Below are 71,655 nucleotides of genomic sequence, written 5' to 3' on the forward strand. Positions count from 1 at the left end.
ATACTGTTGGGTCCCATTTATTTAACTTTTGCGGTGTAATGTATAGTCTGTGTAACCAATTATATTGTATCATACGTAGCCTCGTATTTATTGTATTTCTCATCGTTCCAGAACATAATTTCTCCCATGTTTCCTTTTTTATCTTTATATTTAAATCTTGTTCCCATTTTTGTTTAGTTTTACCATTTGTTTCCTCATTCTCCTTTTCTTGCAGTTTAATATACATATTTGTTATAAATCTTTTGATTAACATTGTATCTGTAATCACATATTCAAAGTTACTTACCTCTGGTAAACTCAAATTGCTTCCTAATTTATCTTTCAAGTAGGATCTCAGTTGGTAATATGCCAGCACTGTATCTCCAGTTATATTGTACTTATCTCTCATTTGTTCAAAGGATAAGAATCTACTTCCTGAAAAACAATTTTCTATTCTTTTAATCCCTTTTTTTTCCCATTCTCTAAAGGAAAGGTTATCTATTGTAAAAGGGAGTAGCTTATTTTGCGTCAATATTAGTTTTGGTAATTGATAATTTGTTTTATTTCTTTCTACATGAATCTTCTTCCAAATATTGAGGAGATGATGTAATACTGGAGAAGTTCTATGTTGTACCAATTTTTCGTCCCATTTATATAATATGTGTTCAGGTATCTTTTCCCCTATTTTATCTAATTCTAATCTCATCCAGTCTGGTTTTCCCCTTGTTTGATAAAAATCTGATAGGTATCTTAATTGTGCGGCTCTATAATAATTTTTGAAGTTTGGCAATTGTAAGCCTCCTTGTTTATACCATTCTGTTAATTTATCTAGTGCTATCCTCGGTTTCCCCCCTCTCCATAAAAATTTCCTTATTATTTTCTTTAACTCTTTGAAGAATTTTTCTGTCAGTTCTATTGGCAATGCCTGAAATAAGTATAATATCCTTGGAAAAATGTTCATTTTAATACAGTTTATCCTTCCTATCAGTGTTAGTGGTAGATCTTTCCAATGCTCTAAATCGTCCTGTAATTTTTTCATTAGTGGATTGTAATTGAGTTTATATAATTGGCCTAGATTTTTGTTTATTTGTACACCTAGGTATCTTATTGCCTGCATTTGCCATCTGAATGGAGATTCCTTCTTAAATTTTGAGAAATCTGCATTATTCATAGGCATTGCTTCACTTTTATTTACGTTTATCTTGTAACCCGACACTTCTCCATATTCCTTCAATTTCTTATATAATTCTTTTATTGATAGTTCTAGTTCTGTTAAGTACACTATAACATCATCCGCAAATAAACATTTTATATTCCCTGTCTTTTATTTTTATTCCTTTTATATTATTATCTATTCTTATCAATTCTGCTAGTGGTTCTATAGCTAGCGCAAACAATAAAGGTGATAGTGGGCATCCCTGCCGCGTTGACCTGCTTAAGTTAAATTGCTTTGATACATGTCCATTTACTGTCACTTTCGCTAACGGTCCCTTATATAATGCTTTAATCCAATTAATATACTTCTCCAGTAAACTGAATTTTTGCAATACTTTGAACAAATAATTCCATTCTACTCTGTCGAAGGCCTTCTCTGCGTCTAAAGCAACTGCTACTGCAGGTGCTTTATTTCCTTCTACTGCATGAATTAAGTTAATAAATTTACAAATATTGCCTGTTGTGCGTCTTTTTTTGATAAATCCAGTTTGGTCTAAATTTACCATTTTCGGTACCTGTTCTGCTAATCTGTTTGCTAATAGTTTAGCTATTATCTTATAATCTGTGTTTAGCAAAGATATTGGTCTATATGACGCTGGTGAGAGTGGATCTTTCCCTTGTTTTAGTATTACTGTAATTATTGCTGTTTTACATGAATCTGGTAAGTTTTGTGTCTCATCAATCTGGTTGATTACATCCAGGAGGGGCGGTATTAATAAGTCTTTAAATGTTTTGTAGAATTCTATTGGAAATCCATCCTCTCCTGGTGTCTTATTATTTGGTAATTTTTATATTATCTCTTGTATTTCTACTGTTCCAAATGGTTCTGTTAATTTATTTTGTTCCTCTATTTGTAGTTTTGGTAGTTCAATTTTAGTCAAAAATTCATCTATTTTCCTTTCTTTCCCTTCGTTTTCAGTTCGGTATAATTGTTCATAGAATTCTCTAAAGTTTTCCTTAATTTCTTTTGGATTATATGTAATTTGTTTGTCTTTTTTCCTTGATGCCAATACCATTTTCTTAGCTTGCTCTGTCTTAAGCTGCCATGCTAGGATTTTGTGCGTTTTTTCACCTAGTTCATAATATTTCTGTTTTGTCTTCATTATATTCTTCTCTACCTTATATGTTTGTAATGTTTCATATTTTATTTTTTTATCCGCCAATTCTCTTCTTTTAGTTGTATCTTCCTTCATTGCTAATTTTTTTTCTATGTTTACTATTTCCCTTTCCAACTGCTCTGCTTCCTGATTATAGTCCTTCTTCATCTTGGTTACATAACTTATTATTTGCCCTCTAATGAATGCTTTCATTGCGTCCCATAGTATAAACTTATCTTCCACTGATTCCGTATTTACTTCAAAATACATTTTTAATTGTTTTTCAATAAATTCTCTAAAATCCTGTCTTTTAAGTAGCATGGGGTTTAATCTCCAACTATACATTCTTGGAGGGATATCCTCTAGCTTTACTGTCAATATTAAGGGTGAATGGTCCGATAGCATTCTCGCTTTATATTCTGTTTTTCTTACTCTATCCTGCATATTAGCTGATAACAAAAATAGGTCTATTCTTGAGTATGTTTTATGTCTAGCCGAGTAGTATGAGTATTCCTTTTCTTTTGGGTTTTGTTTCCTCCATATATCCAAAAGTTTCATTTCTTGCATTGATTTAATTATAAATTTGGTTACTTTGTTCTTCCTGTTAATTTTTTTCCCCGTTTTATCCATATTTGGATCCAAATTCAGGTTGAAATCCCCTCCTATTAGTATGTTCCCTTGTGTATTAGCTACCTTCAAAAAGATATCTTGCATAAACTTTTGATCTTCTTCGTTAGGTGAATATACATTAAGTAGATTCCAAAACTCCGAATATATCTGACATTTTATCATAACATATCTCCCTGCTGGATCTATTATTTCCTCTTCTATTTTAAATGGCACATTTTTACTAATTAATATAGCCACTCCTCTTGCTTTTGAATTATACGATGCTGCTGTTACATGTCCTACCCAATCTCTCTTTAATTTCTTGTGCTCCAATTCAGTTAAGTGTGTTTCTTGGACAAATGCTATATCAATTTTTTCCTTTTTCAGTAAATTTAGTAGTTTCTTCCTTTTAATTTGGTTATGTATTCCATTAATATTTAAAGTCATATAGTTCAGCGTAGCCATTTTATATTTTGTTTATCTTCTCTTTCCGTTTTTCCATCATTACCTTTCCTCCTTTTCCATTTCTGTTTTCTTATTTTCAACTCTTTATAAGACAACATTCCTACAACATCCAACATTTTCCTTATTCTCCTATTTATATCTTCTTTATCCCCAATCTCCCCTTCCCCTCCTGAGTTGTCCTTTATCCCTTGTCGGACAACCATATCTCCCCTCTCCATTTGGGTTTGCGAATCCACTCGCAAGCATCAACTGATTTTGCAGTGGACATGTTTGCCTTTGAATGGGAAAATCCTTTTACTGGACACAAGAATCAATACCGGTGGACAGTCCTTCCCCAGGGCTTTACATAATCACCAAATTTATTCGGCCAGGTCTTAGAACAAATCTTAGATGAGGCTCCTCGGAGAGAGAATTGTCTGTTGATACAATATGTTGATGATTTGTCAATTACGGGAAAAACGTACGAATTAGTTAAACTGTTGAACTTTTGAATTTTCTGGAGAATAAGGGTCTCAGGGTGAGCGAATCCAAATTACAATTTGTTCAATCAGAAGTTAAATACTTAGGTCATCTGGTAAGTCAGGGAACTAGGAAAATAAGTTCAGAGAGGATGCGTGGTATTCTACAGATCCCCCCTCCCAAGAATGCCAAAGAACTTAGGAAATTCCTTGGTTTAGTGGAATACTGCCGAATCTGGATTGAAAATTATTCTAGCCTGGTCAGATTTCTCTATGATAAACTCACGATTCTAGGGGGCGAAGCTGTTGTCTGGACAGAGGAAGAGATTAAAGATTTTAACTTTGTGAAACAGCGCCTTATTAGTGCCCCAGTGTTGGCTTTACCCAACCTAAATAAGCCATTTGACCTATATACCAATGCGAAAGGAGATGTGGCCACTGGAGTACTAACACAAGAGAGGACAGGCTGTAGACAGCCAGTTGCTTTTCTGTCAAAAGTTTTAGACCCTGTTTGTGGTGGTTGGCCAGAGTGTGTGCAAGCCATCGCAGCCATTGCTATTTTAGTTCAGGAAGGACGAAAGATTACGTTTGGTGCCCCGATGATGGTGCACACCCCTCACACAGTCCGCAATATTCTCTTACAACGTACTGGAAGGTGGCTTACAGACTCTAGAATTTTAAAATATGAAGCGATCCTGATGGATAGGGATGATTTGACCCTGATTACGAATAAAGAGCACAATCCAGCAGCTTTTGGTGTAGTGCACACCTTTGGGAAGATCTGGAAAGTGCGGGGAATGATAACTGGAAAAGGACAAAAGTTGATCCATGAAAACTTAATTGACCAATCTCTAGATGCTCTTACATTACCTGAGGAATAGCTGTAGTTCATGTACGAAGCCATCAAAGTGGTGACAGTCCTGAAGCACAGGGGAACAGACAGGCAGATGCAGCTGCCAAACATGCTGCGCTCATAGAGAAAATAGACATGCAGCTGTTACTGCCCACCCCTGGAGTATCCTATTCATTCTATTAAACTTGGTGATTGGATATATGTAAAAGCATGGCAAGATCACCAACTAAAACCTGTCTGGGATGGCCCCTATTGTGTACTTTTGATTACAGACACTGCCGTGCGAATGAAGGAAAAGGGATGGAGCCACATCCAACGAATTAAACGAGCTGCTGAACCACAGACTAACGACATTGATAATCTATCCTCCACCGGGCGTGCAGTCCTTCATCCTTTTGATCTGAAAGTTACACTATGCCGGAAAAAAGTGCTGTAATGTTGTTTTTTACCATTTCCTGTTTTGTTTACTTGTTGGTTCCCAATTTTTGGGAAATCACCAAATTGCTCACAAAGTATTAAGTCCTTCTGGAATAGGGGCAGCAGAGGTGACAGTTATTTACCTTTAAAATATAGACAGGGCACAGATATAAAGTATAGTCATAGTGGGGTATGGGTTAATATAGGTTCCCAACATGGACCAGGGGAACAGAACGGCTCTAGAGGAGTAGATTTGATTTGTATTTTGGCCTCTACAGGTTTTAAAAAGAGGAGTTTTAAAGGGATAGCACAAAGAAGAAGGTGGGACAATGACAGACAGAATGTTAGTCAGGATTGTACATGTAGCAGAGATAGAGTGAATACATATGCTAATGTTCACAGACAGGCTGCAACTCACAGGTTCAGTGATACTTATGCTAATGTTCGGAGACAAGCCTGCAACTGACAGGTTAAGTGACAAGAAACACCCCTCCCCAACTTGGTCCCCCGTAAATCATCCTTTGGGTCACACAGACATTCGGAATGTTAAGACCACCACTGTAAGGGGAGTTCCAGTTGTAAATGACATAAGCTGCTCCAGAACACCACAGCTGCTTGGCATTTAAATAATTTAATCAGACTCCAGCCTTGGAGATCATCACCGAACAGACAGTGATTGCCCTGAATTTATGGGCTGAAGAAAGACGACAGATACGAGCCACAGTTCAACAAAACTGCCTGGTTCCCGATTACTCGTTGGTTGCTGAAGGCAGCGTTGTGAAAGACAGGTTAATGACAATGCTCACAACGGTCAGGCGGTTAAAGACATTTCTTCAGGTATTCGAAAATCTTCTCATGCCCAGGTTCAGGCTTGGCAACCTTGGTGGGATGGACTAGATTTTTTATTGGTAACTGGAGTCTGATACCCACAGCCCTTATAGCAGCTGGACTCGCTATTCTGGCCATTATGGTGCTCCCCTGCCTAAAGACGTGTGCAGTATTTAATTCAACGGACTCTTCGTCAGAACACTATAACCCAAAGGATGTATGTTTCCCTAATTCTGTCTGATGATGCTGAGACTGCAGTTCGTTTACAGCACGTAGGCAGACAGGATTGCCTAATGCCAAACTCATCCAGGAGGCAGAAGAATGTAAGGGGAGGGTATTTCTATACTGAAATCAACTGTATAAAAGTTGGGTGAGCCCCAGTGTGTGTGTGTGTATTCCCAGGGTAAGGGGAAAGCACCCAACTTTGCATTGTTGAATAATAAATGTTCTTTGTTCTCAATTTTTGTCTTGAGCAAATTCTGTGAAGGTACTTCTGTTTCTCACAGGTTCTTTTTAAAACAACTAGATTTATTAACGAAGCCAAACATACACATTCCAGACCTCATGTGGAAGCATCCATCTTGAAAATACCCAAGATGCAACAGTATTCCTAAAATGCAATATTCTCCAGATGTTACAAACTCTGACTAACTCCTCCTGGTGGTAGCCATCTATCATTACAAGCACAGATACATTCCATTAACCCCTCTCAGGGCTCCTCAGACTGTACCTCTCTGCATTCACCTCCATGTTTCATCCCCCATGTGTCCGACCATGCCATCACAATGTCCAGATGTTCTACACTTGGAAAGGACTGCGATCAATGTCCTGGGAGATTTTTTTGCCAGTGGTGTTGTGGAGGGTGAGACGACTATGGCAGGTGAATGATATTATCTACAGGATGACAGCAGGAAGTAAAATAGAGACAGAAGCAAAAGGTAGAAAAGGGGAAAATCAAAGTGGAAACAGAAAAAATCAATCCAATAGACAAAAAGTCACATTAAAAACAGTCACGTGTGACCATAATTTATCTGAATGGCCAGAGCATTGCAGAAAAGGTTAATACTAGTAATCAGTCCAAAGGAGTGTGATGTTATAGCCATTACATCCAACTGCACTGGGTAGGTCACGTCTCCAGAATGGAGGACCATCGCCTTCCCAAGATCATGTTATATGGCGAGCTCTCCACTGGCCACCGAGACAGAGGAGCACCAAAGAAGAGGTACAAGGACTGCCTAAAGAAATCTCGGTGCCTGCCACATTGACCACCGCCAGTGGGCTGATATCGCCTCAAACCGTGCATCTTGGCGCCTCACATTTCGGCGGGCAGCAACCTCCTTTGAAGAAGACCACAGAGCCCACCACACTGACAAAAGACAAAGGAGGTAAAACCCAACACCCAACCCCAACCAACCAATTTTCCCTTGCAACCGCTGCAACCGTGTCTGCCTGTCCCGCATCGGTCTTGTCAGCCACAAACGAGCCTGAAGCTGACGTGGATATTACCCCTCCATTAATCTTCGTCTGCGAACCCAAGCCAAAGAAGAACATACATATGGTTGCATGTTGAAGATAATTGGGAATTAAATATCCTGGGATCTTAGGTAATTTGGAAGGATAGGCAGGAAGTTATGAGAGGTGGGGTAGCACTCTTGATTCAGGATGAGATCAGGGTGATAGTGAGAGATGATTTAGTGTCCATTGAGCAGAATGTTGAATTGATCTGGGTAGAGATTAGACATAATAACGGGGCAAAAATCACAGGTGGGGCCATCTATAGGTCATCAAATAAATAGCATTACATTAGCAAAGGCACTGATCAATGAGTTTCCATCAGGTACATGATGATAATGTCATCCAGAAGGTGCTTCAGAAGTTAAGAAAGAGGGCAGAATCTTCCCATCAGAGCCATTTTTATTAAATGTCCATCAAGGTACAGGTCAGACAGGATCTGTCCGTACAGGCCATCCCAGCAAGTACAAAGAGGAAGTGACCCAGGAGATCTGATGCAGTTTAGATGAAAAATCCAATGAACAGATGCAGCAGGCTGACTGGGGATTATACAAACGCATGGAGAGCTGGAGCTGCAGGGGAAAACCCCCATCAGAACAACAATTTGGACTTCAATCGTCAACACCACTGCAAATTGGAGGGACAACACCTTATATCCGTTCTCCCCTGTCTCCAACCAGATGGCATGAACCTTGACTTCCAATCTCCATTAACCCCTTTTAGAATCAGAACATTACTATACAGAAACAGGCCCTTTGGCCCTTTTTGTCTGTGCCAAACTATTTTTCTGCCTAGTCCCACTGACCTGCACCCAGTCCATTTCCCTCCATACCTCTTCCATCCATGTACTTGTTCAAATTCTTCTCAAAGTTAAAATGGAGCCTGCATTCACCATTTCAGCTGGCTGCTCGTCCCACACTCCTACCACTGTGTGAAGAATTGCCCCCTCACAGCACAGTCACACTTCCCTCCTCATTGCACATGCTCTAGCTGGCAATTTTGCACCTTGCATGCACCAGCCAGCACAATACAGGCCCCACAATTCCTTAACCATATAACCATATAACCATTTACGGAGCGGAAACAGGCCATGTTGGACTTTCGAGTCTGCACCGGTTCACTGATTTTGTGCGCCCTCTTCAGGCATTGGTGATTTTAAGTGTAATGTATCTGAGAATTTTAACATCTATCCATAGGTACTCTGTACTTTGGATGTGAAATCTCATATTAAAATATTCAAAAACATTGGCTGTGTGGGAGAAGCCAGTGAGTGGCCGTGGACAATAGATTCTCAGACTGGAGGCCTGTGACTAGAGGTGTGCTGCAGGGATCGGTGCTGGGACCAGCGTAGCTTGTCATCTAGATCCACAATCTGGACAACAATGTGGTGATTGGATCAGCAAGTTTGCAGACAATACTCAGATCAGAAGCGTTGTGGACAGCAAGGAAGGTTTTCAAAGCTTGCAGAGGGATCTGGACCAGCTGAAATAAACAGCAGATGGAATTTAACATGAACAACTGTGAGGTGTTGCGTTTTGAAGGACAAACCTTAATCTGGCCCTGATTAAAAGTTATGTGTGTATTTGTTTTGGAGCAACTTCAGGTCAACCGTCAACAAAATTATAGCATTACATTGGCACAGGCACGTTGAAGTGTTTTAAAGGACTTTCAGGCTGCTACATGTTGTTGGGTGTGGAAATAATGTCGACCAGAAGGTGATGAGGTGTCAAGAATGAGGCCTGAACCTTCCTGTCGCATCTATTTTTATTTGATGTCCGTCAAGGTGCAGGTCAGACAGAGTCTGTCCGTACCAGCCAGCCCAGTAACTCCTGTCAGAGAGAAACCCTCTGTCCTCTCCCTGTCACTTCTCTTCTCCCCTCTCACCTGTATCCACCTATGACCTTTTACCAGTTCACCTATGCTGCTGCCCCTCCCTTTGTTTAATCGGGCAACTGGCTTTTTTTCCACATTCCTGAGAAACGGCCCAAATCCGAAACATCGATTGCCTTTAATTTCCTGTCCTGCTGAGAGAATCCCTTCCCACGTAGGGAGCAGGTGAATGGATACTGAGAAACCTCCTAAGTTCCTCACACATTTAAACAGAACCCACTTCTGTTGACACATTTCTCATGGTCCATAAAGGTCCAAGTCTCTGCTTTCTTTTCTCTTTCAAACATTCTGTCCAGATCTTGCCGGGTTTGCATGAACATGGTGATTCCAAAATTGGTTTAGATCCAGGAGGAGTTAAAGTCAAACAAAGCGATTGCAATTAATTTAACAACCAGAGGAAACATTCACAAAACATTCAATAAAATGCAAAGCAACATCCCCCTGGAGTTAAACAAGAAAACCTGCAGATACTGGGGTCGAGGGCAGTTCACCAAAGGGCTGGAGAAACTCAGCAGGTCACGCAGCATCTACAGGAAGTAAAAGCTGAACCACGTTACGGGTCTGAGCCTTTCGTCACAAATCTGCACAAACAGGGAAAGGCCTGAATAAAAAAGTGGGGGGAGGAGCACAGGATAAAACGTCAGGGGTAATAGGTGAATCCACGTGGAAGGGGAGAAGAGAAAGAAGCCAAGAAGTGATGGGGGTGAGGTCAGAGGGACCAAGGAGAGTAAAGCTCTGTCAGGAGATGGGAGGGAAGGGGACAAGGAGGAGGGAAAGAGAGAGAACGTTCCAGAACATTGGTGACTCTGCAGCTCAGTCCCTGGTGAAGGGGGCAGTCTCAGACTGAACCTTCAACTCTTCGTGCCTGACACAAGGAGTGAGGCCAATATCTGGGACTGGGATAAGTGTTGGGGCAGGGTTATTTGTGGATATGAAGGGGTGGGATTGAACCTGGAACCATCCATAACTGGGGAGTTGGATTCATTCTGGATGCTATATCTATGGAAATTACATGAGTTTGGGAATCCAATCTGCATCTGGCATTTTCTGGGAATGTGTGGGATTCCCCGTGGATTCTTTCTCCACGAGTGTCCCAGTCCATCATTCCTACCCAATCTCTTTTCAATTTTAGGTGTTCTTTTTCAGTTAAATGAGTCTCTTGTTAAAATGCAATATCTGCTCTCAATTTCTTAATACAAAGCAGAAATCCCTTTCTTTTTATTTTTCTGTGGATCCCATTAATATTATGTAATGGATTATGTTATAGATATGTTTTAAAGGAGATAAATTCTAGCAGGTTTTTTTAGTGTAGGTCACAAACAAACACTTCACAACACAGATCTCATTTAAAATGTCAGAGCTCTTCTCAAGACAGACATTGAGTGTTTTTGGAAAAACTTTGAAGAATGCTTATAGAGACTTCACAAGTCAGTATTAATTGGACAGGCTGTGGAGTAATGAATTATCTTTTTGGAAAGCAACAGATGAACGAACTCAGAAGATTATGTCTGGTGCTGCAGTCTGTCTAAAGGCAATTGACTGTTCCAAGAGGGTCATGTGGTTTACTCTGAGTGAGGGAGACAGAGAAGACAGTTCTACAGTTCAGCAACAGCAGCTGGGACTGGAACAGGACAAGCTGGCAAGCTTATGGAAAAACCCCATTTTGAAGATGGGTTGTGAGTTCTTAGTTCAGCCTGGTCAAAGCCCTTGTGGTCCATACAAGAGGAGATGGCCTGCTGTTTCACTTCACTCTGTTTCATTTCAATATTTCACTTGAAATAAGGGAAACAAAAAGGAATTCTGTGGTGCCCTGGAGGAAAGAGGCTATCACCTGGAAAACCTTGATGGGGCAAATTTCTTCGACAAGACACTGAAGTGGCTGATCAGAAGGAATCAGTTGTGGGTGTCCAATGAGCAACAAATCTCTCTGAAAACTTACAAGAAACTTCCTGAGTGGTAATCATTTACCTTTCAAGCATCAAAGCCTGGTGAACTTCATAAATGTTAAATTCTGTGCCCTGATACCAGTGAATTTGGAAGAGTGAGAAGTGAGATTAGACTGTGAACCAAACAACTTTTTTGTTCTTACCCGTTCATTACATACATGTGCGCTTAGAATTAGAAGGGGGTTAAGTTGGATTAAGTAAGTTAATAGTAATAAGGTAAAATTTGATCCTGTTTTCATGTTTAAAGATAATTAAAAGCATCTTTTGTTTAAGTAACCATTTGCCTTGGTGAATATCTATTGCTGCTGGGTTTTGCGGTCCTGCGGGCCCATAACAATTAAAACATAATCTTAATTGCTTTATTCATTTTCCTTATTTATAAAATCCCCTTTCATTACTCCTATCCAGGAAGAATTCCAATAAAATAATTGGATCCTGGACGCCATCATCTGCAATTGGAAAACATTAAAATTCTTCAAATTGAATACAATATATTTAATTACTAAAGAAAAAGATACAAAACAAAACAAAACAAAAAATCCTCCCCAACAAGTGCTGGAAAAACAAGCACAACCTCCCTCCATTCATGGCCAAGCCTTGAGAATACATGCAGAAATAATTACCCTTTTTTTGAGAAAATGTTGATTCTGTATTTGGTATGTATGATTTTAGATGTTCGGTAATTTTTTTTATTTCAGTTTTGTGTGGGGAATTGGTATATTGTAATTCAACCCACGATGATTATATTTTTTGTATAAATATTTTTTGTATATATTTTAAGCTCTGGGGGGGTAGGGTAGTTAGGGTTGGGATGGTGGGGTGGGGGATGGGGGGTATAGGGGGTAGTTTAATTTTGTTTTCTTTTATTTTATTTTGTATTCTATATTTGTATTTTGCAAAATTTTAAATAAACTTAAAAAAAGAGAGAATACTTGCAGAAATCCATTCATCCCATCCCCTGCCCAAGGGGTGGGGGGGGGGGAAGAAAACATTGAATTAATCAACAATTACATCTAATATAAGAATTCTTCAACCATCAGAGAGAAAAAAGAGAGTAACCCCTCTCCCTGTGTATTAAATTCATTGCAACAAATCAGTGCCTTCTGTTACTTGAATTTTAGACAAACTCTGACCATATTCTTCAACTTGAACATAATTTGTAAAAAAACATATTCTGCTGACCTGGCACAAATATTTTCAAAGTGGCAGGATAATGCAACCCAAATCTGTAACCTTTGTCATATAAAACTGTCTTAACTGGATTAAATTCTCTCCTTTTGGACTCGCATCTAGATTAAAAAAAGATCTTATCCCCTTCATAGTTCAAAGGTCCATATTCTTTAACTCCCCTCATTGCCAAACATAGAAGCTTCTCTCTATCCTTGTAGTTTAAAAATCTAACCAAGATAGATTGTGGTCTCTGGCTTTGGTCTCAGAGCTCTATGAGCTCTCTCAATCAAAATCTTGTCTTCCAAATGTTCCTTTCCAAATAACTTTAGTATCCATTCTTGACAAAAATGAATCACATCTTCTCCTTCTTTACCTTTGGCCAATCCCACTATTTTAATATTATTATAGTTTTCCAGAATATCAACTTTCTCCAACAGTTTTTCATTCATCATGATCAAACTAGTCATTGTATCTTCACACATATTAGATCTGCATTTCCTCTCGAAAATCTTGAACCTTCTTTCCAACTTATCCACTCTTTGTGAAACATTATTCATCACCATTAATGCATTATCCACTTTAACTGTGTGATAGTACAGATTCTATCACCAATCTGTATATGTACATATGTACAGATGGTAGTGTAGGATGACAGTGATTGGCTGAGAGTGGAGCCACACCTACTGGCAGGTCTTAAAGGATTGCTCCTAGCCAGACCAGGTCATTCTTGTGATATGTTCCAGTCTTTTAGTTAATAAAAGCCTTGGTTTAGATCAACAAGTCTTTGGTTCTTTCGACGCACACTGCACACCTGTCAAATCTGTTTCAACTTGCTTCAATTCTTCAGACGACAACTTAAAATTATTTTCCAAAGGCAAATTACATTTTATTTGATGTTGATCTATTTTTGACTCAATCTTATTCATTTCCTTCTTAAAAGTCTTTTTCTTTCCTCTAACCTGTTCTTCTTCTGAATATTTTCACTCTCGTATTCTTCTGAAGCCTCTTCCACAGGAGTTGTATCCACTTCATGTTCAGGTATTAAAACACCGAACTGCCCCTTTAAGAGACCTTGAATTTTTTTCAAACATTTTTTCTTTGTGAAGAAGGCTCTGGAGGAAGGTCCTTGTTGGTAGATCCAGAAAGAGCTTCAACGGCCTGATTCATTGCTAAGGTAGGCCCAGCTTCTTTTCTCTTCTTCTTCTCAGACTTTTGAGTCAGAGTTAATTTAGGTGTCTTTTCCTTTTGAGGTGACATCTTCTTTCTTCTGTTGAACACTTTATATTAACTTCAAAATAATTTTTGTCGGAAAAACTTTTCTTAACACATCAGAGAAGTATTCAATGTGGAGAAGATATTGAAAATTTCATTCATTCTATATGGTCTTGTTGGTCTTGTTGGATTTTGATGAGAAAGTTTTTGCAACAGGTGTTGTTTTTCCATTGAATCCTCAATTATTGTAGAAGGGAAATTGTCCTGGGTAAACTTATACCTCTCATTTTGTTCATTTTATATTGGTCACAGTGTTTGAGCTGCCTAAAGAAAACGGAGACACACGCCGAGAGCACTTCAGTTTATACAAATCTTTATTACTAGATCTAAAGCTGATTTCAAACTACAATATGCAAGCCCTTCCCAATTATACTGGTCCCAACTGCCGAAGCAAGGCAATGACCGGTGTGCCGGTAGCAGCTTCTCCACCTCCCCCGACTGGGATGTTGGTTGGACTCTAGAAGTTCTTCTTCTTGCTGAGAGATGTTTCCACCCCTCAGAGAGTCTGTAACTTCAGCAGTGGGACCACGGCTTATATTACCCAAAAATTGCTTACTCAAGCATCTATTCCCTGCAGAAAAAAAAGATAACCGAGCACGCCTCGGCTTCTATCAAATACCGCAACTTCCTAGCTTATCACTTTGAATACAATGATTTACTTCGTTTCAAGGTCTCGCCTGACAGTCTGCGACCAACAATCCCATCAATCTCAAATAGCAACCGGCTAACAAGTAGGAAGATGAAATGTTCTTGGTACCAGATATCTTTTTGTCAGATAACTGCATCTCTGGGCCCCATGGTGGAATTTAGCTTATGTCTGCTGATTTTTACATTATTCTCAAAGTTGGTTACTGATACCCAGCCTTACATAAGCAAAAGCATGGTCTAAATCCTCCATTACATTCCACCCCTGGTCACAGTCTGTCACTTACGAGACCTAACAAGCATTTGAATACAGAAGAGCGAAAAATAGAAACCAAAACTACAATAATCACAAAAATAAGCAATAATGCGAGCAACCAACGGAGATTAGTGTGGCCCAATCCCCCAAATGTACCAGTTAACCATGAAAAAGGATTCCAACCAAGGCTCAAACTATCCTTGTGGGCCACAATACTCAGCTCATGAACAGATTTTGAAACATGCTGAACATGCTGAACAATATCAGAAATATTAGTGGATACATCGGGAACATACGAGCAACATTCAGAACCGACAACGGAACACGTGCCACCCTGTTTTGCTAAAAGAAAATCCAGGGCCATACGATTCTGTAAAGCCACTGTCCTGACGGCAGAGAGTTCGTGATTAAGGTCATTAAGGCCCTGACTGACAGACAAAAGGGCGAAGGATGTCTCATTGGTAATAGAGCTCGTTAGATTATATAATTTGTGAACCTCTTGGGAAATGTGAATAACGCCATAACCTGGGATCAAGGCACCAAAGAAATTCTCAGCACCTGAGAGGGCACGTCTATGCCGAAGGACAGGGGACATACGCATAAGCGAGGGATGATCCTGTAAACGGGAAATATGATGGAGGTAGGGGATAGCGTATGCCAAATAGCAGCAACCACCCCAGGTAAGGGGTAGCCATGCAAAGGCGCGAGAGCCACAAACCCAATAGGTCCTGTTCATAGGGTGCTTGGAAATAAAAGGGGATAATGCCAGACAATCACTGTATCCCAGTGCATCGGCAGGCCTGTCAGAGAACTTACAAAAGCAGACAGAGCCCTTCATATGTTGAGAAACAATAAAATAGGGGAGTATTATATTACAAGGGGGTGGGGGAAGGAATATGCCATCCTCGAAAAATACCCAAAATGTCACTTAGACTAAAGAACAGGGCCTCCTCAGGAACAGACTTATTAACATCAATGTGAACCCTGCCTTTGGAGGGATCAAAATATTTCCAGGCAGCAACGTCCTTTCGGGTGAAAGGAATAGGGATCATAGGTATGTCTGTAACGGTATGCAAAGGGCCTACAGTACAAATCCAACAATCAGAAACATTCAGTCAGTGAGCGTACGCATAGGAAACATGGAGAAAGGAATTGTCGGGCAAATCTGAAGGAATATTTGATGGTGAAGCAGGCTACCAACCCCCCACAGAACCGGAATCCTCCCACCATTTAGCGACAGGTGGTGCAGAGTTATCACAAGATATAAAGCAAGTACAAAAATGATCGTCACAGAAGTAGAGGGCGACTCCTTCAGTTGGTTCATCCACATACAGAATATAGGAACCGCGATCGGCAATAACATATTTATACAAGCTGCACTTGAGGTGGGTGACCGAGGACTTCTTTGGTGTAATGCATTGGGCCGTGTCCCCCACGGACAACTCCCTCGGAATGTCCTCGACATTACAAATCCAATTGCTGGCACCAAAGCAGCTGTTAAGCCAGATCAGCAGGAGCGCAAGACGGTGGACCTGGAACAAAGAAACCTGACATATGTCACTCACGAGGCCTTAAGCATTCAGTATTTAAACAAACTAAACCATCCTGTCCTTCAATAGCTACCCATCGAGTGTTACCATGGGCAGGTGTCACTATTTCCCCTTTTACAGGAGGGCCACTACCAGGTGGTGCCACCCATACCTTTTGTCCGACATTCTCTGGCTCGGGAATGGGGGGGCAATGACTGTTTTTCCTCTGGAATAGGCTGTAGTTCAGAAGCGTGAAGAAGTCGGTGGAAAGGTGTACCTCCCTTTAAAGGGCGATGATTCAAATTGTCGAGTACTTGCTGCAGCACATGGCACCACCCCTTCAGGGTCCTCAGTTGTGTTAATAAACAAATTTGTTCCTTCAGTAAGCCATTCATTCGTTCAACTAACCTGGCAGCCTGTGGGTAATAACGAATATGGTGGACCCATAAGATACTGTTGTCAGTTGCCCAATCACAGATTGCCTTCCCGGAGAAGTGCGAGCCATTATCAGACTGAATCTCCTCTGGTACATCATAACGAGAAATTAAATGGTTTAGTCCTTGAATAGTGCTAGCTTGGTCACCCGTCTTGGTGGGAAAAACAAAAACCAGGCCCGAAAAGGTGTCAACCATTTCTAGGACGTAACGTTTACCCATACAGTCTGGCATGGGGCCTATGTAATCAGTTTGCCAGACTGCAGCCGAGGGAGCTCCCCATCTTATACGGCCACGCGGACCAGGAGGAACGGTGCAGGACTTCACAAGCTGGCATGGTGTGCACGTATGCACGACCATGAGGACATCGTCCTAATGGATGGGCAAGGCATGTTTACAGGCCCACATAGCTGATCCCTTCTCCCCCAAATGGCCACTCTGTTCATGTGCTCATTGAACCAGGGGGACGGTATCGGCATGGCTTACAATGGCAAGCTGATCTGTTGTGCCATGTTCGTCGTCACATTGGTATGGGCGTCAACATGATATATGGTTATCTCATGATGGTGGGAAGCATCCCACAACAGCTGCCACAACTTTTTGCCCCATACTGGGTGGTCATGTATCAGCCAGTCGTTCTTTTTGCCAATCAGAGGCTCCAGGAGGCCACAAAATCAGTAACGGAGACCTGTAGTTCATAGCGGGTATTTGCGATGTGGGAAGAAATGGGCAGGGCCTGAAAAATAGCCTGCTTGGTGGACTGGAATGCCCTTTCGTGATCGTTACCCCATAAAAAGTCTGTTTTCTTTCAGGTAACTTTATATAGAGGACGTAAAAGCAACCCCAAATGTGGAATATGGCATCGCCAGTACCCCAATAACCCTAGGAAATGCTGAGTCTCTTTTTTACTAGTAGGAGTGGCCAAGACTGCGATCTTATTCTGAACTTTATCAGGAACCACCTGTTCTCCAGCATGCCACTGAATTCCAAGGAAAATAACCGTCTGGGACGGGCCCTGCACCTTGGCGGGGTTAATGGCCCACCGTCTTTACATCAGGGTATTTTGGACACTCTCCATACCTTCCTGTACCATCTCTTCTATGGCCCCTTGGATCATCACATCATCAATATAATGGTGAATTGAGAGAGAAGGTGATACTGGCACCGTCTCCAAATCACAGGCAATTAGGCTGTGGCAAATAGTGGGAGAGTGTACATAGCCCTGAGGGAGGTAGGTGAAGGCATACTGGCACCCCTTCCAGGTAAAGGTGAACTGATCCTGTTAGACCTTGTCTATAAGAATACTGAAGAAGGCGTTAGTGAGATCAATGACAGCATACCATGTTCTCGAGTTCCCAGTAGCAATGTTTTCATTAAGGGTAACAATGTCCGGAACTGCCAAAGCAAGTGGTGGGGCATGTTTGTTCAAAAAACAATAATCAACTGTCATTCTCCAGGAGAATGACCAGCCAAACAGGGCTATTAAAGGGCAACGTTGCGGGCCTCACTACCCCTTCTTCTTTCAAAGCATTGATGGTGGCAGTAATCTCTTCCTGCCCTCCAGAGAGGCGATATTGTGGAATGCACACTGATTTCATGGGGGGTGGCACCATCACAGGATCCCACTATACCCGACCCACCACTAGTCTCTTTGTAATAGTCCGAATTCCAAATACAAATCCCCCTTGACTAGTATTAAGGGCCGTACCGGCCAACATATTACAACCCAGGATACACTCATCAGTGGCAATCACCAGGGCATGTAACCATATAGGGGAAGGGCCATCACCCACCGTGGCGCGGACTTTTATTTCCTTCGCTAGGGTGATCGCTGTTCCCATCCACTCTATTCGAAATGTCGGTCCAGTCCATAGGTGGGGGTTACTAGGAATAACCGAGTGCTCCTCACTTGTATCGTCCAAGGCCAAATATTGATGGTCATTACCCCCACCCATTGGATTGTTAACGGTATGTATGGCCGCGAGTCCCTGTGTATCCGCCGTATCTCAATGGAGTAGAGACGGGAATCCCGACCGCACCCTCATTCCTTAGTAGGGTTAGAAATAGAAATACCTTAACAGAAATTACTCGAGACAAAAATAGAGAACAAAGAACATTTATTATAACAACAATGCAAAGTTGGGTGCTTCCCCTTACCCTGGGAATACACACATACACTGGGGCTCACCCAACCTTTATACAGTGAATTTCAGTATCAGAATACCCTCCCCCTTACATTCTTCTGCCTCCTGGATGGGTTTGGCATAGGCAATCCATCCTGCCTACGTGCAGTTTCAGTGGACTTGGAGGACCAGGGGGTATCCTGTCATTATCCCCATTGTCCTTATTCACAACCTTGCCCTTGTCCCCATTCACACCTTTCCAACTCTCAGAGCTACAGTCTCTTCATATGCAGAGTTCGCTAATCCTGTCTAGGGTTTACTAATTAAATATGCATAACTGATAAATCTGTGTAAGGCTTACTAATTATATATGTAGAACTTGGTGCTTCTGTCTAGGGCTAGGAGACCCTTATCTCATCCAGACTATCTCAACTTCCTACATTCTATTATTCCTTGCCTCTCCTTATCTTATACATACGGTGGGCTCACTGATCCTGTCGAAAGGACTAGAAGGTTCTTATCTTACGTAGGCTGACTCTGCTTCCTGCATCCTAATTTTCATGCTTAGCCTGTTCATACTGGTTTAATCCATCACTCCATGTGTCTGTACTAGTTTCCCCATCTTTCATATTTTTATGTCAAGTTTACGCATTTCTCACAGTAGAGTTCGAGGGCTTCCAGGACCACATGCTACAATTATTCATAAGAGCCTTTTTAACCAATTGTTGTATCTCATCACAGGTAACTGGAGCAAGAGAAGCTGGCTCGATAGGAGCAGCAGTGGGAGCAGAAGGCACAGCTGGGCCAGGAGGACTCAACAGCTGGGGAAGATGTTCCCCTGCCTTCCTCTTATTAAGGGCATAAAGGACCGCAGTAAGTTTCCCATCAATATCACTTTGAGGTACGCCTAACTTTAACAAGGTTAGAAAAAGGTCCTTTCTTGTCGGTCCGTTATTACCAGCAGCCCCTCTCTTTTCATCCTGCTTGTCTGATTTAACCTGGGTTGCACGTGAGTGGATTTTACCTCCCAACTATAATTCTCAAAACCCAGATAAGGCGTGCACCGCCTCAGACAGAAGGTGCCCAATTAGCGGACTAGTTACGGACAGAATCAGGCCCCGTACAGTGGGTTGGGCAGAATGAACCAATCTGGTATGCATTCTGGCTGTGAACATCTCTTTGTCAGGGCTCCCCCCATGCCCTGCATACAAGGCAGAGGCGAGGGCCTGTTGACGAATTACTGCTATACCCTCCTCTGGGGTTCCTCAGTTGTTCAGCAAATGTAAATCCCAATCTACTGGTGATGGGTATACTTGTAACAGGGCATCCACTAGAGTGGCGAGTAAGTAATCCACCCCTCTCATTCTACTGCGTAGCTCAGCAGTGACCCGGATATCAGTAGTCAATGTTCCTAATCCCAACAATTCCTCAGGGGTTAAATATACATGACCCCCTCCTTGTTCCCAAACACACAGGAGCCAGGCCACCAGAGTTTCTCCTGTCTTTTGCCTAAATTGATCTCCAATGGCAGCCAGCTCTTTTATAGAGAAGTCACATATCGTTGATTGCTCCTGACCCCTGTTCCCACTTTGGCCCACAGGGCCCTCTACCCAGTGGACGGGATGTGGCTGAGGCTATCCTGTAGGAGGGGAGCATTGAGCATAAGCAGGGGTTCGGGTACCTTCCCCTGGGTCCACTTGGGAGGCCGGGGCATCTATCCTTTCATTCTCTACCATGACATCACACCCTCTCCATCTCCGTCTGTTTGGGAAGTCCGCTGCCATACAGGGCGGACATGAACAGCGGGTGGAGAGGGGAGTATGTCAGGCAAATGCCGAGGGGTATCTGCATTATTACCATTGTCATCATACCAGATATTCTCGTCCCAATCATCAATTACATCAGGATCGTCGCCATTCCTTATCATGGCACGAATTCGATGTGGATTGGGTTCTACACCTTGCCTTTCCTTATCTGCACAGAGCTGCTGCTGGAGTTTAATATTATGGCAGATCGTTTGGACATGCTTATCCTCCCATTCTTTGGCTCAGTCCTGACTGGTGCAATCAATATCGCTCATCATTGTGAGAGATGAGAAAAACTGATATTGCAATATGAACATGAAGAAATGAAGAAAATAAAATTGATACATAAATAAATGAATGAAGCCAGTACAAACAACATGAGACATGGATATTAGAAAGCAGGAAGCTGACACGGTCTGAGTAAGATAAGAATCTCCTAGAGCAGCAAGTTCACTGAATGAAGGAGAAAAGGACAGACAATTGAGAATAGAAGTAGAGTTAGTCTGAACGAGATAAGGGTCTCCAAGCCCCAGACAGAATTAGCAAGGCTTGCATAAATAATTAGAAAACCTTAGACTGTATTAACAAGTTATACATATATAATTAGTAAGCCATACACAGATTTTTCAAGTATGCATAGTTAACTAGTAAACCCTAGACAAGATTAACGAACCCTGCATATGAAGGGACTGTAGCCCTGAGAGTCGGGAAGGTGTGAATGGGGACAAGGGCAAGGTTGTGAATAAGGACAATGGGAATAATGGCATGAGAAGACACTGGCAGGATACCCCCTGGTTCTCCAAGTATACTGAAACTGCACGTAGGCAGGAAGGATTGCCTCTGCCAAACCCATCCAGGGGGCAGAAGAATGTAAGGGGGAGGGTATTCTGATACTGAAATTTACTGTATAAAAGTTGGATGAGCCCCAGTGTATGTGTGTATTCCCAGGGTAAGGGGAAGCACCCAACTTTGCATTGTTGTTGTAATAAATGTTCTTTGTTCTCAATATTTGTCTCGAGAAATTTCTTTAAAGGTACTTCTGTTTCTAACAAATGGGGGCTCGTCCGGGATCACACTCCCTCCACTGACAGAGTGCCCGACGATGAGAGTAGGTGCACCCCAGCTGATTCAGCTGGACTCACGGACAACGGGTGGCTGGTCAGTGGAAGAAGCGAGTGATATCCGAGAAGAGGCATTGAGAACAAACGACGGAAGAATGTTAAGGAAGCGCGCTAGAGCATTGCTACTGGAACCCGGTAAGAGGAATTTTACTTGCCTATCAGTATGGGAAGTATGGGTAGCAAGGAAGAGAGTCCTGGTAAAGGATGTGAGAATCAGATAACTACGTACAGCCCGCTTGGGTTGATGTTATCTGAGTGGGGCACGGGAAGGACCCGTGGAAAGGACAAACTGACCATGGTCAGGTATTGTTGTAGGGACTGGGTTAAATACCCGATTAAAGGGAGCTCCGTGTACTGGCCAAAGCTCGGATCCGAGGATGACTGGATGTGTCAAGCTTTGAACATCTGGCTCTATCAAAACCAGAGAGATAACCTAGAAAGCAGGGAATATGCAGCCTGCTGGCTTAGGGGATCGTGTGATCAATTGGTTTTGAAAGAAAAAGAGTACAAGGAGAAGAGAGAGGAGGAACCTTTTGTCCCTGAACCACAAGGGTGGGATGTGCTACATTCCCTCCCTCCACCTTATGTTCCTCCTATGCCAGCTCCTATCTTTCCTCCCCCTCCTATAACCTAGCCTTCTGCACCTCCCCCACCACTAGAGAAGAGAGAAGAGAGCAGGAGTGGTATGATGACTCACTCACAAAGCACTCAATTACCACCTCCGTTGACAGGAGAAAGAGGAAACTTAAATTTAGAACAGTGCGAGACTCTTCAAGAAGAAAGGGCAGAACCCCCCAATCCATCTTCCAGGGAGCAGGAACCCAGACCTAATAAGCCAGAAACCAACTGGATGCAACCCCTGCGGGAAGTTTCCGTAGGAGAGGGTCTCGGTTTCGTAAATGTGCCCCTGACCAGTACTGAAGTGCGTAACTTTAAGAAAGAACTGACCTCCCTGATAGAAGATCCCCAGGGATGTGCCAAACAGTTAGACCAATTTTTGGGACCAAATCTATATACTTGGGAGGAGTTAACATCTATCTTTAAGACTCTGTTTACTTTGGATGAGCGTGGAATGATCCGCAAGGCAGGGATTAGAGTCTGGGATAGGGATCACCAAGGGAGACCAGATGCGGTACCTGGAGAAACAAAATTCCCCTTGGCTAGACCTAATTGGGATAAAAATACCAATGATGGTCAGGTATTGATGGAAGAATACAGGGTTAATTTGATAAGAGGAATCAAGGAATCTGTCCCAAAGGGACAGAATTTCAAGAAAGCCTTTGAGGTTCCCCAAGGTCCCGAGGAGACCCCCCTCTGCATTTCTGAATAGATTGCGCACGGCAATACAACAATTTGGGGGTCTCGACATAGAATCACCAGCAGGGGAACAATTGGTACTAACTGGTTTTGTTACCAACTCAGCCCCAGACATTAGAAGAAAATTACAAAAAACGGAAAATTGGCATGAGCAAGGAATTACCCAGCTACTACAGATTGCACAGAAAGCATTTGTCCAGAGGTCTGAAGATAAGCAGAAAGGCAAGGCAAAAATTTTAATCCAAGCAGTCAGAGAGGTAGTAGATGAGCGACATGAAAAAGGTAGGGACTGTGTTCCAGCTCCTGTATGCGGTGAGGGGAGCCACGGGTGGGGAAGTGGGGACCCCAGTAGATGGAGGAGTAGAGGAGGATTCCGGGGACGACGACCCTTCCCGGGGCACCTTAGAAACCCAGGTAGAGATTGGGAAACAGGAGCATTTGTCTGTTTCCATTGTAAAAAGGAAGGACACTTTAAAAAGGATTGCCCACTGCGAGCCAGGGACACACGATCCTATGTCCTGATGGAAGCAGATTATGAATAGGGGGGTCACGGTTCTCAGTCAATACACACCTTGGGGCTGCACAGAGAACCATTAGTAAATTTATGCATAGGACCCCACAGTGACAACATGATATTTTTAGTTGATTCTGGGGCAGCCCAATCTAGTATTTTACACCAACCAAAGGGGGTTAGAATAGAAGGGACAATGATAGTTTCGGGGGTGGGAGGAAGAGACCACAGTCCCTGTATTAAGAGAGGTCAGAATCCAAATGGGAAATAAGGTAATAGTAGAGGATCTTCTACTACTTCCCCAAGCTGGAGTATGCTTATTAGGACGAGACTTACAGGACCAATTGGCTATCGGTACCAGACCATTAGAATCAGGCATCGGGGTTCAATTTTATATTTTAAGCGAGGAAGATCGAGAACTTATAAATCCAAGAGTATGGGCAGAAAAAGGCAATAGAGGAGTTCTAGACATTCCTCTCCTACAAGTAACTTTAAAAGACTCGCAACAAACAATTAGAAGAAAACAGTACCCAATTCCTATGGCTGGCCGCAAAGATCTGCAGCCCGTAATTGACCAGTTGCTTAAGGATGGTATACTCGAACCATGTATGTCACCCTTTAATACCCCGATTTTACCTGTCCAGAAACCAGACGGTACCTATCGATTAGTACAGGACTTAAGGGAGTTGAACAAAATCATTCTCACCCGTCACCCTGTTGTACCTAATCCCTATACGATCATGAGTAAAATTGATCCCCATAATGCATGGTTCAGTGTCATTGATCTCAAAGACGCATTCTGGACCTGTCCATTGGCAACAGAAAGCAGAGACATGTTTGCCTTTGAATGGGAAAACCCTTTTACTGGACGTAAAAATCAATACCGGTGGACTGTCTTTCCTCAGGGCTTTACAGAATCTCCAAATTTATTCGGTCAGGTCCTAGAACAGATACTAGATGAGGCTCCTCGGAGAGACAATTGTCAGCTAATACAATACGTTGACGACTTGTTAATTACTGGAAGAACTTACGAATTGGCTAAAGAATTTACTGTTGCACTTTTAAATTTTTTAGAGAAATAAGGTCTTAGAGTCAGCAAATCCAAACTACAATTTGTACAATCGGAGGTTAAATACTTAGGACATCTAGTGAGTCAGGGAAGCAGGAAAATTAGTCCAGAGAGAATAGCTGGTATTCTGCAGATTCCCCCTCCCAAAAATGCCAAGGAACTTAGGAAATTCCTTGGCTTAGTGGGATTCTGTAGAATCTGGATGGAAAATTATTCTAGCCGTCAAATTTCTTTATGATAAACTCACGATAATAGGGACCGAAGCTCTTGTCTGGACAGATGATGAGATTAAAGATTTTAACTTCGTTAAACATAGCCTTATGCGTGCCCCAGTCTTGGCACTACCCGACTTAAATAAGCCTTTTGATTTATATACTAATGCCAAAGGAGGTGTAGCCACCGGAGTATTAACCCAGGACAGGACAGGCTATAGACAACCAGTGGCTTTTCTATCAAAGGTTTTAGACCCCGTTTGTCGTGGCTGGCCAGAATGTGTACAAGCCATCGCAGCCACTGCTGTTTTAGTTGAGGAAGCACGAAAAATTACTTTCGGCGCCCCTATGATAGTTCACACCCCTCACACAGTCCACAATATTCTCTTACAGCGTGCTGGGAGATGGCTCACGGACTCTAGAATTTTAAAATATGAAACGATCCTAATGGATAGGGATGATTTGACCTTGCTCATGACTAAAACCCTCAACCCAGCATCCTTCCTCGTTGCTCCAAATTTGGACAATTCCACAAATGAATTAGAACATGGGTGCTTAGAAGTTATAGACCTACAAACCAAAATTAGAGAAGATCTAACTGATGTCCCTTTAAAAGAAGGTGAAAGATGGTTTATTGATGGCTCTTCACGATGTATTGCAGGAACTCGCTATAGTGGGTATAGTGTAGTGGATGAGAAGCAAGGACTGGTGATTGAAGCCGGTCGCCTCCCTGATCATTGGTCAGCACAATCCTGAGAATTATACGCCCTATGTAGAGCACTCCACGGCTTAGAGAGCAAAATAGGCACTATCTACACTGACTCTAAGTCCGCTTTTGGTGTAGTCCACACCTTTGGGAAGATCTGGAAAGAACGAGAAATGATAACTGGTAAAGGACAGAAGTTAGCCCATGAGCACTTAATTGTCCAATCCCTAGATGCTCTAACTCTCCCGACTGAAATAGCCGTAGTACATGTCCGAGGACATCAAAATGGTGACAGTCCTGAAGCTCACGGCAACAGACAGGCTGATGCAGCTGCCAAACAGGCTGCACTTGCTGAAAAGATTCACATCCACCTAGTACTGCTCACACCACTAGAGATTAAAAAAAACCCATCTTTTCACGGGAAGAGGAGGTCTCAATGAAAGATCAGGAATTTCGCCAAACTGCCGACGGGTTGTGGTGGATGGCAGACTGACGTCAAGTCCTTAACAAAGCATTAGCCCGCCAAGTGGTAGATCAGCTACACCAACAGACACATTGGGGAACCCAGGCGCTTGTTGATGCCTTTCAACGATCCTTACACTGCTCCGGTAATATACAATAGCTAAACTCACTACTCGCGGTTGTCCGATCTGTCAGAGAATCAATAAGAAATCTATGCGCCCTGTAATGCCTGGCGGTCGCGACATCGCAGTTCGCCCGTTTCAACGCATACAAGTTGATTTTACAGAATTTCCTAAAATTGGTATTTACAAATACCTTCTGGTGATGGTAGATCATTTTACACGATGGGTTGAAGCTTTCCCCACCCCGAATGATCGAGCTATCACTGTGATCAGAATACTTATTGAATCTGTGATTCCAAGATATGGTCTGATTCAAACCATTGATTCAGACCGAGGTACACATTTTACCTCTCAGGTTCTCCAGGGTGTCTGCAAGAAACTGGGAATAGACTGGCAACTACATACCCCATGGCACCCCCAAAGTTCAGGTTGAGTTGAAAGAATGAATCAAACTTTGAATAATCAATTCACTCGACTTCATGAAGAGACTGGCCTCTCCTGGATTAAATCTTTACCATTAGCCCTGCTTAGAATTCGCACAGCCCCTCGTAAAGACCTTGCAGTCTCACCATACGAAATGAAGTTTGGACTTCCATTTATGGGATTCCACACTGATACCCCTATCCCTGAGGCTAATGATCAATACATTTCAAAATTTCTACAGGGTCTTTCTACTTCTATACACGACCTGAAACATAAGGGATTATTAGCCCAAACTCCACCCCTGGAGTTTCCTATCCATTCTATTAAACCTGGTGATTGGGTTTGTTAGAAATAGAAGTACCTTTAAAGAAATTGCTCGAGACAAAAATTGAGAACAAAGAACATTTATTATACAACAATGCAAAGTTGGGTGCTTCCCCTTACCCTGGGAATTCACACATACACTGGGGCTCACCTAACTTTTATACAGTTTATCTCAGTATAGGAATAACCCCCCCCCCCCTTACATTCTTCTGCCTCCTGCTGGAGAGGTTTGGCATTAGGCAATCCTGCCTACGTGCTGTTTCTGTGCACTTGGTGGACCAGGGGGTATCCTGTCGGTGTCCCTTCATGTTATTGACCTTATTCACACCTTCCTGATTCTCGGAGCTACAGTCTCTTGATATGCAGAGTTCGCTAATCCTGTCTAGGGTTAACTAATTTAATATGTATAACTTTGTAAATCTATGTAAGGTTAACTAATTAAATATGTAGAACTTGGAACTTCTGTCTAGAGCTAGGAGACCCTTATCTCATCCAGACTACCTCAACTTCCTACACTCTATTGTTCCTTACCGCTCCTTATCTTATTCATATGGTGGGCTCATTGATCTTGTCACAAAGACTAGAAGATTCTTATCTTAAATGTGCTGACTCTGCTTTCCTGGATCCTAATTCCCAAGCTCATCCTGTTTGTACTGGTTACATTCATTTACTAATGTATGAATTTTAGTTTCCTTCATGTTCATAATTTTAGATCAGTTTTCTCATCTCTCACAATCCTCACTTTTCTTTTAGATCAGTAATACTGATCTCTCACCATGATCAGTGTTACTGATCTTAGGGTTACTGGTCTCAGTGTTACTGATCCCTCCCCATTCTCACTTTTCTTTTAGATCAGTATGTTGTAAAGTGCAAGGTGTTGTTTTTCCCAGCTGGTCAATAACTGAATTGCAGTCTCTGTGTCGTTGGATAGAGTTAGGGAAACATACTTTTTTTGGGGTATAGTGTTCTGACGAGGGGTTCGATGAATTAAAAACTGCAGCCAAGTCTTTAGGCAGGGGAGCACCATAAAGGTCAGAGTAGCAAGTCCAGCTGCTAAAAGGTTGTGAGTATCAGGCTCCAGTTTTTAGTAAAGAGTCTAGTCCATCCCACATCAGTCCGAGGTTGCCAAGTCTGAACATGGGCATGGGCAGATTCTCGTCGAAGTCCTGAAGCAATGTCTTTAACTGCCTGACTGTTGTAAGCATTGTCCTGAACAAGTCTTTGAGAAACGCTGCCTTCAGCAGCGAACGAGTAGTCGAGAGTCAGGCGGTTCCATTGAATTGTGGCTCGTATCTGCGGTTCCTCTTCAGCCCCGACCCCAGGGCCACCGATCTCCGTTCGATGATGATGTTGAAGGCTGTTTGGAGTCTGATTAAACGATTGAAATGCCAAGCAGCTTTAGGGTACTGTAGCAGCTCACGTCGTTTGTAACTGGTGCTCCCCTTCACGGGGTGGTGTTTGTCATTTTGAATGTATGAGAGACCCAAAGGATGTTTGAGAAGAGACCAAGCTGGGGAGGATTGTTTCTTATCATTTAACCTGTGTGTTGCAGCTTGTCTGCTAACATTAGCATGAGTATCATTGAACTTGTGAGTTGCAGCCTGTCTGTGTACATTAGCATATGTATTAACTCTCTATCTCTGTGACATGTACAATCCTGACTACCATTCTGTCTGTCTTTGTCCCACCATGTCCTTTGTGCTATCACTTTAAAACTCCTGTCTTTAACACCTGTGTAGGCTAAGTTACAAATTAGATGTACTCCACTAAAGCTGTTCAGTTCCCCTGGTCCATGTTGGAATCCCTTGTTAACCCATACCCCACTATGACTATACATTAAATCTATGCCCTGTCTACATTCTAAAGGAAAATAATTGTCACCTCTGCTGCCCCTATCCCAGGAGGACTTAATACATTGTGAGTAATTAAGTGATGTCCCAGAAATGGAGAAGCAACAATTAAACAATACAATAAATGGTAAAAACAACATTACGGCACTTTTTCACGGCGTAGTGTAACTTTCAGGTCAGAAGGAAGAGGGACTGCACGCCAGGTGGAGGGTAGATTATCAATGATGTTATTCTGTGGTTCAGTACCTGGTTTAATTCGTTGGATGTGGCTCCAGCCTTTTTCTTTCGTTCGCATGGCAGTGTCTGTAATCAAAAGTACACAATAGGGGCCATCCCAGACAGGTTTCTGTTGGTGATGTTGGCATGCTTTTACATATAACCAATCACCAGATTTAATAAAATGAATAACAATCTGACTATTCTTTGTGTTAGTGTAAAAATTGTAAAATGAAACACAAACCATATTTCCATGGGTTTTGAATATATTAGACCTTATTCAAATGCAGTTGGAGCTGATTGTCTGTATGAGGCAACCAACCTGCAATTTGTTAGAGTGAGTACATAACAGATATTGCAGCACAAGAGCCCCTGCGAGAGAACTTGAAACATATTCAACCTTTAGTTCTGCCTTAAGTAAAATGCCTTGTGCCACAGCTCACAGGAGCTGGCCTTATTTAAAACAGTCTGTAAAACAGGCACCAAAAAAAGTTAAAAGATGTTCTTATGAAGATTGCACACACAATCATTTAAGTACAGGCTAGTTTCTATTATATTCCACTTAAAAGTTCTGCTGCATGAATCCTGGAGCTTGTGGAGTCATTATTGAATCAAGAAATATTGGTGCCATGCCAATCTCATTCTAACATGCCAATTTCTCCAGTCCTTAAGTCAAGATGTACTGAATAGCATCTGGTACAAGATCTGTGAGTTCTTAATGATATTATTATTCTTATGCACCCAATTGTTCTGAACTATGCCACCAATTTAAATCATATTCCACCTATTGCAGTACTCACACAGCACCATAGACCAGTTCGCAGGTTTATTTCTCCATTAAACTAAATCCAGTCGCGCAGGGTTTACCTCCGTGATTATTTACAATGTAACTTCCGCACTACTGGATTTAAATATAAACCTGATGAATGGGGGGGGTGGGGGGGGGAGGAAAGTTATCATGAATTAAATAACAGTGGCAATACAGAGAAATTGTGCTGAGGCATTAATTTCACTCCGGAGAAAAATGCACCAGAGAAATGAATGATTAAACTTATGGGAATCCCCAGAGGTATCTTTATTCTCCAGAGGTGGGTGATCTTTAAACTCACGGACCTTGACTGCTGAATGTGTAGAAGAAATGTACTAAATCTGTTGATAGGGCTCCATTCCTCTAACTGCAAGACAAGAGCCTGAAGCCTCAATTTCAAGTGCCACAGTGCACTTAAAGGGACATGCACACTCCCCCTTCAACTGGCTGATCCAGCCACTTTACACATCAGATCCTTTCTTTATCTTACATACACTTAAAATAAGACGTGTAGAGCTCACCCTATTAGCGCAAACATTTCTCCCTGCGAATGTTATAACATTGCTCAGTTCTCAGGTACTCCCTATGCAAAATCACATTTGAATACAATTTATTTCATAAATTGGAATTAACTGGTAGTTAAATTTGCTCATTCTACAGTATTGATAAACGATCATTTATGACATTTAAATTTTAGCATGAATTTTAATCAATATTGGTCAGTGACTGAAGTGGGAAGTCGTAATTTATGAAATTATCTCTGGTCTCTACTCTCCCACTCCCGGCACTTCTCCCAACATTCAGGAGCTGGCACACAGTCCCTGCCTTTTTCATGTTACTCATCTACTATTCCTTTAACTGCTTGCATCAAAATGTTAGCCTTTGCTTTCTGCTTATCCTCAGATGTCTGGACAAATGCTTTTTGTGTGATCTGTAGAAGCTGGGTTATTCCCTGCTCATGCCAATTTTCTGTCTTTTGTAATTTTCTTCTAATGTCTGGGGCTGAGTTGGTAACAAAACCTGTTAGTACCAATTGTTCCCCTGCTGGGGATTCTATGTCGAGACCCCCATATTGTATATATATTTGGTCCCAAAAATTGGTCTAATTGTTTGGCACATCCCTGGGGATCTTCTATCAGGGAGGTCAGTTCTTTCTTAAAGTTACACACTTCATTACTGGTCAGGGGCACATTTACAAAACTGAGACCCTCTCCCACGGGAACTTCCCGCAGTGGTCTCATCCAGTTGGTTTCTGGCTTATTAGGTCTGGGTTCCTGCTCCCTGGGAAATGAATCAAAGGGTTCTGCCCTTTCTTCCTGAAGAGTCTCACACTGTTCTGAATTAAAGTTACCTCTCTCTCCTGTCAACAGAGGTGGTAATCGAGTGCTTTGTGAACGAGTCTTCATACCACTCCTATTCTCTTCGCTTTTCTCTAGCTGTGGGGGAGGAGGGGAAGGTGCAGAAGGGTAGGGCATGGGAGGGGGAGGAAAGATAGGAGCCGGCATAGGAGGAACATAAGGTGGAGGGAGGGAATGTAAGCACATCCCACCCTTGTGGTTCAGGGACAAAAGGTTCCTCCTCTCTCTTTTCCTTGTACTCTTTTTCTTTCAAAACCAATTGATCTCACGATCCCCTGAGCCAGCAGGCTGCATATTCCCTGCTCTCTAGGTTATCTCTCTGGTTTTGATAGAGCCAGATGTTCAAAGCTTGACACATCCAGTCATCCTCGGATCCGAGCTTTGGCCAGTACACGGAGCTCCCTTTAATCGGGCATTTAACCCAGTCCCTACAACAATACCTGACCATGGTCAGTTTGTCCTTTCCACGGGTCCTTTTCGTGCCCCACTCAGATAACATCAACCCAGGCGGGCTGTACGTAGTTATCTGATTCTCACATCCTTTACCAGGACTCTCTTCCTTGCTACCCACACTTCCCATACTGATAGGCAAATTCCTCTTACCGAGTTCCAGTAGCAATGCTCTAGCGTGCTTCCTTCCGTCGTTTGTTCTCAATGCCTCTTCTCGGATATCACTCGCTTCTTCCACTGACCAGCCACCCATCGTCTGTGAGTCCAGCTGAATCAGCTGGGGTGCACCTACTCTCGTCGTCGGGCACTCTGTCAGTGGAGGGAGTGTGATCCCGGACGATCCCCCATTTGTTAGAAATAGAAGTACCTTTAAAGAAATTGCTCGAGACAAAAATTGAGAACAAAGAACATTTATTATACAACAATGCAAAGTTGGGTGCTTCCCCTTACCCTGGGAATTCACACATACACTGGGGCTCACCCAATTTTTATACAGTTTATCTCAGTATAGGAATAACCCCCCCCCCTTACATTCTTCTGCCTCCTGCTGGAGAGGTTTGGCATTAGGCAATCCTGCCTACGTGCTGTTTCTGTGCACTTGGTGGACCAGGGGGTATCCTGTCGGTGTCCCTTCATGTTATTGTCCTTATTCACACCTTCCTGATTCTCGGAGCTACAGTCTCTTGATATGCAGAGTTCGCTAATCCTGTCTAGGGTTAATTAATTTAATATGTATAACTTTGTAAATCTATGTAAGGTTAACTAATTAGATATGTAGAACTTGGTATTTCTGTCTAGGGCTAGGAGACCCTTATCTCATCCAGACTACCTCAACTTCCTACACTCTATTGTTCCTTACCGCTCCTTATCTTATTCATATGGTGGGCTCATTGATCTTGTCACAAAGACTAGAAGATTCTTATTTAAAATGTGCTGACTCTGCTTTCCTGCATCCTAATTCCCAAGCTCATCCTGTTTGTACTGGTTACATTCATTTACTAATGTATGAATTTTAGTTTCCTTCATGTTCATAATTTTAGATCAGTTTTCTCATCTCTCACAGGTTTATGTCAAAGCATGGCAAGATAACCAACTGAAACCTGCCTGGGATGGTCCCTACTGTGTATTTTTGATTTCAGATGCTGCCGTGCGATCGAGAGAAAAAGGCTGGACCCACATCCAACGGATTAAACCAGCTACCGAACCACAGGATCACGACAGTCAAACTCAACCCTCCACCTGGCGTGCAGTGACTCATCCTTCTGACCTGAAACTTACACTACGCCGTGAAAAAGTGCCGTAATGTTGTTTTTATTCTTTATTGTATTGTTTAATTGTTGCTTCTCCATTTCTGGGACATCACTTAATTACTCGCAATCTATTAAGTTCTCCTGGAATAGGGGCAGCAGAGGTCACAATTTTTTTCCTTTAGAGTTTAGACAAGGTGCAGATTTAGTTTTTAGCCATAGTGAGATATGCTTTAATAAGGGATTCCAATATGGACCAGGGGACCAGAACAGCTGTAGCGACCTTCACTTAACTTCCCACATAGATATTAAAGGTATGAGTTCTAAACCTGTAGCACAAAGAGAGCGATATGACAAAGACACACTGAATGTTAGTAACCAATGCACCTGTCAGCGAGAGAGAGAGAAGACGTTTGCTAATGTACACAGACAGGCTTTGACTCACAACTTCAATTATACTCATACTGTAACACACATCTCTAATCGTAATGCACAATCCTCCCCAGACTGGTCTTTTCTCAAACATCCTTTGGGTTCCTCCAGCATTCAGAATCCTTACCATTGCATCGTTAAGGGAAGTTCCAGTTATAAACGGCAACAGCGGCTACAGATCGCTAACGCTCCTTGCCATCTGAAACATCTAATCAGACTCCATGCAGCCTTGGGCATCATTATCCAACAGAACACAATGGCCCTGAGGTTACGGGCTGAAGATAAACAACATTTACCAAGCACACTTCAACAACACCGCCTGCCTCTCGATTACAGCTTCGCTGCTGAAGGCAGCACTTGTGAAAGACTCCTTAAAGACACTACTCACAACGGGCAGGCGGTTAAGAACACTTCTTCAGGACGTCGAAAAAGTTCCCATGCCCAGGTACATACTTTGCAACCTCGGTCCTCTGTGGGATGGACTGGACTTTTCACCGGTTACTGGAGTCTGATACTCGCAACCCTTTTAACAGCTGGACTCATTATTCTCACCATCTTACTGCTTCCCTACATACAGACTTGTGCACATCGTTTAACTCATCAACCCTTTCGTCAGAACACTTTCACCCAAAGGATGTACGGTTCCCAACATCTTTCTGAGGACATGGAGACTGCTATCCATTTATCGACCAGCTGGGAAAACCACCACGTTCCACTTTATCACATCAGTAATACTGATCTAAAAGAAAACGGAGGATTGTGAGAGACCAGTAACACTGAGATCAGTAACACTGATCATTGTGTGAGATCAGTATTACTGATCTAAAAGAAAAGTGAGGATTGTGAGAGATGAGAAAAACTGATATTGCAATATGAACATGAAGAAATGAAGAAAATAAAATTGATACATAAGTAAATGAATGAAGCCAGTACAAACAACATGAGACATGGATATTAGAAGGCAGGAAGCTGACACTGTCTGAGTAAGATAAGAATCTCCTAGCCCTTCAGACAGAAGCAGCAAGTTCACTGAATGAAGGAGATAAGGACAGACAATTGAGAATAGAAGTAGAGTTAGTCTGAACGAGATAAGGGTCGCCAAGCCCCAGATAGAATTAGCATGGCTTGCATAAATAATTAGAAAACCTTAGACTGTATTAGCAAGTTATACATATATAATTAGTAAGCCATACACAGATTTTTCAAGTATGCAATAGTTAACTAGTAAACCCTAGACAAGATTAACGAACCCTGCATATGAAGGGACTGTAGCCCTGAGAGTCGGGAAGGTGTGAATGGGGACAAGGGCAAGGTTGTGAATAAGGACAATGGGAATAATGGCATGAGAAGACACCGACAGGATACCCCCTGGTTCTCCAAGTATACTGAAACTGCACGTAGGCAGGAAGGATTGCCTCTGCCAAACCCATCCAGGGGGCAGAAGAATGTAAGGGGGAGGGTATTCTGATACTGAAATTTACTGTATAAAAGTTGGGTGAGTCCCAGTGTATGTGTGTATTCCCAGGGTAAGGGGAAGCACCCAACTTTGCATTGTTGTTTTAATAAATGTTCTTTGTTCTCAATATTTGTCTCGAGCAATTTCTTTAAAGGTACTTTTGTTTTTAACATTATGGAACAGCATTGTCGCATGGCTTCTATCTCCTCCTCTAGTTGATCTCTCTTGTGCTGGGATTCTACTTCTCGCTGAACTAATACTGCTTCACGCTGAACGGCGTGTCGTAAGGATGTGGCCAGCAGCCAAAAACCATCCCTCAGCATCCCCTTTTTATCAGGAAATTTACTCTCTCGAAGGAGAGTGGCAACCCGCTCTCCCAGAGGCGCACTTGATGGATCTAACCTCTCATCCCAACTAATGGGTGGTCCCAACAAAGGCAGGGTATTGGCCAACATGCCAAACCCATTGTCTTTGGAAGTCCATCCCGGAATCAAGATCTGCTCAGGCCTCACCTCTTTCTTTCGGAGAAACATCTCGAGACCAATCCTGCTGACTACGCCAATTGTCCTGGGTAAACTTGTACCTCTCACTTTGTTCTTTTTAGATTGGTCACAGTGTTTGAGCTACCAAAAGAAAACAGGGACACACGCCGAGAGCACTTCAGTTTATACAAATCTTTATTACTAAATCTAAAGCTGATTTCAAACTATAATATGCAAGCCCTTCCCAATTATACTTATCAATGCCTGGACTGGTCCCAATTGCCGAAGCAAGGCAATGACTGCACACTTGTAGTAGGTTGTTGGGGTGCCAGTAGCAGCTTCTCCACCTCCCCCGACTGGGATGTTGGATGGACTCTAGAAGTTCTTCTTCTTGCTGAGAGATGTTTCCACCCCTCAGAGAGTCTGTAACTTCAGCAGTGGGACCACGGCTTATATTACCCAAAAATTGCTGACTCAAGCACTTGCGCAAAAAAAAGATAACCGAGCACGCCTCGGCTTCTATCAAATACCACAACTCTCTAGCTTATCACTTTGAATACACTGGTTTACTTAGCTTCAGGGTCTCGCCTGACAGTCTGTGACCAATAATCCCATCAATCTCAAATAGCAACCAGCTAACAAGCAGGAAGATGAAACGTTCTTGGTACCAGATGTCTTTTTGTCAGATAACTGCATCTCTGGGCCTCATGGTGGAATTTAGCTTAATCCTGCTGCTTCTTACATTATTCTCAAAGTAGGTTACTGATACTCAGCCTTGCATAAGCAAAAACATGGTTTAAATCCTCCATTACAGAAATTTTGAGAATTTAACTCCTAAATTATATTTTATCAGATTTTCAATTGAAATTAGTTAAATCAGCTTTAGTGATAGCAAGGAAATGTATTGCTCTCACTTTGAAATCAGCTGTTTGATTGACATTAAGAAGATGGCAAACAGAGGTTCAAAGTTGCATTCTATTAGAAAAAAATACATATAATTTGAGGGGGAAATATTCTATATTTTTACTGATTTGGACCCCATATGCTTACCCTCAAAAATAAATAATGTGTTTTTAGGGAAATGTTTTTTTAAAATCTTTCAGCATTCAATATATAATAATGTTTATTTTATATTTTAGTAATTTTGATGCTGTTTTAGTAGGGGTAGTGGGGCTTGGGGGTTGGCAGGGAGGGATTAGTCAGGATTCAGATTTTTTTTCTATGTAGGTTTTTTACTCTTTTCTTTTATATAAATCAACATGTATTTATTTAAGTTTTAAATAGTGTGATATATGATTTTTATTAATTGTTATATATGTGTTAACTTTAAGTAAAATGTAAAAAAAAATACTTTAACATTGTCTGAGCTGGGAAACCACAAGGAACTCACGAGAATCCGCAGTCGAGACGAGTAAACCGGTGCTGGGAACTGTGCTCCCGTCTACTGTTTGTGCTGAGAAGGTGCAGAGGGGAACATTGTGTCAGAGAGACTGTGTTCAAGGGGCGGTGTCTTTGACTGGAGTCACTGTGTTTGTGGATCCGACCTTAGCGCCGGATTTGCCGCCCCCTCGTGTGAAAGATGACAAGATTTCCCTATCACCGGATAGCGCCGGCCCCAGCTCAGTGCTGAAGTGGGAATGAACGACAAAGTTTTGGTTGGTTTTAATATTTCTATCGGAAAGCAGGAAACATGTCAGTGATTGGGGGAGAGAACGCGGTCGGTGCTGCAATGAAACGGGTTTAAACGGGAAGTGTCTCATTGAATTTGGATCAAAATCCCTTTACAACAAACATTCGGTGCTCGGGACGGTCCAGGATGAGTCCGGGACTCCGGGGTTTCCGATGTTAATAGGAATGGGAGAATTTTGGAGGGGACAGAAACACAGAGAGGCGGTAGTGGCGGGAGCTGACAGCAGGATGTCTCCACCCCGTCCGCTCGCTGCCTTTAAGTTGCTCTGTGCCGCCGCCTCCCGCTTCATTTCTCACTCAGTTCTGAAACTCGGAGAGAATTGGTGTAGAGTCGCTAACATGACTGAGATCGCAGCGGCCGAAGCGGCTCCTCCTGCTGCTCCCGGCGCCCAAACCAAGGCTCCCAAGAAGAAAAAGGCGCCCGCTCGGCCCAAGCCAGCCGGTCCCAAGCTGGGCGATCAGATCGACAAGATTGTGGCGAATTGCCGTGAGCGCGGGGGGATGTCCTACTTCGCCATAAAGAAGGCTCTGGCCGACGGCGGCGTCGATGTGCACAAGTCCGCCTCGCACATCAAGACGAGCATCAAGAGAAAATTGGACAGCGGCCTCCTGGTTCAATGCAAAGGCTCGGGCTTGTCGGGTCACTTCAAGGCCGGGAAGAAAGAAAGGACAGTGACATTGGCAAAGAAAGCGAAGAAACCAGCGGCCACGGCGTCGAAGTCCAGGAAGTCGGTGGCAAAGAAATCTTCGGCCAAAAGACCAGTCATCAAGAAATCTCCCTCCAAGAAACCCGCGGCTAAAAAGACGGCGGCCAAGAAGCCAATGGCCAAGAAGGCGACCCCGAAGAAGTTCCAGAGCCCCCCGAAGGCCAAAGTCACCAAGGTGAAAGCGACCAAAAAGGTTGTAAAATCCAGGGCCCGGCCGAAATCTAAACCCAAGGCAGCGGCCAAGAAGTGAAAGAAAAAGCTCAACGTGTAAACTCCTGACCCCAACGGCTCTTCTCAGAGCCATTCACATCCCTCAGTGAAGAGCTGCATCCCAGTCACGTCACTCCTGTCCCGGCACCGCGTTCACATTCCAACGGGGAATCATTCACGCGAAGCCTTGCTATCCCCGTTAACTCCACCACATTCTCTGCACCCGCCCGGCCCCAGTGTCCAAACAAAATCCCGAGAACGAGATGTCCGGGACCAGCCTCACTCGGTCTGGGGATGTGATCGGGTGCTGTCTCCGTTCATCAACAATTCCTTCAGGCAGATTCTGGGGGAGAATGAGACGGGGACAAAGAGGGAGAATTCTTCCTCAGAATCTGCAGCCAAATCAGGGAGGCTTCCCATATCAGCTGGGTTAAGGTGATTGTTCACCAAGGAGGGGAGGTGTGGGGACAGGAACAGGGTCCAGGGGTGTAAACGGAAGGAGACGGGATCCGGGAGGCACGTTGTGAAGATTTGGGGAGTAGATTTGAGATGGAGATGAGGAAATGCCTTCTTCCTGAGGGAAGTGAATCCGCGGAATTCTCTGACCAGTGAAGCTGCCGCATTAGAGATTTTTAAAAAGGGGGATTAAAGGTTACGGGAAATGATGCCGAGTCTAAGTGCAGATCTGGTCTGATTTGATTGAACAGCCATAGCGTTGGGCCGAATGGCCGTCTCCTGCTCCTAATGTACCCTTGACTTCTTCGTATATTAATGAAGGCGCAGAGCTTCAGCGGGAATATCACCGCTGGTATAATTGTAACGGCGCTTATTTAAAGCTTTCGTATTTCAGGAAATCGGAAAAAATGTAACCCCGTGTGTGTTGTTCGCGGTCGCTGTTTCTGTTCTGCTGCAGATCACGGTTGGAAATTAGCGATTTCCGGGGCCGGGGCGGAAGATGAGAGGCCGCTCTCTGCCCTGTCTGTCACTCTGACTCTGTCTCCTCCCCTCCCCTTCACTGCGCGTCCTCAGCCAGGTCGGGGCGCTGTGTATAAAAGGGGTCGGCAGCAGTGGGGTTGTCATTGATCATCGACTTCAGTGAGTGGGACCATGTCTGGTAGAGGAAAAGGAGGTAAAGGACTGGGCAAAGGCGGAGCCAAGCGGCACCGTAAAGTTCTCCGTGATAACATCCAGGGCATCACGAAACCCGCCATCCGCCGCCTGGCTCGGCGTGGCGGAGTCAAGCGCATCTCGGGGCTGATCTATGAGGAGACTCGCGGGGTGCTGAAGGTTTTCCTGGAGAATGTGATCAGGGATGCCGTCACCTACACCGAGCACGCCAAGCGCAAGACGGTCACCGCCATGGATGTGGTGTACGCTCTGAAACGCCAGGGCCGCACTCTCTATGGCTTCGGCGGCTGAAGAACTCTGTCCTTTTCCACACAACAAAACAAAGGCTCTTCTAAGAGCCACCCACCGCTTCACAGGGAGTAAGTAACCAGCAATGGGAATTAAAATATTAATTTGAACTAATTCAGGGGCAATTTTCTTATTTGGACTTATTCTCGTTCAAATTTAAATAGACAACATTTGAAATAAAAACAAATCAGGAACATTCGTTTCAGAAATCCGTGGAAAATCTGGAAGTTTGGACTGAACCAACTGCCTTGAGAGGAAGGCGTTCAATTTATTGATTTTCTGTTGTACTTTTATAAAATGGGTTTGACGAGGGTACAAACAATTTATACATAAATGAAGGTATTATTTGAAAAGTACAAACTATCTACTTATATTTTAGCCCATGTATGTCTATTAATGTTCTAATTATATCCAATAATATTTTAAAAATAAAATGTAATTAATTGTGCTTTAGAAATTCTTCATTCGTGCATTTCGAATCCCACAATAATCAGGGGTTATCTGACGAGGAAAGAGTAGATAATGTCGATATTCATGGTGGATTTAAAGAATGAGGGGTAATCTACAGCCGGTTTCCCTCGAGGCGATCTCCGCTCTCTGACCCACACAATTTATATTGCGGTGTCACTAAAACGGTCGCTTTTCTCCAGCCTCCGCCAGAGCTGAATTCCATCCGCTTCAGCAGCAGTTCAGTCCATTCGCAGCCCAATTTCAGACACATTGGTTGAATCAGGGAGAACCGGTTTCCATCAAATCGTTCTCCAAAATTGGCGGGTGATTTGAAAATAAACTACAGCCAATCCCACTGCAGCCAGTGTTTCTCTCTCTCTCTCTCTCTCTCTCTGGTTCTCAGTCACAAACTTTATCAGGGTCAATGTTCCATTTGCGCTGCAGATCTGAAACGGCTCCTTAGTCATATGATGATGGAGCCAATCACAGCCCTGGAACACGATGATTTCCATCTCTGCTCCAGCCATTCAGAGCGATGGGGCGGATCTTCATCAATTGTTTATAAGTCAGAGCCTGAGCCGATTTCATCATTCAAGTTCTCCTGTTTCTGATTGTGCTGTTGAAACGGAATGGCCCGGACCAAGCAGACGGCGCGCAAATCGACCGGAGGGAAAGCTCCTCGCAAACAGTTAGCCACCAAAGCGGCGCGAAAGAGCGCTCCGGCCACGGGCGGAGTGAAGAAGCCTCATCGCTACCGACCTGGCACCGTGGCTCTGAGGGAGATCCGGCGCTACCAGAAATCCACCGAGCTGTTGATCCGTAAACTGCCCTTCCAGCGCCTGGTGCGGGAGATCGCTCAGGACTTCAAGACGGACCTGCGCTTCCAGAGCTCGGCCGTCATGGCCCTGCAGGAGGCGAGCGAGGCTTACCTGGTGGGGCTCTTCGAGGACACCAATCTGTGCGCCATCCACGCCAAGCGCGTCACCATTATGCCCAAAGACATCCAGCTGGCCCGCCGCATCCGCGGGGAGCGCGCCTGAACCCGGCCTCGGCACCAAGTACCAAAAAGGCTCTTTTTAGAGCCACAATTTTGATAAAGGGCTGTGTCGTCCTAAATCCGAATTTGTTTCTAGGTCTACCGGCTTCTGTTAAAACGGAAATAGCGCAGTCCGTCACGCTGGTTTCGGGTCCATGACTCGTATGGAAGTTATCCTCCCAACCCTGTGATATTGGTGTGGGTGTTTTTAAAGGAGACTTTAGGATGTCCTCGGTCGATGCCAAGATCAACTCCAAACCTCACTGATTTAACGTCACAGAATCGACTACTCAGCTATCTCACCGCGGTGGACCGTCAGGTAGTGCCGGATTTAGATAATCCCTCTACACCCGTGTCTGTGTCCAGTCGCTTGTCCCCAAGGATGTCGCTTTTTTGCGGTTGTTGTTGGTTTAAATCCTGGGTTTTTTACCCAAGAAGCAGTTAAAAGTTTAATTATATGCCGATCTCTTCGGCCGAACAAACGTTCATAAATATTTATTGTAAAAATTTCATAGTGAGTGCCGCTTCACTTTATTTGCTCCGTCTGTTGTTTTAGGCAATAGCCCGGCCTTGATTTTGGGCCGTTTTGAGTGAACTTCACCCCTCCCAGCAGCTTGTTGAGCTCGTCGTTGCGGACGGCCAGCTGCAGGTGTCTGGCGATGATGTGCGTCTTGTCCCGGGCCGCGTTACCGGCCAGCTCGAGGATTTCAGCCGTCAGGTACTCGAGCACAGCAGCCAGATAGACCGTGGCTCCGGCGCCCACCCGCTCAGCATAGTTACCTTTTCTCAGGAGCCTGTCAACACGGCCCACGGGGAACTGCAGTCCGGCCCGGGAAGAGAAAGACTTGGACTGAGCTTTCCCGCCAGGTTTCCCTCGTCCACTCATCTCAATAATTTCACCAACTCATTCACTGCCAGTAAGAAGCTGAGGTCGCAGTCGCCCTTCCTGTACCTTTTGGAGGAATAGAAAGGGAGCCTGATGATTGGACCTTCAGTGCGCACTGTCATTGGCTGAGCGAGGTCCCCATTCTGAGAGCAACCAATGAACAGTCGGCAGCTCGTTGAACGCGGAGAATAACGGCCCGTATCCCCAAACGCCGAAATGTGTAAAGGCCGTGAAATTTCATCTGTGCAGAGTCTGAAAACAAGTTGTTGTGAATCTGATTGTTGGTGTGATTTCTGCTCATCAGTGATCACTCAATCACGACACATTTACATCGTGTGTATTCATGTCCCGAGAATCGCTGTAAAGAGTTACCCGATTTATTTCAAGAAGTAACAGATGCAGGAAAGGAAACGATTCTCAGCATTAATTAGCCTTAAATGTCCCTCCGGGAAAAGACCGTGAACAGACTGATCAAGGGTGGCGTTCGGGGCAGTAACATCATGCGTGGGTTCAGATCATAGAACGCACCCACAGTAGCAATTAAACAGTGAAAACGCTTGTATTTTGCCCACATTAATCACTCCCGATTGTCAAAATGTTTTATAACCGTGATAACGTTTCCGTGGCCCTTTCGGGGGCAGGAATTCGACAGCGACACCAGAAATAGGCCACATTGAAACCGCAAACTTGGATCAACATAAACTGTGAGAATAAACACGTTAAGCAGAAATTTCAGGATAATCAATCGCTCGGAAATTATTATGGAAACTGTGGTACAACACTTTCAGTGAAACTGTGAGTGGCTCTTAAAAGAGCCGTTGGGTTTTCTGTCTGTCTGGTCAGTTCCCTGTGAAGCTTTACTTGGAGCTGGTGTACTTGGTCACCGCCTTTGTCCCTTCCGACACGGCGTGTTTGGCCAACTCCCCGGGTAGCAGCAAGCGCACGGCGGTCTGGATCTCCCGGGAGCTGATGGTTGACCTCTTGTTGTAATGGGCCAGGCGGGAAGCCTCGCCCGCGATGCGCTCGAAAATATCGTTAACGAACGAGTTCATGATGCTCATGGCCTTGGAGGAGATCCCGGTGTCGGGATGAACCTGCTTCATCACCTTGTAGATGTAGATGGAGTAACTCTCCTTCCTCACCCTCCTGCGTTTCTTGCCGGCCTTGCCTGCTGGTTTGGCCAAGGCTTTCTTGGCGCCCTTCTTGGGAGCTGGTTTCTGCTGCTCAGGCATTTCCTCGATCACCTTCAAACACTGAAATAACCACAAACATCTGTGAGCGCTGGTCAAATAGGCAGCCCCGTCGCCCCATGCTAATGAGGGATTGGAGATAGAAAGGATTGTCATTGGTGATGTATTTTGCGGTGACACGTTCTGGTTGGATACCCGAGCGAACAAATCCCAGCGCCTCGCTCCACCAATCAGAAGTCTCTCTCTTTGTCCGGGTCACTGCGGTCGGGCAATCGGAGCCGAACCGGTGCAGTTCCTGCTGCCGTTTAAGGAGAAAGCACGGAATTGTGGAGAGTGTGTGGGGGTGATTTAATTAAATCAGGAAACTAGAGGCAAGTGGATGTTTTATCGCAAAGGAAAAGCAAATAAAATGTCCACAAAATACAAAAATGACGATTTCTAAATTTGTAAACGTGCAGCAGGAGACGGAGGGATAGCGTTGACCTGTGAGGCGCATTTCTGTGTGAAGGTGGGGTTTGAAGGCGACCTTGTCCCCACCGGGTGTCTTCACGGAGGAGGGCGTGAACACGGTGCCTTCATCCGGAGGGCGGGGGTAAGTAATTGGATCGGATAAACATTGGAAGAGAGAGGGTATCTGTGAATTCAGCTCCTGTGGAAATGGACCAGTTCCTGCACTGGATTAAATCTATTCCAGGCTGTTCAAGGGAGCTGGAAACAGAGGACAGTGTGGAGGTTCCAGCATCATGTTTTCGCACTTGTCCGGCCAGTGGGGTTGGAGGAGTGGGAGATCAGAAAACCCCGCGGTGACTTTTTATCACAACCTGAAGAGCTCAGGCCCTCCTCGTCGGGGATAGATCTTTACCTCCTGTGGACGCTGCGGGACCCGCTGAGATTCTCCAACGTTTTCGTATTTTTCTTGCAAAAGAAGCGCGGTCACCCTCCCCCTGAGGGCGCAGGTGTGAGGGAGCATGATTTCATTTCCATTGCCCAAACCGACTGGGAGAATGGGACACGTGGTGGTGATTGGTCTTGTGACTGGTTTCCGAAGTCGGGTATTGGTGTAAGATAGCAACAAGCTTGAGTGAGCCGACCCTGTGTGTGATGAGGTAATAGAGATCACGTGATTTAGTTGCTATTTTTTGTGTCCGTTTTAATGCTGGAAAACGGATCATTTCCAGGCGCCCGTTGCTTCATTACCTCCTGAGACTCCCCAACTGGGACGAGTTCGTCCTGTCCTCTGTGTCAGGAATCAGCTCTATGCTCAGTGTGAACGAAGATGTGGAGAAGCTTGATAAAAGCGGAGCGCAGTAGGGGATTACCACAGTCAGGGAGTGGACCAACTTAGTGGATGGGGTTCAGAATGGAGACAGGGCACCAGACTGAAGACAGGAGACTTCTAGGACTGTGCAGCTCAGGTCCGTGCCGGAAACCTTCAGCGCCCTCGGCACCTCCTCCTCGGATCCTGGTTATTATTGGTACCATTCCAGCCAGTTCGACCTCGTCTCCAGCAGTCCGCAGCTTCCACGGGTTCCTCGCTCGAGTTGCCAGTAGTCTGCTGCATGCACAGGTCGCTCAGCGAGAGTCCCCTCACTGGTCCCCCACTGTCGAGGAGTCCAGTAATTGAGACACGCAGCCAGGAAGGCCAGAGAAGACGGGTAGTCGCCGCCAACTTGATTATCTGCAGATCCCGAGCAAGGACCGGCAGAACAAACCACACCGAGGCGTTCCAAAAGAGAAAGACCACCTGAACATTTTAAGGATTATCTGCCCTGAATATTATTAAATATTTTCCCTTTTATAATTACTCATGAGGTGTATTCTAATTCTCACGTGTAGTCTTGGGCCCGATGCAATGTTATTAGTTCGAAAGGGCCTAGACATCACGGGGTGGGGGGAAAGTGTGTTGGGTATAAGTCCGCCCTCTGATGGACATCATGGGTCTCTCTTTTTATTTGCACTATATTATGACTTCGGTTCTCTGCTTGAAATTTCCTCTCCACTTCCTAGCAAAATAGTACCCTTGTGGATTCTGTAACGTGCTGATCAAGGAAGTGAGCACAGATATATTCCATCAACCCCTCGCCAGGGCTCCTCAGACCTATCTCTGTATTCACCTTCATGTTTCATCCCCCATATGTCACCATCCCGTCCAGATGGTCTACACCTGGGCTGGACCGGGATCAATGTCATGGGGGATTGTTTGCCAGTGCTGTTGGCAGGGGAATGGCATTATCTGCAGGATGACAGAAGGAAGTGGAATAGAGACAGAACCAAAAGGTAGACAAGGGGAAAGTCAAAGTGGAGGTCAGAAAAAATTCAAAGCCACAAAAAAAGCCACATTAAAAATAGCCTCAAGTGTGATTGCAATTTATCTGAATGGCCAGAGCATTGGAGAAAAGGGATCAGATATCAGTCCAAATGTATGTGATTTTGTAGCCATTACACAAATATGGTTGCATGTTTGAGATGATTCAGAATGAAATATGCAGGGATCATAGGTAATTTGGAAGATATGGGAGGTGGGGAAACACCCTTGATTCAGGATGAGATCAGGGTGACGGTGGGACGCTGAGATGCAGAAGGTTGAATTGATCTGCATAGAGATTAGGAATAATAAAGAGGCAAAAATCACTGGTGTGCGTCATCCACAGGTCATCAAATAATAGCATTACAGGGGCACAGGTACCAATCAATGAGTTTTAAAGGACATTCCAACAGCAACATGCTGTTAAAACTGGAGATAAAGTCACCCAGAAGGTGCTTCAAAAGTCGAGAATGAGATCAGAATCTTCCCATCACAGCCATTTTTATTTAATGTCCATTGAGGTACAGGTCAGACAGGGCCAGTCCATACCAGCCAGCCCAGCAAGTACAAAGGGGAAGTGACTCAGGAGATTTGATGCAGTGAACAGGTGCAGCAAGTCAACTGGGGATTGTACAAACACACAGAGAGCTGGAGCTACAAGAAAAACCCCATCGGAACACCAATCGTCAACACCACCCGCAAACTGGAAGGACAACTGCTGATATTCCGTCTTTGCCATCTCCAACCAGACGGCAAGAACATTTGACTTCCAATTTCTGCAAACCCCCTTTCAGGAACATAGAACATTACTGTACAGAAAATGGCCCTTCAACCTTCTCATCTATTTTTCTGCCTAGTCATTGTGAAAGGACGTGGCTGGCCCATGATAGGACTACCCACTATCTGGTTAGAAGATCCATCACTTGCCAATAGAGTCCACCTTGCCGTTGGCCAATTTAAATACTTTATACTTGCCCTTGGGTCATTGGCTTTTGTTATTGACAACTGCTGGCACTGAACTATTGGTTCTCTGTAAATTACCTGGGTTGGACCCTTCCAGCACTATAAAGGGTGTCATATGTACTCAGCTCTCCCTCTTTCCTATCTTCGAGGGACCACCCTGCTTCACTCCAGACTGAGTACTGTGGAACGGTGGTGGAGAAATTGTTGGTGAGATGTGCAGAGTTTTAGGGTTGGGAGTATTTTAGTTAGTGTCTGTAGTGCACTTAGTCGGGGATGGGGGGGGGGGGGTTAGGCGCTGTGAGTGTGTGTGAGAGACAGATCCCCTCTATAAATTATGCATGCTATTTTATTCACGGTGGGACTTTCCCATGCTCGTCTTTTATAAATAAAATAATTTATTACCAGACGGAGTTCAGAGTCCTTGCTTTAGAGACCCATCGAATCAGTTTTCTCACAACACCTGCATCCAGTCCATTGCCTTCCACACCTCTGCCATTAATGTGCATGTCCAGACTCTTAAAATTGATTAAAATAGAGCCTGCATTCACCACTTCAGTTGATAGCTTGTAGAAGATCCCCTAATCCTCCTTTTAAACTTTTCCCCTTTCATCCTTAACCCATATCCTCTGGTTGGTATCTCACCTATGTTTTCTCTGCCTGAACTCCTCAGAATTTTAAATAACTATCAAAACTCCAACCATCCTTCTACACTCCAGGGGAAAAAAAAGTCCTGACCTGTTTAACCTTTCCCTGTAACTCAGTTCCTGAAGTCCAGGCAACATCCAAGTAAATCTTCTCTGCACTCTTTCAATGTTATTGATATCTTTCCTGTAGTTAGTTGACCAAAACTGCACACAATACTCCAAATTTGGCTCACAAATTTCTTCTACAACTTTACCACAACATCCAACTCCTACACTTAATCCAGATAACAGGGAGTTTACAGACTTAGATTTATGAAGGCCAATATACCAAAAGCTCTATCCACCTGTGATGCTGCTGTTAGGTAATTATATATCTGTGTTCTCAGATCCCTGTGTTCTACCACAATCTTCAATGCCCTACCATTTACCGTGTATGTCCTTTCTTGGTTTGCCCTTCCAAAATGCAACACCTCACATTTGTCTGCATTAAATTCCATCTGCCATTTTCCATCCCATTTTTTCCAGCTGGTCCAAATCCCTCTGCAAGTTTTGCTCACCTCCAATCTTTGTGTCATCTGCAAACCTGCTGATCCAATTCACCATATTCTCATCCAGATCACTGAGAAATGAGAAACAACAGTGGTCCCACCACTGATCTCAGAGGCACATCATAAGTCACAGGCATCCAGACTGAGAAGCATTCATCCTCCACCACTCTTGGGCCTCTCCTGTATCACTAATATCAAATCAGTTTACTAGCTCACCTTGAATATCGACAGCCTTAACCTTCCTGACAACCTCAACCTCAACTAATCTTAGCCTGTGTTGCTTCCCCTGTCCCACCTCCCCACACCTTTTCATTCAGGAAACAGCCTGTTTTTCCACATTCCTGTGGAAGGCCCAAAAAATTTGAAACTCCGACTGCCTTTCCCTTCCTGTGGCTGCTGTGTGTCCTGCTGAGTTTCTCCAGCACTATTGGGCATTGCATCTTGTATTCCGTCCCGACCCTCTCCAACCAGGTGGCATCAATATCAACCTCGTTTCTGTTATCCCTGTTTCCTCTCCTACAGCTCCCCACCACCTTCACTTCCTTTGCCCATCAGAGAGATTCCTTCTTAGCCCTCTCCCCCATCTCTCTCTCTCTTCTACCCTCCCACCAGTATCCATCTATAAGCCCGGTTTCCCCCCTTTCCCCTAACCTTTTTTTAATTCAGACATCTGCTTCATTTTCGGCACTCCTGGCGAAGGGCTCAGGCCCAAAATGCTGAATGCCTTTTACTTCCTATGGACGCTGCATGACCTGAGTTTCTCCAGCACTTGTGTCCTGCATTAGATCCCGGCATCTGCACATCCTCATTATCTGAAAGAGTCCAGGATGCAACGTCGAGTCACAAACTTAATCAATTACAAACACCAAAGGGAAAGAGAGCAGAAGCACAAATAAGAGTGGGGAGAACGAGACAGGGAGGGGATCAGACTGCAGGATAAATCCCCATCAACATAATAATCCTTAAACCTGTGGCCTCTGAAACATCGACCCTTCGGCCCACATGTCTGTACTGAACAGGATGTCCAAACGAAACTGCTGCCTGCAAATAATCCATCTCCCTCCATACTTGTGGTTCTGTCAAGAACGGACTATACCTGGTCATCCATTCCACGTATAGTCTCTGGGTAAAATAATTGCCCCAAACATCTCCCTTAACCTTCCACCCTCCCACCTCAATTTAAACACACATCCTTTAGCATACACTTTTACCAGAGAGAAAAGATGCTGACTGTCCACCTTGAACCTCTCTCCCTGTGTGAACTCGCTGGTGTCCCCACAGACCGTAAGGCTGATTGAACTCCTTCCTGAGCAGGGAGCAGGGGAATGATTTCTCTCAGTGCAAATACACTTGTGGCCCTGCAGAGAGGTGCAGTGGACCAATCCCTTTCTGAGAGAGAACAGTTTCTCTCAGTGAACCCGCTGGTGTGCCTGAGGCCGGATTGCGGAGAGAAGTCATTCTCCCACAGGGACCATGTGAATGGTTTCTCCCCAGTGTAAAATCTGTGGTGCCCCTGCATAGCGGAGGACTGAAAGAAACCATTCCCACACAGGGAGCAGGTGAACAGTTTTTCCCCAGCGTGAATTCGCCAGTGGTCGTGCAAAAAAGTCAAATGGGCAAATTCCTTTCTGCACTTTCTTCAGGAGAACTGTTTCTTCCCCCATGTTAACCCCCTGATGTACCTGTAGGACAGATTGCTGAGAGAACCCTTTCCCACCCAGGGAACAGGTGAACTGTTTCTCCCCAGTCCAACCCGCTGATCTACCCCAAGGCTGGAGGGCTGAGTGAACCCTTTTCTGCACAAGGAGCAGGTGAACAGTTTTTCTCCAATGTGAATTTTCCAGTGGCTTTGCCAAGAAGTCAAATGGGAAAATCCTTTTCCACACATCCCACAAGGAATATGGTTTCTACCCAGTGTGATCCCGCTGGTGTACCCACAGGAAAGATTGCCGAGAGAACCCCTTTCCACACAGGATGCAGGTGAATGGTTTCTCCCCAGCATGAACACGCTGGTGTGCTTGCAGGCAGGAGGGCCAAGAGAACCCTTTCCCACACAGGGAACAGTCGAACGGTTTCTCCCTAGTGTGAACCCGTTGGTGTACTTGCAGGCCAAATTGCCGGGTGAATCTCTTACCACACAGAGGACAGGTGAACAGTTTCTCCCTGGTGTGAACCTGCTGGTGTGCCTGCAGACCGGAATTCCGAGAGAACCGCTTCCCACACAGGGAGCAAGTGAATGGTTTCTCCCCAGTGTGAACCTGCTTGTGTATCCGCAGGTTGGAGGGCTGAGAGAATCCCTTCCCACACAGGGAGCAGGTGAATGGTTTCTCCCCAGTGTGAACACTCTGGTGCCTCAGCAGGTGCGAGGATCGAGTGAACTCCTTCCCGCACACACAGCATTTAAAGGATCTCTCCCTGGAGTGATTGTTCTGGTGCTGTAGGAGGCTGGAGGATTGGGTGAACCTTTTCCCACACACGCGGCAGGTGAACGGACTCTCACCAGGGGGAACACACCCATGCTCCTTCAGGTCCTTGGAGGTTTGAAAGCTCTTCCCACAGTCAGAGCAGGGGAATGGGCTCCCCCTACTGGGGAAACACTGGTGTTGCAGAAGTGCCTCCGAGCTGGCGAATCCCTCCCCACACTCGGAACAGGGGAATGGCCTCTCCCCAGTGTGAGTGCAGGGATGTGCTTCCAGCAAGTCCACAGAAAGCCCCGCCTCACCGCATGCTTCATTTTGGAGTGTTTTATCTGCTGTATCACTGGGCACCTGACACTCCATGTCCACCAATCACCTGAAGTCAAGTTCACACACTCAATGTGCCGGTTGCTACTACGATCCCGAGGTATCCAGTCGGAGTGTTAGACCACCACGTGCCATTGTCTGAACCATTATTCTTGGAAATGCACTGATTTCTTCATCCTGTGACGAGAAGATGGTGAAGTGAGAGGGAACAAAGCATTCTCCATGGGGAATGTTCCAATATGACACACATGGAGGCATGGTCAGCAACATGGAATTGTCCTGAACTATGAAGAGGGCCACCATGGACAGGTAGACACCTGGTGGGTGAAATTCAGCTCAAGGAGTCAACAAACTGGAGAGAGCAAGAAACTGATTATGAACACTGGATTGAATGTTTTTATGCCAAAAGTTCACAGCAGCTTTTGTTTTGGAGGTCAATTACAGCATTATTACCCAGAATCCTCAACAGAACCCACTCTGCCAAAAACTGCATCCAAACGTCACCATAAAGAACAGGCAGGCACCTGAATAACAGAAATGGCAGGGGATGGAGAACAGACCAACAGAAAACAGGTGATGATTGCATGTGGCGAACGGGCTGCAAAATGGAGGAACAACACCTCAAATTCATTCACAGCATCTGTTTATGTGGATTGTGGAGGAACACATGGCCCCTCTAGAACATTGTGAATTCTAGGGGGTCACGTGGCCTCACTGTCTGAAACTTCGGAGGACCCATCACCTGCCAATCAAGGTTGGACTCTGGCCTCCCATTAGTGCCCACCTTACCGCTGTCTCATTTAAATGACTCTGATGGTCATGATGCTCAGATCAGACCAGTATAAAACATCGATGCTCACCACATTTCTGTTCAAAGCCCCCGATATCGCTCTCAACATCCTCCCAACGCATGGGATTAACATTGACTTCTCCAGTTCCCCTTAGCTCCTTCCTCCCCCCATCTTCCCCTATTATGGGTTTTTATAAACACAGAAATAACCCAAAAATTCCGAAATAAAAAACTGCATACTTACCTCCGGAGTGGTCGTTGACACCGACTTCATCGGTGGCCGAAATTGTCGGTGGGGTCAGCATGGCCCGGACATCAACGCAGACGTCCGACGCCCTGCGTCACCACGTCGATGGCTTAAAACGTCATTAAACTGCGTCTCGAAAATCCGCGGAAGAATAGGAAGTGCCTTTCTGTTGCAAAGGTGGTAGGTGGTTTGATTAGCATTACGCTGTCGGAGGCAGGCCAGTGTCTCCACATCATGGCTGTCTGCTTACTGTCAGTCGAATGTCTTTGATTTAAAAGTCCGTGTTGCCGTCGCGAGCTGAATGTGCCACCAGGAGCGCCTGCGGTGAATGTAGACGGCAGGCGGTCGGTAAAAACGGTAGGGGTCTTGGAGGAAAAATGACAGGACGGAATTTAGCTCATAAATTTCGTCACGACATTTTTTTTTACACCGCTTCTCAGCGGCTGTGTAAAAGTTCTGAACGTTTCCTGGCGCGTTCTCTCTCTTCCCTTTTCCCTGTCCCATTTAGCCCAGTCCTGCTTTCACATAGCCAACCTCGGACTCTCACCCTTCCTGAATAAAAAGGCGGTGGAGAGGAGCACAGGATAAAACGTCAGGGGTAATAGGTGGATCCACGTGGAAGGGGAGAAGAGAAAGAAGCTAAGAAGTGATGGGGCGAGGACAAAGGGACCAAGGAGGGTAGAGCTGACAGGAGACGGGAGGGAAGGGGCTGGGGAGATGGAGGAGGAGGACGGAAAGAGAGAGAACGTTCCGGAACGACGGTTCCCTTCAATCCCTCTGGATGCTGCGTGAGTTTCTCCGGCGCTTCCGTGTATTCGCTTCAGGTTCCAGCGGCTCCAGCTGCTTGTGTTTCTCTGATTGACACCCGCCCGCACGCTGTTGCCCTGCTGCAGCTGTCAATGTTCATAGGGCGGGGCTAACAGAAACGAGTGACATTGATTGACCGATGGGCGAGGTTATGCGCGACGTCATTTCCGGTCTGTCTATCCGTCTCCATTTTGAAGCGGGTTCAATGCTCTTGATGCTTCTTTCTCCATCAGGTTCCACTTTGCAGCCGCCAACTTCCAGGTTTGTGTGTTCTTCCCCCGTCCTTCCCCACCACCTCACTCGGCTCCCGGACGTCACTGGATTCCCGCCGCCGTCTTTGCACCCACACACAGCCATGCCCAAGGCTTCCAGCTATGGGGATCAGGAGGAGCACTAGCAGGGCTCCCCAGGGTCCTAAATAATCCGAGCACTCACCAGGGAATGATTTCCCTCTACAGTGGTATTTGTGGGGGGCGTGGCAAGATGGCGTAGAGTCAAGACGTGCAATCTCGACCTCTATATAACCATATACAGCCTGTTCGGCCCTACTAGTCCATGCCGGAACAAATCCCCACCCTCCTAGTCCTACTGACCAGCACCTGGTCCATACCCCACCAATCCTCTCCCCTCCATGTAATTATCCAGTCTTTCCTTAAATGTAAATAACGACCTTGCTTCAACCACCTCTGCTGGAAGCTTATTCCACATCCCAACCACCCTTTGTGTGAAGAAATTTCCCTTCATAATTTTCCCCCTGCAATCTCAAACCATGGCCTCTGGTTTGAATATCCCCCACTCTTAATTAAAAAAGCCTATCCACGTTGACTCTCTCTGACCCTTTTAAAATCTTGAACACCTCCATCAAATCCCCCCTCAATCTTCTACGCTCCAGAGAAAAAAGCCCCAGGCTGCTCAGCCTTTCTCTGTCACTCAAACCCTGCCATCCTGTCAACATTCTCGTGAACCTTCTCTGCACTCTCTCTATTTTGTTTATCACCTTCCTCTCATTTGGTGACCCAAACTGCACAAAGAAATGCTTTCCAGAAGGACAAAGCTGGCCAACTTTGGGAGGCTATCTGGTCTCTGACCAGACTTTTAAATACCCGTTTTTTAATCCTTTGTTTTCAAGTTTAAACTTTTTAAATTTTAGTTTAAACTATTAAGGAATTATTATGGCCACTAATGGTAAAAAGACTAAACCTCAAGTTCAGAAGTTACATTTTTGAAGTGCTGAAGATTTGGGGCTTAGACGACTTGATACAGCCCCAGGGTCAATCTCTTCATTGTCTAAACCCCAAAGATCGCCTGTGGGGGCTGAAAAAAAATATCTATTGCTCACCAAATGAAGGATGGCGCTGGAATTACCCGTTCTCTGGAAGAAGGTGCGTGTTTCTAAGAAGTGGAGCCCGATTTGGAAAGCCTTTCGATTTCAATGGAGGGAGCATACAGGAAGACGACTCCATTGTTGGAAATGCATCGGGTAGCATTTCAATCTGAAGAAATCGTTTTTTTTCATGAATTGATGAAAAAAACAACGAGATGCTGAGGGAGACCAGCGGCGACCCCCTGAGGAAGTCAGGGTACCGTCGCTGGGAGTCCAGACTCACAATAAAACTTTTAAAATTCCTTCTGTTGAGTTGCAGCAGGAGCTGCAGTTACCATGTTTTGCTACCATGTCAGAGAGAGCAGAGATGAGCTTTATTGAATCGCAGGGTATGCAAATGAATGCTGTTATTCAAACTATTATAAAACCTGGAATGGATTTGTTGACATCTCAAATGAATGAAATGGTTCAAATGAATGCTGGTATAAGTTCAGAATTAAACATGGTTAAGACACGTGTGGATGCATCTTATGAAGAATTTAAAAAAACTTCAGACTACTTTTTTGGACTGTAAACAACAAATGAATTCTAACAGAAAAAGTGTTGAAGGTGGAAAAATCAGTTAACAGTGGTATTTGTAATAATTTGTGGTCCTGAAATTTGTTCAAGGTTTGGAAGCGTCAAAAAGTTTATCATTTGATGCTGCAAGCAGGGTCTCAAGATGGGAGTCGTGGAGTGATATGCCAAAGGCACAGACCAGACATGTGTTGTAGGGCTTTTATTAACAGACTCTCAGCTGCCACTGTACTGGCCAGTGGGAAAGCATCTCCATCTGTTATACCAGTAGGGTGGAGCAACTCTACAGCCATCGCTAATAGCAAGCAACTCCATACATCATCACATTCTCCCCAATCCCACAAAAATTGACCAATTTTAATAAAATATACTGACCAAAGCAAAAGCTGGAAAAGCAAGCAGGTTAAAATTTTAAGAGGTAAAGGGTTACAGCAGGATAATATAAAACCAGAATTAATTGGAACACATACAAGAAAACAGGCTACAGAGGTAAGTATCCTTGGTAATTATGTCTATGACTAGATATGGTCATAACCTAGTCTCTGGGGAGGTTTAGAAATACGAGTAGATCTGCGCAAAGGCACTGGTGGGGGCAGAGCTTTATCTCCTAATGAAGGACTTTTCACACCAGCTGAGGAAGGGAGTGGAGAGCAGGAGGCAACATTATCACGTGAAAAGTATTGTTCCTTGGGAAATGGATCAAGTAACTGATTTTGTCATGGTGGGGAGGGCAGTGTGGGTGACAGAATAGTGGAAGGGCTAGCAGACCACAAACTAGGAGAAGCCATGTCTCTAAGGGAAATGGTGTCCTCTCTCCCATCAGGAAGAGCAACATGAGCATACTATCTTGGGAAAACAAACCTCTCATTTTGTTCGTTTTAGATTGGTCACAGTGTTTGAGCTACCGAAAGAAAATAGACACACACACCAAGAGCAGTTCAGTTTATACAAGGCTTTATTACTAAATCTAAAGCTGAATTCACACTACAGTATGCAAGCCTTTCCCCATTATACTTATCAACACCTGGACTGGTCCCAACTGCCGAAGCGAGGCAACGACTGCACACTTGCCGGTAGCAGCATCTCCATCTCCCTCGACCAGGATGTTAGCTGGACCCTTGAAGTTCTTCTTGCTGAGAGATGTTGCCACCTCTTGGAGAATCTCAAACTTCAACAGTGGGACCATGGCTTATATTACCCAAAAATTGTTTACTTCAGATCTTATGTCTTTGAACAAATGATTTGATTATCTTCAAGGTCTCCTGACAGTCTGTGACCAACAAAAGAAAACTGCATCTCTGGGCCTCATGGTGGAAGTTGGATAATGTCTACTGATTCATATGCATCCCTGGGCCCCATTGTGTAAATTAGATAATGTCTTCTGATTTAACTGCATCCTGGGCCTCATGGTGTAAATTGGATTATGTCTGCTGATTCTAAACAAGCAGGTTCTCAGCCTTGCAGCTGCAGAAGTAAAAAGCACAGTTTAAATCTTCCATTACATTCCACCCCTTGGTCATAGGCTGTCAGACACGAGACTTAACAAGCATAAGAGTACAGAAGGAGTGAAAAAGAGAAACTAAAACTATAATAAGCACAAAAATAAGCAATAATGCGAGCAACCAGCGGAGAATATTGTGGCTGAATCCCCCAAATATGCCATTTAACCATGAAAAAGGATTCAAACTATCCTTGTGGGCCACAATACCCAGACACTGAAGCTCACGAACAGATTTTGAAACATGCTTAACAATATCAGATATATTAGAGGATACATCGGGCCGTGTTCTCCATGGGCAACTCCCTCGGAACCTCCTCGCCATTACAAATCCAATTGCTGGCATCAAAGCAGCGGTTAAGCCAGATCAGCAGGAGCACAAGATGGAGGACCTGGAACAAAGAGGCCTGACATATGTCACTCACGATGCCGTAAGCGTTCAGTATTTAAACAAACTAAACCATACTGTCCCTCAATAGCTACCCACCGAGTGTTACCCTGGGCAGGTGTCACTATTTCCCCATTTACAGGAGGGCTACTACCTGTTGGTGCCACCCATACCTTTTGTCCGACATTCTCTAGCTCAGGAATGGGGGGGAAATTACTGTTTTTCCTCTGGAATAGGCTGTAGTTCAGAAGTGTGAAGAAGTCAGTGGAAAGGTTCCTCCCTTCAAAGGGCGATGATTCAAATTTTTGACTGCCTGCTGCAGCACATGGCACCACCCCTTCAGGGTCCCCAGTGGTGTTAACAAACAAATTTTTTCCTTCAGTAAGCCATTAATTCGTTCAACTAACCCGGCAACCTGCGGGTAAAAAGGAATATGGTGGATCCATAAAATACTGTTGTCAGCTGCCTAATCACAGATTGCCTTCACGGAGAAGTGCGAGCCATTATCAGACTGAATTTCCTCTGGAAACATCATAACAAGAAATTAAATGATTTAGTCCTTGGATAGTGCTAGCTTGGTCAGCTGTCTTGGAGAGAAAACAAAAACCAGGCCTGAAAAGGTGTCAACCATTACTATGACATAACGTTTACCCATACAGTCTGGCATAGCGAGCTCCCCGTCTTATTCGGCCATGCGGACCAGGAAGAACAGTGCGGGACTTCACAAGCTGACATGCTGGGCATGTTCGCACAACCATACGGACATCGTCCTGATGGGTAAGGCATGTGTACGGGCCCACATAGCTGATCCCTTCTCCCCCCCAAATGGCCACTCTGTTCGTGTGCCCATCGAGCCAGGGTGACGGTATCGGCGTGGCTGATAGTGGCAAGCTGATCTTCTACTGCATTATGTTGTGCCATGTTCATCATCGCATTGGTATGGGCGTCAACGTGATATACAGTTATCTCACGATGATGGGAAGCATCCCACAACAGCTGCCGCAACTGTTTGCCCCATAGTGGGCGGTCATGTATCAGCCAGTCATTCTTTTGCCAATCAGGCATCCCTACCACTAGTCCATTAGCCACAGCCCAGGAATCAGTAAACCAGCGAAGAGGGTGATCATGGGGGTCTAGTGGAAAAGTGACCGCCTTCAACTCAGCATAGTGATTGGAGCCACCATCCCCCTCCTCCAATAAGTGAGTTCCTGACCTGGGGGGGGGGGGGGGGTAAGCCACCACCTTACACTTCTACTTTCCTTGCACCCACCGGCTGCTACCATCGGTAAACCAGGCATCCTCTTGTTCTGCTTTCTGTACCATCTCTTCCGTGGCCCCTTGGATCATCACAATATAATGGTGAATTGAGAGGGAAGGCAATACTGGCACCGTCTCCAAATCACGGGCATTTAAGTTGTGGCAAATAGTGGGAGAGTGTACATAGCCTTGAGGGAGGTGGGTGAAGGTATACTGGTGCCCCTTCCAGCTAAAGGCAAACTGATCCTGTGAGACCTCGACTATAAGAATACCGAAGAAGGCGTTAGCGAGATCAATGACAGCATACCATGTTCCTGAGTTCCCAGTAGCAATGTTTTCAATAAGAGTGACAATGTCCGGAACTGCCGAAGCAAGTGGTGGGGCATGTTTGTTCAAGAAATAATAATCAACTGTCATTCTCCAGGAGCCATCCGGTTTCTGGACAGGCCAAACAGGGCTATTAAAGGGCGACGTCGCATGCCTCACTACCCCTTCTTGCAAAGCATCGATGGTGGCAGTAATCACTTCCTGCGCCCCAGGGGAATGCATTCTGGTTTTGGGGGTGCAGGCACCATCACAGGATCCCACTTAGCCCGACCCACCACTAGTCTTTTAGTAATAGTCCGAATTCCAAATGCAAATCCCCCTTGGCTAGTATTAAGGGCCATACCGGCCTACATATTAATACCCAGGATACACTTGCCAGTGGCAGCCACCAGGGCATGTAACCATATAGGGGAAGGGCCATCACCCACCGTGGCGCGGACTTTTATTTCCTTCGCCAGGATGATCGCTCCTCCCATCCCCTCTATTCGAATGGTCGATCCAGTCCAGAGATCAGGGTTACCCGGAATCACCAAGTGCTCTGCACCGGTATCAACCAAGGCCAAATATTGGCGGTCATTAACCCCACCCCAATGGACTGTTAACGGTATGTAGGGCTGTGGGTCACCGTGTATTCGCCGTATCTCAATGGAGTAGACACGACCCTGCCCACACCCTCATGCTTTAGTAGGGTTCGGGGGCTTCCAGGCCCACATGCCACTATTATCCATAAGAGCCTTTTTAACCATTTGTTGTATCTCATCTTGGATAACTGGAGGAAGAGAAGCTGGCTCGATAGGAGCAGCAGTCGGAGCGGAAGGCACAGTTGGGCCAGGAGGGCTCAGCAGCTGGGGAAGATGTTCCCCTGCCTTCCTCTTAAAAAGGGCATAAAGGACCACAGTAGGTTTCCCATCAATATCACTTTGAGGTACGCCTAACTTTAACAAGGTTAGAAAAAGGTGCTTTCTTGTCGGTCCGTTATTACCAGCAGCCCCTCTCCTTTCATCCTGCTTGTCTGATTTAACCTGGGTTGTACATGAGTGGATTTTACTTCCCAACTCTAATTCTCTAAGCCCAGATAAGGTGTGCACCGCCTCAGACACAGGGTGCCCAATTAGCGGACTAGTTACGGACAGAATCAGTCCCCGTACAGTGGGTTGGGCGGAACGAACCAATCGGGTGTGCATTCTGGCTGTGAATATCTCTTCATCAGGGCTCCCCCCATGTACCCACAGCCTCAAACGTCCTGTATACAAGGCAGAGGCCAGGGCCTGCTGACGAATTACTGCTATACCCTCCTCTGGGGTGCCCCAATTGTTCTGCAAATGTAAATCCCAATCTACTGGTGATGGGTTACTCGTAGCAGGGCATCCCCTAGAGTGGCAAGTAAGTAATCCATCTATTTTCCTCTACCCCGCAGCTCAGCAGTGACCTGGATATCAGTAGTAAATGTTCCTAATCCCAACAATTCCTCAGGGGTTAAATATACATTACCCCCTCCACGCGGGAGCCAGGCTGCCAGAGTTTTCCCGCCTTTTGCCTAAATCGATCTCCAATGGCAGCCAGCTCTTTTATAGAGAAGTCACGTATCATTGACTGCTTTTGATCTCTGCTCCCACTTTGGCCCACAGGGTCCTTTGCCCAGTGGACGGGACAAGGCCTCGGCCATCCGGTAGAGAGGGTAGGCCATAGAGCATAAGCAGGGGTTCGGGTATTTTCCCCTGGGTCCGCTTGGGAAATCGAGGTATCTATTCCTTCAATCTCTACCCTTGCATCATCCCCCCTTCCATCTGCTTGGGAAGTCTGCTGCCTTATGGGGTGGGCTTGAACTGCAGGTGGAGAGGGCAATATGTTAGACACATGCTGAGGAGTATCTGCATTATTACCATGGTCATCATTCCAGATATTCCCATCCCATTCATCAATTACATCAGGATCATCACCATTCCTTATCATGGCACGAATACGATGTGGATCGGGTTCTACTCCATGCCTTTCTTTATCTGCACAAAGCTGCTGCCGGAGTTTAATATTACGGCAGATTGTTTGGACATGCTTATCTTCCCATTCTTTGGCTTGGTCCTGACTGGTGCAAACAATCTCGCTCATCATGGATCAGTGTTGTCGCGTGGCTTCTAGCTCCCCCTCTAATTGCTCTCTCTTGTGCTGAGATTCTACTTCTCTTTGAACTAATTCTGATTCACGCTGAACGGAGTGGCATAAGGCTGTGGCCAGCAGCCAAAAACCGTCCATCAGCGTCCCCTTTTTACCAGGAAATTTACTTTCTCGAAGGAGAGTGGTAACCTGCTCTCCCAGAGGTACACTTGATGGGTCTAACTTCTCATCCCATCTAATGGGTGGTCCCAACAAAGACAGGGTATTGGCCAACAAGCCAAACCCATCATCTTTGGAAGTCCATCCCGGAATCAAGAACTACTCGGGGCTCACCTCTTTTGGCGAAACATCTTGAGACCAACCCTGCTCGCAGCGCCAATTGTCTTGGGTAAACTTATACCTCTCATTTTGTTCATTTTAGATTGGTCACAGTATTTGAGCTACCAAAAGAAAATAGACACACACACCGAGAGCAGTTCAGTTTATACAAGGTTTTATTACTAAATCTAAAGCTGATTTCACACTAAAATATGTAAGCCCTTCTCCATTATACTTATCAACGCCTGGATTGGTCCCAACTGCCGAAGCGAGGCAACGACTGCGCACTTGTAGTAGGTTGTTGGGGTGCCGGTAGCAGCTTCTCCACCTCCATCCACCGGGACGTTAGCTGGACTCTTGAAGTTCTTCTTGCTGAGAGATGTCGCCACCTCTTGGAGAGTCTCAAACTTCAGCAGTGGGACCATGGCTTATATGACCCAAAAGTTGTTTATCAGATCTTATGTCTTTGAACAAATAATTTAATTATCTTCAAGGTCTCCTGACAGTCTGCGACCAACAAAAGAAAACTGCATCTCTTGACCTCATGGTGGAAGTTGGATAATGTCTACTGATTCATATGCATCCCTTAGCCCCGTAGTGTAAATTAGATAATGTCTTCTGATTCAACTGCATCCTGGGCCCCATGGTGTAAATTGGATTATGTCTGCTGATTCTAAATAAGCAGGTTCTCAGCCTTGCAGCTGCAGAAGTAAAAAGCACAGTTTAAATCTTCCATTACAAGCATGAAGCAGTTGAACACGCTCTGCAAGTGGGTCTGATTTGCTGAGTCTAACATGTTTTCTTAATAAGACTTCTTTGGGCTCAGATAGCCAAGTCGGCAAGATGGATCCAATCCTCGATTTTCTAGGGAAAGTAAAAAACACATTGGTGAGGATTTACATTAGTTGCTGTACAAAGCAGTGTACGAATAGAGTGTAATGCCCCTGGCAGCACGTCTTGCCTGTGGCTGATGGGGAAACCTTTAGACTTCAGTGCAAGAGTGATAACTTTCCAGATTGTACCATTTCCATGGTCCACCTGACCATTACCCCAGGGGTTATAGCTTGTAGTTCGACTAGTAGTGATTCCCCTATCAAAAGGTATTGCCTAAATTCTGTACTCATGAAAGCTGATCCTCTGTCACTATGAATGAAGTTAGAATAACCAAAAATACTGAAAATCATATCAAGGCATAGCAGAAACGTCAGCACATGGTATAGTGAAGGGAAAACAAGAAGAACCAGCAAGTATGATGCTTTAAAAAACTTCTATTACGTGTATATGGTATGTCCCATCGAGAAAGGGCAGCCAAACTATTACATATTAATGGGTTGGGAGACCGCGCCCCATCATTTGTTATTCAAGCAGCACTTTTTAGAGTGAATGCCAGATGATATTAGGCTCTTGTTATCCAAATGTTTATTTGAAGACACAAGGGTTGTAGTGGTGGAGGCGGACATACTATGGCTGGTTAAAAACCACAGCAAGGAAAGACATCTGCACAACCGACCCCTCCGATTTTGACCCAGTGTCATACTCTAGTGCTCTTAGCACATCACTCCTTACAAGCAAGCAATGGCCCAAGACAAGCAAGCAGCATGCGGACACCTCATCTTGGTGTTATTAGCACAGGTGTTGGGGAGTAAATGCCTGCAAGTTCATTCCACTCTGCCTGTTTGCAGGTCCGCCCAGGCTGACTGTCAGTAAGGGCTGTGGCGGTTGGCAAGAAACATGCAAGCCTTCTGTATGTATGGGAATTGTTGTCCCAGTAAAAATTTCGAGTGGACACAGGTTGAGATGTTAGTGTATTTCCACCCACTGGTTTTGACACATGCCATCCTACCCTGGACCTGCAACTATGAGCAGTTACCAGTCCAACATTCCGACCTTTGGCACCAGGAAGATGAATGTCAAGTTCGAGAATCATCTCTACTCTTCGTCATTTATTATAGCAGCAGTATCCCGACCTTTGCAGATTTTCTTTGGGCTCATTCATTCCTTGACTTAAAAGGCTAATAGATGGATCTACTTTTCAAACTAGTCCTGTGGCAGACATCTATACCCCTGCTCTACACCTTCAAATATGAAATAAACCAATAGTTGAATTCTCCAAGCTGTTCGAAGATTTCCCTCCAATTTTCTGCCCCCACTGCGAAGCATGGTGTTAATCATCACATTTGTACTAAGGGCCCTCCTATCCATGCTAACACATGTCAGTTGCCTTCAGAGAAGCTGCACTTAGCTAAGGAAGAGTTTGCCAAGATAGAGGAACTAGGCATAATTTGTAGGTCCGACACTCCCTGGGCATCTCCATTACATATGGTCCCGAAACACAATGGAGATTGGCGACCTTGTGGAGGTTACAGGCAACTTAACAATGCCACCATCCCGGATCATTATCTGATACCTAATATTCAGGATTTCTCTGCTAATTTTCATGGAGTGAAGATCTTCTCCAAATTAGACTTGGTGTGTGGCTATCACCAAGTACCAGTAGAGCCAGAAGACATTCCAAAAACAGCAATAATTACTCCATTTTGGTTGTTCAAATGTTAACAAAGCCATTCAGATTAAAGAATGCCGCTCAGTCATTTCAACGGGTGATGGATGGTATAGGACGTGGTATGACCAATGTCTTCATTTACCTTTTTTTTTAAACTTTATTTATTCGTTCAAAAAACAAATAATATATGACATATACAGCAATTAAACAGGAACATGAATGTTTTTTAATATATATAGAAAAAAAGAAAAAAGAACCCCCCCCCCTCCCCTTCAGCCAACTCTCTTAAGGAGAGCCATTAAAAAAAAATATTAAAAAAAAGTTAAATATACATGTTAAAATCTAATCAATATAAATTGAAATGTAAATATTCTGAGTATAACAGCCACTTATTAATAAAAAAATATAATTAACATGTGAAACATACGTAATTTTTTCCATTATTAAATAATATTTCATCTCATTATGCTATCTATTAATATCAATCATATTTGTATCTTTCCATGTACTAGCAATACATTTTTTTCACTACGGACAAAGCTAAATATACAAAAGCAAGCTGGAATTTATCTAATTCCAAACCTTTCAGAGGTTGCAAACTACCCAATAAAAATACTATTGGATCTAAAACTATTTTAATCTTATACAGATATTCTAAACACGATTGAACTTTCTTCCAAAAAGATTGTATATGTATACATAACCAAACAGCATGAAAAAAAGTTCCAACCATATCACCACATCTAAAACACAAATCTGATTCATTAAAACCATATTTTTAAAATTTTTCAGGTGTCAAATATAATTGATGTAAAAATTTGTAATTAATCATTGCATAACATGCATTTATCAATCTAGTTACACTATCATAACAGATATCTAATCAAGCCTCTTCAGAAAAAATAAAACCAATATCCACTTCCCATTTAATTGTAGATCTATCCCAACCCTTTTTTATCCATACCATTCAGCATATTTGATACATAAGTGAAATATAACCCTTCTCTGGTACCTTCATAAGAAAAGTCTCAAATTTAGTCATTTTAGGTAAAATCATATCTCTACCAAACATACATTTTACCAAAGATCGAATTTGATAATAAAGAAATAAAGAATTCTTATCAATACCAAAATCTTCCCTCATCTGATTAAAAGACAAAAACTTACCCTCTTTAAAACAATCTCCCAAATTTTTCACACCTTTAAATCTCCAATGCAATAAACTTTGATTATTTATTGAAAAAGAAATGTTGATTATTATACAATGGAGTCAAAGCCAATAATTTACCCCTAGAGCCTATCATTTTATTTTTCTTTATCCATAACTTCATTAAATGTTTTATTTAGGCACATTATGTTTTTTCAGTATAGACACATTATATTGTTATGTCTTCATTTACCTTGATGGCATTTTTGTGGCCACTGGGATAAAGGAAGAACATTTGGAACATCTTTGTACACAATTCATTCATCTTCAAAAGTTGGAACTGACCTTCAATCTGGATAAATGCATTTTTGAAAAGAAATTATTGATTTCTTGGGGCATAGGAGTACTCAGGAAGGCCTGATTCTGCTGCCATCCAAAGTTGAGGTCATGACCAAGTACTCAAGACCTGCTACAATTAAAACCCTGACAGAGTTCTTGGGAATGGTAAAATTTTATCAGCAGTTTCTTTTGGGAGCAGCTTATATCATGAAGCCTCTTTTTGATTTACTGTATGGAAACAACAGAACCATCCATTGGACTGAAGAGGGAAACAATGCTTTCTTAAAGACTAAAGATTTGCAGACCTGTGCCACTATGCTCAGCTACCCAGTTTTAAATGTAGCCACCGCCCTTTCTACAGAAGCTTCCAGTATGGCTGGAGGAGGTGCACTTCATCAATATGTCAATGGGCAATGGAAACCATTAGCATTCTTCAGCCGCCATCTTCATGAAGTAAAGAAGAAATGCAGTGCTTTTTATAAGGAGCTTTTGGCCATTTACTTGTCTATTTGACACTTGTTATTTTTTGGAGGGCAGATAATTTACTATGAACACTGACCACAAGCCCTTAACATTTGCATTTTCAAAGGTCGCAGAGTCCTGGCCAGCTCAACAACAATGGCAATTATCATTCATTTCAGAATTCTCTACAAAAACACATATTTCTGGAAAAGACAATGTAGTAACAGATGCACTTTCCTGTTCTGCTCCACTTGAGGTTTCATCCACAGATCAAGGTATTGACTACACAGCTTTGGCCACGGCTCAAGAACATGACCATGAGATGAATGCTTATCGGACTGTATTCACGAACCTGCAATTAAAAATGTCCAGTTTGGAGTTAACAGCAAACTACTCCTCCATGATATATCAACGGTACTCCCATGCCCAGTAGTTCCAGCATCATGGAAACCTCAAGTATTTGACTCTGTGCATGGTGTCTCGCATCTATCGATTTGATCGACTGTTTGTATGGTTTTGGACAGGTTCGTGTGGTACAGTCTTTAAAAAAAGATGTTACACAAATGGTAAGGTCTTGCATTGCCTGCCAAAAAACAAAAGTTTAGAAGCATACCATGATACCACTGCAGTCCTTCCTGGCAGTTACTCAGCGTTTTGCTAATTTCCACATGGATATCCCTGGTCTTCTTCCTGGTTTAAGAGGATATTGTTATCTTTTTACAGTAATAGGTTTACGCAGTGGCCCGAGCCCGTGCCTATGGTAGATGCTACTACAGATACTTGTGCTCAGGCATTCCTCAGTTCCTGGGTATGTCATTTTGGTTTACTGGTACATATTACTTCGGATAGAGGACCACAATTTACTTTCTCACTGTGGATGACCTTGTCTCACTTGCTCTGTTCAAAAATTCATCATACAAATGGCTATCATTCCCAGACCAATGGAACGATGGAAATATTTAATTGACATCTGAAGTCAGCCTTGATGGCTCAATTAGACGGCCCGAATTGAGCTGATGAGCTGCCCTGGATATTACTGTGCATTAGAACAACTCCAAGGGAGGACCTCCAAGATTCATCTGCAGAGCTTGTGTATGGCACCCCATTGGTGGTTCCAGGGGAGTTCATCCCCAACCATCCAACTCCAGTGATGATCCTAAGGAACTGTTAAGCAGGCTAAGTGAGACTGTAGGAAAACCGACCCCAATATCACCGTCGTCACATGGAGAACACATTTTTGTGCCTGAAGAACTCAAACTGCAAATGTCTTCATCCAAAGGGGAACACTTTGTCAACCTTTACAGATGACTTACAAAGAACCTGATAGGATATTCAAATAAACTAGGTCAACATGTATTTTGGACATTGGAGGAAAGCCACTGTCTTTCACTATTGATAGGCTTAAACCAATTCATGTGGGCCAATTTTTCCCACTGCAGCAGCAAACAGTCTGTATAGAGGTGAATACCTAAAAGACAGACAAACCTTTCTGCTGGTTCTGATGTATGTAGGGGGTCCATGTACCAGTGCTTTGGCAGCACTACAACTCCCAGGAGGAATCGAACCAGCCATGTGATGATGTCAGTGCGCATCAAGAGTGTGATTCTGGCTTATAAAAGGTGGCACAGGTAATGAAGAGTAAACCCCTAGGAAGACCAGAATTACAGGAAGAAATGGAAATAGAAAGGGCACACAGAACATTAGCCCCTAAACCACAACCACAACAAAAACCAAGATCCATTCTAGTAACATTCTTAAGATGTACAACAAGAGAAAATATATTGGAGAAAGCAATGAGGAAAATAAGAGAAGACAAAAAAAACCACTGGAATACAAAGGCCAAAAAAATTTTTTCTATCCAGATATAAGTTTTGAACTGAAGAAGAGGAAGGAGTTTAATACAGCAAAAACGATCTTATGGAAAAAAGGATATAAATTTATGCTAAAGTATCCAGCAGTACTTAAAATAGTTATTCCAGGGCAGCAAAACAGACTATTCTTGGATCCGGAGGAAGCAAGAAAATTTGCAGAACAACTACAAAACAGACAGAGAGAGGAAGATATGTAATGAGAACAAAAATGTGTGTATGTATATATAAAAAAAATTGAATATAGGTAAGAACTAAGAAGGGAAGGAAAGGGAAGAAAGGAAGTATGGGGAGAATTAAGAGTTCATATATAACCTTTGTTATATATGAAGATTAAAATCTTTTCAGGGGGGCTGGGTGGGGAAGAGTTACGGTCATTGCGAAATCAGTTGACGCTTGCGAGTGAATTTGCAAATCCAAATGGAGAGGGGAGATGTGGTTGCCCGACAAGGGACAAAGGGCAACTCAGGAAGGGGAGGGGATAGTGGGGTTAAAGGAATTTTAGATAGGAGAATAAGGGAAATGTTTTATGTTTTAGAAATGTTGTCTTATAAAGTGTTCAAAAAAAGAAAGCAGAAATGGATAAGAAGGAAAGGTGATGATGAGGAAACAGAAAGGAAAGAAAAACAAAGTATGAAATGGCTATGTTGAACTATATGACTAAATATTAATGGAATACATAACCAAATCAAAAGGAAGAAACTGCTAAATTTACTGAAAAAAGAAAAAAATTGATATAGCATTCGTACAAGAAACACACTTAACTGAAGTGGAACACAAGAAATTAAAGAGAGATTGGATAGGACATGTAACAGCAGCGTCATATAATTCAAAAGCTAGAGGAGTAGCTACATTAATCAGTAAAAATGTACCAATTAAAATAGAAGAGGAAATAATAGATCCAGCAGGGAGATATGTAATGATAAAATGTCAGATATATTCAGAGTTTTGGAATTTACTCAATGTATATTCACCTAACGAAGAAGATCAAAAATTTATGCAAGATTTTTTTTGAAGATAGCAGACACGCAAGGGAACATACTAATAGGAGGGGATTTCAACCTTAATTTGGATTCAAACATGGATAAAACTGGGGAAAAAAATTAACAGAAAGAACAAAGTAACCAAATTTATAATTAAATCGATGCAAGAAATGCAACTTTTGGATATATGGAGGAAACAACACCCAAAGGAAAAGGAATATTCATATTATTCGGGTAGACATAAAACATACTCAAGAATAGACCTATTCCTGTTATCAGCTCACATGCAAGAGAGAGTTAGGAAAACAGAATATAAAGCTAGACTATTATCGGACCACTCACCCCTGTTATTGACAATAGAGTTAGAGGACATCCCACCAAGAATGTATAGATGGAGATTAAACTCCATGCTACTTAAAAGGCAGGATTTTAGAGAATTAATTGAACGACAAATTAAAATGTACTTTGAAATAAATACAGAATCAGTGAAAGATAAGTTTATACTATGGGACGCAATGAACGCGTTCATCAGAGGGCAAATAATAAGTTATGTAACTAAGATGAAGAAGGGCTACAATAAGGAAACAGAGCAGTTGGAAAGGGAAATAGTAACTATAGAAAAAGAATTAGCAATGAAGGAAGACATAACTAAAAGAAGAGAATTGGCAGATAAAAAAATAAAATATGAAACACTACAAACACATAAGGTGGAGAAGAACATAATGAAGACAAAACAGAAATATTATGAACTAGGAGAAAAAACGCACAAAATTCTAGCATGGCAGCTTAAGACAGAACAAACTTAGAGAATGGTATTGGCATCAAGGAAAAAAGACAAACAAATCACATATAATCCAACGGAGATTAATGAAAACCAGAGAATTCTACGAACAATTATATCAAACTGAAAACGAAGGGAAAGAAGACAAAATAGATGAATTTTTAACTAAAATTGAACTACCGAAATTACAAACAGAGGAACAAAATAAATTAACAGAACCATTTGAAGTAGAATAAATACAAGAGATAATAAAAAAAAACTACCGAATAATAAAACACCAGGAGAGGATGGATTCCCAATAGAATTCTATAAAACATTTAAAGATTTATTAATTCCTCCCCTTCTGGAAGTAATTAACCAGATTGATAAAACACAAAGCTTACCAGATTCATGCAAAACAGCAATAATTACAGTAATACCAAAGACAGGGAAAGATCCACTCGCACCTGCGTCATATAGACCAATTTCTTTACTTACACAGATTATAAGATAATAGCTAAACTATCAGCAAACAGATTAGCCGACTATGTACCAAAAATAGTAAATCTAGACCAAACTGGATTTATTAAAAAAAGACGAACAACAGACAATATTTGTAAATTTATTAACTTAATTCATGCAGTAGAAGGAAATAAAGCTCCAACAGTAGCGGTTGCTTTAGATGCAGAGAAGGCCTTTGACAGAGTAGAATGGAATTATTTATTAAAAGTATTACAAAAATTCAGTTTACCAGAGAAGTATATTAATTGGATTAAAGCATTATATAAGGGGTCATTGGCGAAAGTGACAGTAAATGGATATATATCAAAGCAATTTAACTTAAGCAGATCAACAAGGCAGGGATGCCCACTATCGCCCTTATTGTTCGCGTTAGCCATAGAACCACTGGCAGAATTGATAAGAACAGAAAATAAAATAAAAGGGATAAAAATAAAAGACAAGGAATATAAAATCAGTTTATTTGCAGATGATGTTATAGTATACTTAACTGAACCAGAAATATCAATAAAAGAATTATGTAAGAAATTGAAGGAATATGGAGAAGTGTCGGGGTACAAGATTAACGCAAATAAAAGTGAAGCAATGCCAATGAATAATGCGGATTTCTCAAAATTTAAGAAAGAATCACCATTCAGATGGCAAACGCAAGCAATGCGATACCTAGGTATACAAATAAATAAAAACCTCAGCCATCTATATAAACTCAATTATTATCCACTAATGAAAAAATTGCAAGATGACTTAGAGCATTGGAAGGACTTACCACTAACACTGATAGGAAGGATAAACTGTATTAAAATGAACATTTTCCCAAGGATACAATACTTATTTCAGGCATTACCAATATGCTTAACAGAGAAATTCTTCAAGGAGTTAAAGAAAATAATAACGAAATTTTTATGGAAAGGGGGGAAACCGAGGATAGCACTAGATAAATTAACAGAAGGAGGCTTACAACTACCAAACTTTAAAAATTATTATAGAGCCGCACAATTAAGATACCTATCAGATTTTTATCAAACAAGGGAAAAGCCAGATTGGACTAGATTAGAACTAGATAAAATCGGGGAGAAGATACCTGAACATATATTATATAAATGGGATGAAAAATTGGTACAACGTAGGAATTCTCCAGTATTGCATCATCTGCTCAACATTTGGAAGAAGATTCATGTCGAAAGGAATAAAACAAATTACCAACTACCAAAACTAATACTGACACAAAAATCAGCAAATCCCTTTTACAATAGATAACCTTTCCTTTAGAGAATGGGAGAAAAAAGGGATCAAAAGAATAGAAAATTGTTTTTCGGGAAATAAATTATTATCCTTTGAACAAATGAAGGATAAGTATAATATAACTCACGATACAGTGTTGACATACTACCAACTGAAATCCTACTTGAAGGACAAATTGGGAAGCAGTCTGAGGTTACCAGAGGGTAGTAATTTTGAATATGTGATTACAGACACAATGATAATCAAAAAATTTGTAACAAACGTGTATATTAAACTACAAGAAAAGGAGAATGAGGAAACAAATGGTAAAACTAAACAAAAATTGGAACAAGATCTAAACATAAAGATAAAGAATGAAACATGGGAGAAGTTATGCTCAGGAACTATGAGAAATACAATAAACACGAGGTTATGTATGATACAATATAACTGGATACACAGGCTATACATTACACCTCAAAAGTTAAATAAATGGGACCCAACAGTATCTGACAGATGTTTTCGCTGTAAAAAGGAAATGGGAACAACAATTCATGCAATTTGGACATGAGAGAAAGTGAAAAAATTTTGGGAAGATCTAAACCAGATATTAAATAAAATCACAAAAAGCAATATACCAAAAAAAAACAGAGATCTTCCTCCTAAGTAACATAAAAAAACAAAGAATTTGGACTCGATTTGGATGGAGCACAGAAAAGATTTGTTATGATAGCCCTAGCTGTAGCAAAAAAATGTATTATGTCAACCTGGAAATTAGAAGATAACTTGAGAATACAACAATGGTATATAGAAATGAATAAATGTATTCCATTAGAAAAAATAACCCATAATTTAAGAAATAACATTACAATATTTGAACAAATATGGGAGCCATACATGAAACATAATAGAGAAAACCTACCGTGGACATTTACCACCTAAAATGACAGAAGGAGAAGAGAATGAAAAGAACTGACTGAGTGGAATATCTTGTTTATTTTTATTGAGTGACAACATTGTTTGACGGGTTTAATGTATCTTATATTCTGAACTTTAAATAAATGGGAGGGGAGGGAAGGGGGGCGGGTGAGAAAATGACACTATATATTTAAGAAGGAAAATGTATGTATCTTGATCAATATGGTTTATAGTGTGAAAAATAAAAAATTTAAAAAAAAATAAAAAAAAAATACAAAGAGCTGGAGCTGCAAGGAAAAGCCCCATCAGAACAATCTGGATCCAACTCATCGTCGCCAGGCACCAATTGGGAGGACAACACCTTATATCCTGTGTCCACAATCTCAAACCAGACGGCATGAACGTTGACTTCCAATTTCTATTAACCCACTTTCATTTTTCTTTCCCTCATCTCTCTGTCCCCTTTCCTCCAGTTCCCCATCCACTTCCCTGCCTTCTCCAGTCAGAAACCCTCTGACCTCTTGTCTGTCACTTCTCAGCTTTCTCTTCTCTCCTCCCACCTGTATCCACTTATAACCTCTTACCAGTTCACCTGTGCTGCTCCTCCCTCCTTTTTTATTCAGGCGACTGCCCGATTTTCCACATTCCTGACGAAGGGCCCAAGTCCAAAGCGTTGACTGTCTTTCCCTTCCTGTGGATGCTGTGAGTCCTGCTGAGTTTCTCCAGCTCTATTGTGCATTGCATCTTATATTCCATCCTGACACTCTCCAACTAGGTGACATCAATATCAACCTCCAGTTTCTGTTATTCTTGTCCCCCTCCTCCAGTTCCTCAACCCCTTCACTTCCTTCTCCCATCAGATGTCCTTAACCCTCTCTCCTGCACTTCTCAGCTTCTCACTCTTCTACCCTCCCATTAGTGTCCACATTTAAGCGTCTGCTACCCACTTTCCCTTCACCTTTTTATTTGGGCATCTGCCTCATTTTTGTAACACTTGGCGAAGGGCTCAACCCCAAAATGTAAACTGTCTTTTACTTTCCATGGATGCTATGTTTCCTCTAATTATCTGAGGTTGGAGCGCAGTTCAAAGCAATCAACTGCAAAAACCAAAGGGAACTTGCACAGTTAAATCTCGACCAGCAGTTAATGACATTGATGTCTTCTGTCTGCTTTATAATCTCGACACAAAAGTCCAGTCACAGACTAGGATGGAGTGAACAACTCTCCACACAGGGAGAAGGTGAATGGTCTTTCCCCAGTGCACATTCAACAGCAGACATGCAGAGAGAACGTGAATTCTCTAGTGTAGCAGGTTCGAGGATTGAGAAACCCTTTCCACACAGGGAGCAGATGAATGGTCTCTCTTCGGTGTGAATTTTCTGGTGTTGTAGCAATTGAGATGATAGAGTGAAATCCTTCCCACATGCACAGCAT

At 43.4% G+C, this 71,655-nt stretch overlaps 6 protein-coding genes and 1 long non-coding RNA gene across 7 annotated transcripts in view; 3 read left to right on the forward strand and 4 right to left on the reverse strand.

Annotated features, from left to right (window-relative positions):
* Positions 1-37,041: 37,041 nt before the first annotated feature.
* LOC138764715 (histone H1-like) lies at positions 37,042-37,715 on the forward strand. Its single transcript, XM_069940969.1, has one exon. It carries the CDS (start codon positions 37,098-37,100, stop codon positions 37,713-37,715), a length of 618 nt encoding a protein of 205 aa, XP_069797070.1. The 5' UTR covers positions 37,042-37,097.
* Positions 37,716-38,778: 1,063 nt separating this feature from the next.
* On the forward strand, positions 38,779-39,548 carry LOC138764731 (histone H4). The gene has a single exon (XM_069940984.1). The coding sequence runs from the start codon at positions 38,783-38,785 to the stop codon at positions 39,092-39,094; it is 312 nt and encodes a 103-aa protein (XP_069797085.1). The 5' UTR covers positions 38,779-38,782; the 3' UTR covers positions 39,095-39,548.
* A 578-nt stretch (positions 39,549-40,126) lies between these two features.
* LOC138764721 (histone H3) lies at positions 40,127-42,193 on the forward strand. Its single transcript, XM_069940975.1, has one exon. It carries the CDS (start codon positions 40,171-40,173, stop codon positions 40,579-40,581), a length of 411 nt encoding a protein of 136 aa, XP_069797076.1. The 5' UTR covers positions 40,127-40,170; the 3' UTR covers positions 40,582-42,193.
* LOC138764730 (histone H2A type 2-B-like) lies at positions 40,541-41,544 on the reverse strand. The gene has a single exon (XM_069940983.1). It carries the CDS (start codon positions 41,461-41,463, stop codon positions 41,104-41,106), a length of 360 nt encoding a protein of 119 aa, XP_069797084.1. The 5' UTR covers positions 41,464-41,544; the 3' UTR covers positions 40,541-41,103.
* On the reverse strand, positions 41,841-43,632 carry LOC138764716 (histone H2B 1/2-like). The gene is made up of 2 exons (XM_069940970.1): positions 43,516-43,632; positions 41,841-42,716 (listed from the first exon to the last, which is right to left on the reverse strand). The coding sequence occupies exons 1-2, from the start codon at positions 43,621-43,623 to the stop codon at positions 42,321-42,323; spliced, it is 504 nt and encodes a 167-aa protein (XP_069797071.1). The 5' UTR covers positions 43,624-43,632; the 3' UTR covers positions 41,841-42,320.
* A 4,632-nt stretch (positions 43,633-48,264) lies between these two features.
* LOC138764709 (zinc finger protein 235-like) lies at positions 48,265-51,009 on the reverse strand. The gene is made up of 2 exons (XM_069940962.1): positions 50,892-51,009; positions 48,265-50,034 (listed from the first exon to the last, which is right to left on the reverse strand). Exon 2 carries the CDS (start codon positions 49,891-49,893, stop codon positions 49,021-49,023), a length of 873 nt encoding a protein of 290 aa, XP_069797063.1. The 5' UTR covers positions 49,894-50,034; positions 50,892-51,009; the 3' UTR covers positions 48,265-49,020.
* Positions 51,010-70,280: 19,271 nt separating this feature from the next.
* LOC138764742 (uncharacterized) overlaps positions 70,281-71,655 on the reverse strand; it is a 6,564-nt gene continuing 5,189 nt past the window's right edge. Inside the window, exon 2 of the long non-coding RNA XR_011358292.1 lies at positions 70,281-71,655. This exon is cut by the window's right edge and continues 487 nt beyond it. This is a non-coding gene — a long non-coding RNA (uncharacterized lncRNA).

The sequence above is a fragment of the Narcine bancroftii genome, chromosome 5 (genome assembly GCF_036971445.1).
Source record: "Narcine bancroftii isolate sNarBan1 chromosome 5, sNarBan1.hap1, whole genome shotgun sequence".
Lineage (NCBI taxonomy): Eukaryota > Metazoa > Chordata > Chondrichthyes > Torpediniformes > Narcinidae > Narcine > Narcine bancroftii.

Excerpts from the sequence above, each read along its gene's own strand:
- LOC138764730 (XM_069940983.1), bottom strand. The coding sequence starts at position 41,463 with ATGAGTGGACGAGGGAAACCTGGCGGGAAAGCTCAGTCCAAGTCTTTC.
- LOC138764709 (XM_069940962.1), bottom strand. The coding sequence starts at position 49,893 with ATGGAGTGTCAGGTGCCCAGTGATACAGCAGATAAAACACTCCAAAAT.
- LOC138764731 (XM_069940984.1), top strand. The coding sequence starts at position 38,783 with ATGTCTGGTAGAGGAAAAGGAGGTAAAGGACTGGGCAAAGGCGGAGCC.
- LOC138764716 (XM_069940970.1), bottom strand. The coding sequence starts at position 43,623 with ATGCTCCCTCACACCTGCGCCCTCAGGGGGAGGGTGACCGCGCTTCTT. Across the intron at positions 42,717-43,515 it reads TCCCGCAGCGTCCACAGGAG|TGTTTGAAGGTGATCGAGGA; the intron begins GTAAAGATCTAT and ends TGGTTATTTCAG.
- LOC138764715 (XM_069940969.1), top strand. The coding sequence starts at position 37,098 with ATGACTGAGATCGCAGCGGCCGAAGCGGCTCCTCCTGCTGCTCCCGGC.
- LOC138764721 (XM_069940975.1), top strand. The coding sequence starts at position 40,171 with ATGGCCCGGACCAAGCAGACGGCGCGCAAATCGACCGGAGGGAAAGCT.